Here is a 72,089-nt window from a genome sequence, read left to right as displayed (position 1 = left end):
TCTAATGTTCATACATCTACCTTTATAAAAGTATTTTTTCCAGAATAATAATTAAGGAGGATGTATTAAATGTAACATCAGGCTAGGTTGTTTCTTTGTATCATAGTATATACACTATTGGGTTCTTGACCTAGGTCGGACCTTACATTGAACCCTTGGTCATACACTTGATAACATTTCATCACCAATCTTGGTCCTATATAGAAATCATTTATGATTTAACATTAATCTTAGGACACTTAACACTAGCTCCACCTCCATAGTGCCCATGTGACCTTGCCACATGGCCTCATGGCATTTCCCATACAACTGTGAGCATATGATCAGCATGTGGGTGATTCATATGAAGGGGAAAGATCGTGTTAGCTGATCAGATGACTAAAATAGTTTGGGGTTTATCCTTAGGACACCATTCATTTTTTCATTCTGCCTATTTATTACCAGCACTCTTCTCTGAAACTAAAAGGGTTTTGGCCATTGGCTATGGTTTTGTTTACTTGACCTCATTCACAACTTATTCATATTATTTATCTTGTCATTAGTCTCACCATGCTTTATTTTCATTTATTTTCATGTTTTAATAGGTAAGTTTACAACGGTTTCGTCATTTTTCTCATCTTCACCAATGGTTCGTGTTAGTGCCTATATTTACCTTAGGCTGAGGAAGGTAGGATCCAGGGCCAACATCAAACCACGCTTAACTTGGTAGCTAGCCCTACTAGGTTGGGAGAGGGCTCTCTCCAGGTCAATCTTATCAAATTATGATCAATGAGGGTTGGGATGACTGATAGAAATACTGATCTTAGGCTAGATATATGTGTGAAAAAGTTTGATTGAATAAAATGATGTTTTTGTTGGCTCAGATGGAAAGGTAGATTTTGGGTCTGGGGAATGAGGCTCAGTCTTGCAGAGATCTCAATGGGGCAAGGTAGGAAATTGTTTTTGGCACTTAAAATTGAATGAGATGGAAGGATTAGATAGGTGATGACTAAAGAGGGCAAGAAAACTCATGGATCCTCTCCAAACAGCTGAAAACATCAAAGACTAAAGCAAACCTCAAGTAGAGCACTGCAATCTTAATGGATTCTACTTACACTCTTGTTTGATTTAGCTGAGAAGAAATAAGAGAGATAATGGCATACAATCACGTAAATAAATTCACAATTACATAGGAAAGCATTGTACCAAAACAAAATGCCACAGGGATCCCAAAGAGTGCTGAAAATCCTAGTCTCAATTCCTTAGCCAAAATGCTAATATGAGTGTAGAATGAAGCTCAAGGCTTTCTCAAAAGTCCAACCATGCTAATGACTGACATTAGGCTGAGGAAGGTAGGATCCAAGGCCAACATCAAACCACGCTTAACCTGGTAGCTAGCCCTACCAGGTCGAGAGAGGGCTCTCTCCGGGTCAATCTCAGCAAATTATGATCAATGAGGGCTTGAGATGATTGATAGAAATATTGATCTTAGGCTAGATATATGTATGAAAAAGTTTGATTAAAAAAATGATGTTTTTTTTGGCTCAGATGGAAAGGTAGATTTTGGGTCTGGGGAATGAGGCTCAGTCTTGTAGAGATCTCAATGGGGCAAGGTAGGAAATTGTTTTTGGCACTTAAAATTGAATGAGATGGAAGGATTAGATAGGTGAGGAGTTGAAGAGGGCAAGAAAACTCATGGATCCTCTCCAAAACAACTGAAAACATCAAAGACTAAAGCAAAACTCAAATAGAGCACTGCAATCTCAATGGATTTTACTTACACTCTTGTTTGATTTAGCTGAGAAGAAATAAGAGAGATAATGGCATACAATCACATAAATAAATTCACAATTACAAAGGAAAGCATTGTACCAAAACAAAATGCCACAGGAATCCCAAAGAGTGCTGCAAATCCTAGTCTCAATTCCTTAGCCAAAATGCTGATATGAGTGTACAATGAAGCTCAAGGCTTTCTCAAAAGTCCAACCATGTTAATGACTGAAAAACAACATAATATAGAAAAACCATAGCTCATCCCAACCTCTAGCGGTCAAGCTCACATGTTTAGGAGCTGTTTCAACTAATTCTAAACTGAGAACTAGAAATCAGGCATTGAAACAACATGCCTCTAGAAACAAGGGAACTGATTCATTCAGTTTCAAACAACCTTTTAATAGATGAATCTACCCCCATAAGTGAAAATTTGACATATTTACATCATGATCCATAAGTGTACATTAAATTACATCAAAAATTTGACATTAAGCATGTGAAAAATTCAAACTGGAAAATGTTGGGTGAAAAACAGAGCATTCCTGGTCAAATTGGGCCAAATTTCCTCTATGCGCCACGCTTGATTCTCTATGTGTAGCGCTTGTTTGGACCCACTTTTGAAGGCCTTCCCGGTGTCCAAATTCACTCCAAGTGTGCTTGTTGGAAAGGTCTATTTGTCGAATTTACAACCCAAGTGGAATTTTCCAATTTGGCCTCCATTGGCCCCTCCAAAATTCAGTTCTCCCAAAACTGCTTCCTGTGTGTCAAAATAGGGGCAGTGAGGTCATTTTTTTGAGTGTTTTTGACCTTTTTGAGGGCTCAAAAGCTGTCCAAATTTCTTGGCCATTGGTAGGAAAACATATTTTTCCATGCCAAATCCAAAAATGCTGAGTTTTTGTCATTTGGAGGCTCCTAGAAAAAGTGGGTGCCACGTGGCGCAGTGCATAGAGCATAAATTCTTATTTTTTGAGCAAAAAAATCCAAAAATGCAAAAAATGCCCCAAATTTTTTGAAATTTTGGCTGATTCTTCTTCGTCAAACATTTTGTTGGGCCAAGGAAGCCTCAACCAGTATTTGAAGTTTATCATGCTCCTTTCGCCTCTTCGATGCCCTTTTCAACTTTGCTTTCAAGTTTCTAATTCTTGCCTTGCAACTCATATTCCTTGCCATGTAATGGTAGGCCACGTGCCTCAACAATTTTTTCTCCTTATTGGCCTTCTCCAACAACTTCTCCAAATAAATATTCACTCCAACACATATTCCCGGTCCTCGTCCTTTTGCTCAATGGGTGTTAACTTGCCTTGTGCCCTCTTGATTTCTTGCCAGTTTTCTTTAATGATTTGTAATTCCATCATAGCTTGTTGATCCTCAAGTTGCTTATTTATTTGCTCCAGATACTTTATTGTCCACTTGGCCCTCTCCAAGTTGAGTGACAAGGCATTGATGTCCGCCTACTGCTCTTGAATGACTTCTTTGAGATTTGTGCTTTGTGGGCCCATATCAGTATCATCATCCTCAATGAGAATGAAATTAGTCTCATGCTCACCTGATGGTCCTTCATCCTGTAGTGGCCTCTTGCCTTTGTCCTGAACCTGTTGTGCTGATGACGGAAGCGAGACCCCTTCCACCCCGGGTGGAGATAATACTCGCTTAGCTGCTGCGAACAACCATCTAGTGCCCTTCTGATAAGTGATAAACACCGGCATGCTAACGGTCTGTGTCTCATGACCCTCATGCCGATAAGAATGATCTGAATTTGAAACTATTTGAAATTTGTTTGCAAGGTATTCAATTCAGAATTAAACATGTTTAAAAGAATTCCATGTCTTGCAAAAAGAAAACACATGAAATTTTCAGCTGTTCATGACCCATTTAAGCATAGCAGAGTTATTTCATTTTGTTGTTTAACACATTAAAACGAATTTGATCTGCAAAATAAATCAACCACAAATACAAAAGAAGTTGATAAAGCAGTTCACCCCCTCCAGGGCTACGTCTGCTGGGTCCAAAGCTCCCAACCGGGCTTGTCCTTGTTTTTATTAAATGCTCAAATTGAAAATACAGCTGAATAGAAGCATCTACAGGAAAAATATATGGTAAAAATGGATTCAGAACACTTGAATCCTTCAGGATTGACTATTGGATCACCTCCAATGGATACCTACAACCCTATACAGTCTTCACAAAACTGGGCCCTGGTGGCTCCTAGAACTTTACGGCTCCAAAACCTCTGAAAATGACCTCAGATGGCTATAATACCTGCACCAATGGCTTCAAAAGGTCGAAAATACCCAAAATCAAAAAAAAAATCGTCCAAAACCAACTTTCCTAGCCAAAGTTATGGCCATTTAAAGTTTCTCCAATTTGCCCCTAGAAAAACTCCAGCTAACTTTAGTTAACTCCAGTTAGCTCCGCCAATTATGGCGGGTCCGCCAAAATTCTGCCAACTTAACTGCAGTTACATTTAATGTTTGGTGGTTTCCTCGGATTTCGTGCCAGGTGGAATATTCCTTTTTAATTTTTTTTTGAAAAATTAAAATTTCTAATGTTATGGACAAATTCTTCTTTTTGCCATAACTTCCTCATACGGCGACCGTTTTTCGAATCGTTTGTGGCACCGGAATCGGGAAGACGAGCAATTTCCAGTCATTCAACTTTGAATTAGTTCTAAGCACTTTAAATTTTGAGCATTTTACGACACTTAGGACATGAGCACCTAATCACGCCTCCCCATTGGGAAGCTTTTGGACCCCAAAAGCCTTCAACTACCTGTTAAAGAGGTGAGGGTACAACTCCCTCACTCTGTCCACCTCCATCCACTTTTCCTTGTTCGATTTGCTGCTTTTGAAATGGACCCGAACATAATCTACACTGCCCCTCCTTGAAGTGCGTGTCCTTCTGTTAAGGATTGTATCTTCTTTCAGCTCATCTAAGAATTATGGTGAGAAATCTTCTATAGATGGCAGCTGAACAACATTTTCATGATCAGCAATCAAAGGAGGTTCATACAAACGTAAGTTCTCCACATTGACAACAGAATACATTTGCATGTAGGAAGGAAAATCTAATTGAAAAGCATTATTTCCAACCTTCTTGAGGATTTTGAATGGACCATAACGAATAGGCTTAAGCTTTTTACCTTATCCTTGCATCATTTCCTTACTAATGTACAACCATACCTCATCTCCTTCTTGAAACTTGTGATCGACTATATGCTTGTTGTGTCTTTCCTTGTACTTGCCTTGACTCTTCTCAAGCTGTTCTTGAATTTGCTGATGTATTTGTTGAATCCTTTCAATGAATGAACGAGCTTTGTCAATGTCACTATGTCCCTCAATGGCAACATCTTTCTCAAGAATGAAATCAAGAGGTGATTTTGGCAAATAGCCAAAACAAGCTTCAAACGGTGAGGTGTTTGTGGAAGAGTGCTTGGCACGATTGTAAGCATGCTGTATGTAGTGCAAATGTTCTCCCAAAGCTTGGGATGCTTGCTGCAATAACCTCTCATGAGGTGCACAATGGTTCTGTTCACAACTTTGGTTTGTCCATCTTTTTGCGGATGGAAAGCAATACTTTTCTTCAACTTTGTGTCCATCATCTCCCATAGGTTGGACCAAAAATTCCCTACAAATCTGGAATCCCTGTCACTAATAATGGAAGTAGGTAAACCAAAGTGAATCCATACATGATGAAAAAATAATTCAGCAGTTTGTTCAGCAGTTATAGTTTTCTTACAAGGCATAAGTATACACATTTTGCTGAAACGATCAACTACTACATATAAATAATCATGCTGCTTTCGAGATTTTGGAAAACCTCCTACAAAATCCATAGAGCTGCTCTCCCATGGTCTAGAAGGTACCGACAAAGGAGTATACAAACCAAGCTTCCTGTTGCTAGGCTTGCTTGTAGCACATAATGAACAACCTCTTATGAACCTTGAAACAGAATCTACCATGCGAGGCCAATAGCAATACCTTTGTAGATGTGCAACTGTTTTTCTCACACCAAAATGACCAGCAATAAGAGAAGAATGAGCTTCTCTTATGACATTTATCCTCTCCCCCCGTGGTATACACAACTTGCCCAAATGAAACAACAAATTGTTATGCATGTGATAGTCATTTTCCTCTACATGATTTCCTTTACTCAAGTTAGCATACACATCTTTAAAGTCATCATCAGATGCATATTGTTCTATGTAACTATCATGTACTATGGAATCATTCTTAAGTAAAGTAACAACACCAATAATAGGCCTTGAAAGCATATTAGCAACCTTATTCAAAGTACCTTTCTTATACCTTATTACCAAATGAAACTGTTGCAAGAAGCCCATCCATCTGAAGTGTCGTGACTGTTGTAACTTGATTTGTGATTGCAAGTACTGTAAGGGCTGATGGTCGGTATGTATAAGTTTCTTTGCCCATCAAGTAGTGTTTCCACTTTTTGATGCTTTGTACCAACGCATACAACTCCTTATCATATGTAGGATAATTTACAACAGCACCATTAAAAGTTTCAGAATGAAAATCAATAGGCTTACCATGCTGTAAAGAACTGCACCCATAGCATAATAACTAGCATCAGTTTGTATCTTAAATGGCTGTCTCAAATCTGGTAATGCAAGGACTGGAGCTGAACTAATCTTCTCTTTCAAAGATTCGAAAGCTTTTTGCTGCTTGCCTCCCCATTGGAAAGCATGCTTCACACTTGTCACTGCATGCATAGGAGCTTCTATAGAAGAGAAGTTAGAGATAAACTTCCTCCAATATTGAGCTGCACCCAAAAAACTTCTTACCTCTGTTATGGATTTGGGAGTAGGCCACTTCACAATAGCCTCAATCTTAGCAGGATCAATTCTCAAAGCACCTCCTCCTACTATGTGTCCCAAATAAACCAAAGAAGTCTTTCCAAATTCACACTTTGACATTTTAAGAAATAACTGATTCTTCTTCAAAACATCAAGTACTTTTCTAACATGCATGACATGATCTTCTCTAGACTTGCTGAAAATTAAGATGTCATCTAAGTATACAATAACGAAATCATCAAGAAAAGGACGCAAGACATCATCCATTACCCGCATGAAAGTTGCAGGTGCATTGCACAAACCAAACGACATCACAAGCCACTCAAAGAGTCATTGTTTAGTTTTAAAGGTTGTCTTCCAAATGTTACTTTCTTCAATTCTTACTTGATGATATCCACTGCGCAAGTCTAGCTTAGTGAAATATCGAGCATCTTTCAGCTGGTCTAGCAAATCATCTATCCTTGGGAGTGGGTAACGATTCTTTACTATTAGCTTGTTCAAGGCCCTGAAATCAACACACATACGCCAAGTGCCATCTTTCTTTGGAATCAATACAATCAGTGACCCACATGGCGAAGTACTTGGCCTTATGGAACCCTTGTCCAATAAGTCCTTGATTTGATTCTTTATTTCAGCATTCTCCATAATAGACATGCGGTACATGCCTATGTTTGGAAGAGGACAATCTGGATGCAAATGGATTTCATGCTGAATCTCCCTCTTAGGAGACAAACCTGTAGGCTCCTGAAACATCTCATGATATGCATCAACTACATCATACAGATCTGATTTAAGTTTTGGATCACAATTGTCAAATGACTCATGATTCACATCAACCTTGGGCTTAATCATAAGAAGAACAAAATTCTTACTTGAATTGACCAACCTTTTTACCTGTCCTGCATTCACCATTGCTATATTTGTCTTCTTGCGATGAGCTCTAACAATGAACTCTTTGCCATCTTTGAACAGATGATATTTGTATTCATGGCGATGAAAGATAGCTTTCCTGTCCAACAAGTAAGGACTTCCCAAAAAAATTCCTGCTATATCAAAAGGTACCACATCAAGTTCAACTGTGTTAATAAAATGTGCAGTAATTGCAAAGCGCAATGTGCACTTTCTTGAAACTTGTAAATTTGCATCCTTGCAGATCCATCCAAGTGGATATGGCTTCGGATGTGGAATGGTCTCAAGTTTAAGCTACTTGACAAAGTTCTCTGATATAAGGTTTGCTTGTGACCCACTATCAAAAAGTGTGTCAATTTTAGTATGTTTTGAAATCACCCTCACATGAAACAGTTCAATTCTTTCTTCCTCATTAGGAGCTTGTACATGGCAGTTTGAGGTACTAGTGCTGGCTTGAGTTTCAATTTCTTTTTCCTTCAAGTTTTTCAAACCCATGGCTGTAATTTTGGTTTCATCACCTGAATCTTCCCCTAAATCTTGTGGTGTAGATGTAGTAGCAACAGTTTTCTGTTTCCCTTTGGATTTGTTAAATTGAGGTCTTTTTTCAGGATATAATTTCCAACAGTTTTTCTCCTCATGACCTGGTTTAGAACAGTGTTTACAAATCACTTTCTCACTCTCCTATTTGACAGATGCAATCTTTTTTCTCTTTCCCTTGGAGGTTTTCTCTTGGTTTTTCCCCTTGGGGGGCTTGTTTCTACCCTCTTCAAATGTGTTTTTTCCCCTTGCCTCTAAATGGGTAGCTTGGACACAAACCTCGTCCAGGCTAGTAGGGTTAAACATCAAGATGGTGTGTCTAAGGTAGCTATGCAAGCCACCGATGTATTTCAGCAAGGTTTCTTGGGTCTGTAAATATACCCCTAACAAGAGAGCTCTTCTCCTAAATTCTTGGGTGTAGTCTTGGACACTCTGACCCTTAAGTTGTCTGAAATTTTGCCAATTCATAATGGCTTTCTGCATGTGAGAAAGAGGATAAAACTGTTTTTTAATGACTAACAGAAATTCAGGCCATGTTAAGGTAACCTTACCAAATTTCTTGATCTCCTCTTTAGTCTTGGCCTCCCACCAGACCAATGCTGCTCCATCCATTCTCAAAGAAGCCAACTGAATCTTTGTGGCATCATCATGCATATTTTGGATCCTCAAGTAAACTTCCAACTGCCTAATCCAGTTGTCAAGCTTTTCTGCATTCACTTCACCATTAAACATAGGTAATTCGAATTTTACATCAAGCTTCAAAAAAGGACTTTTTCCAGAGGATCTATGCTTATGAACAGAAGAAGACGAGGATGAAGAGGAAGAAGGTGAAGATGGGGGTGGTGGATCACCATTTCCTCCATGTCCTTTCTTGGAATGATCATCATCCTTCTTACCTCTTGAAGAGCCCTCTCCTTCATGTGGATGTTTGGACCCTTCTCCAGCCAATTTCTCATTTCTTTCTTGGTACAATATCCTCACCATTTCAGTGAGGTCCAAGAAAGCCTTTCTGAAGATTCTTTCTTCTTCTCTTGGATCTGTATCTATAGGAATTTCTCCTTCATGTTTAGACATCCTTGAAGCTTCTTCTGAGACTCTTGAGGGTGAAATTGAAGGTGGAGGTGATGGCTCTCTGGCCTTCCTTGACTGAGGATTCTCTCGTTCTCTAGTCAATTGTCCTTCCCCTCTTTTAAATTTCAACTTGGTAAGCATCAATACTTTGCAAGATAGTTAGAAGATCTTTGCACAAAAACCCTGAGCTCTGATGCCAACTTGATCTGAATTTGAAACTACTTGAAATTTGTTTGCAAGGTATTCAATTCAGAATTAAACATGTTTAAAAGAATTCCATGTCTTGCAGAAAGAAAACACATGAAATTTTCAGTTGTTCATGACCCATTTAAGAATAGCAGAGTTATTTCCTTTTGTTGTTTAACACATTAAAACAAATTTGATCTGCAAAATAAATCAAACACAAATACAAAAGAAGTTGATAAACCAGTTCACCCCCTCCAGGGCTACGTCTGCTGGGTCCAAAGCTCCCAACCGGGCTTGTCCTTGTTTTTATTAAATGCTCAAATTGAAAATACAGCTGAATAGAAGAATCTACAGGAGAAATATATGGTAAAAATGGATTCAAAACACTTGAATCCTTCAGGATTGACTATTGGATCACTTCCAATGGATACCTGCAACCCTATACAGTCTTCACAAAATTGGGCCCTGGTGGCTCCTAGAACTTTCATGGCTCCAAAACCTCTACAAATGACCTTAGATGGCTGTAAGACCTACACCAATGGCTTCAAAAGGTCTAAAATACCCAAAAAAAGAAAAAAAAGAAAAAAGAAAAAAAAAATTCATCCAAAACCGACTTTCCTAGCCAAAGTTATGGCCATTTAAAGTTTCTCCAGTTTGCCCCTAGAAAAACTCCAGCTAACTTTAGTTAACTCCAGTTAGCTCGGCCAATTATGGCGGGTCCGCCAAATTTGGCACTCCTGCCAAAATTCCGCCAACAACAATGTAAACTATGAAACGGGAACTGATACTGTTACCCGTTTCGTAGAGATAGCTAAAAAGTGACCTGATTTTGAAAATGGGTGATGCAGAACGCACATGTTTTTTCTAGAGCATAGTTTTTGGCACTTTAGTTTTTTTTATGTACATCACGTTTTAGAATGGTAGTGATTTTCATGCTGATTTTAAAAAGTGAGCATTCTGCATCACACTCCTTTCTTAAAAGCCCTGTTTTTTGGCTTTAAATTTTTTAATGTATAAAATGTAAATAATTATTTAGTAAATTTGATAATTTTTGAAGTGGTCGTTTTCTTCACATTTCCTTGTTTTTTATTATAATTTAAAAAAAAAATTTCGTGAGGTTTTTACTGTTTTGCATTTTTAAATTAGAAGGTCGATATTTAGACTTTTCGATATTCTACATATTTATACATCCTTAATTAATTTTTCAATCGACATGAAATAATTGTTTCTAAAAAACAATATTTTTTAACAATGGACATAAAAATAACCATTTTTAACATAAATATAACTAAAAAACTACACGTTTTGATAATTTTTTGTTAGAATTGACATGTAAAAATCACAATTTTTATACGATAATTTTAACTAAAAATGGTTAAATAATAGTTTTTTCTATGAATTTCATGTCAAAAAAATAATAAAAATCACTTTTTTTTTCAAAAAATAATGATTAACTTAAAAATCAATGCAAAAATCACATATTACCAATATTGAACGTATAACAACCATAATTGAGTGTTTATTCTTCTCATAAAATGTCAAAGTCAAAACATTGCAAAGCTTGATTTACAAGCATAACTTAAATTTAATCAACAATGTCACGTAATCCAAACTCTTCGTCCTCTAGAGTTTCATCATTGTCCTCTTCCACAATATTTTCTGTTTCATTTTGCTCATTTTCCTCTTCTAATGGGTCTTTGATGTCTGCGAAACTCCCAATGTATGTCTTTCCAAACATTCCATGTAATGGTGGTTGGGGTTCCTTTGCCTTTTTTGCCACACGTGATTCACCAGGCGGGGGCGCGGGCTACCCGGGTGGCGCGGCCGAGGCAGGCGCCACCCGGGCGGCCCGCGCCCCCGCCCGACAGGCGGCAGAGCGATTACCAGAATCGCCCTGCCGCTCGCCGGGCCAGGGCGGGGGCCGCCCGGGTGGCGCGGACGAGGCAGGGTGGGTGAGGGCGCCCCGGGGGGGGGGGGGGGAGGGTGGGTCAGGGCGCCCGGGCAGGTGAGGCGGGTGAGGGTGTCGGGCGTGCAAGGGCGCCGGACGGGCGGGCGGACGAGGGCGCCTGGGGGGGCAAGGCGAGTGAGGGCGCCGGGCGGGCGGGCGGGTGAGGGCCACCCGGGCGATTGCCGGAATCGCCCTGCCGCCTGCCGGGGGGGGGGGGGGGGGGGGTGCGGCTGAGGCAGGGAGGGTAAGGGTGGCCGGGGGGACCGGGGGGTCGGGGCGCCCGTGCGGGGGGGAGGGCGGGTCAGGGCACCTGGCGGGCAAGCGGGTGAGGGCGCCGAGCGGGCGGGTGAGGGCGTCGGGGCGGGCGGGCGGGCGAGGCTGGTGAGGGCGGCGGGCGGGCGGGCGAGTAACGGCGGGCGGGCGGGGAGGGCGGGCGGGCGAGGGCGCCGGGCGGGCGAGGGTGGGTGAGGGCGGGCGGGCGAGGGCGGGCAGGCGAGGGTGGGTGAGGCGAGTGAGGGTGCCGGGCGGGCGGGTGGGTGAGGGCACACGGGCGGGTGAGGTGGGTGAGGGTGCCAGGCGGGCGGGCGAGGGCGCCGGGCGGGCAAGGGCGGGCGAGGGGGGGTGAGGAGGGTGAGGGCGCCGAGCGGGCGGGCGGGCGGGCGAGGGGGGGTGAGGAGGGTGAGGGCGCCGAGCGGGCGGGCGGGCGAGGGCGCCCGGGCGGGTGAGGGCGCCGGGCGGGCGAGGGTGCCGTGCGGGCGGGCGGGTGAGGGCGCCGGGCGGGCGGGCGGGTGAGGGCGCCGGGCGGGCGAGGGCGCCGGGCGGGCGGGTGGGTGAGGGCGCCCGGGCGATTCCGGGAATCACCCTGCCGCCCAGGAGCCCTCACCCGCCCGCCCGCCCGGCGCCATCGCCCGCCCGGCGCCCTCACCCACCCGGCGGGCGGGCGGGCGAGGGCACCGGGCGCGCGGGCGGGTGAGGGCGCCCGGGCGATTCCCAGAATCGCCCTGCCGCCCGGGCGATTCCCGGAATCACCCAGGCGCCCTCACCCGCCCGCCCGCCCGTGCCCTCGTCCGCCCGGCGCCCTCACCCGCCTCACCCGCCCGGTGGGCGGGCGGGTGAGGGCGCCGGGCGGGCGGGCGGCTGAGGGCGATTCCCGGAATCGCCCGGGCGTCCTCACCCGCCGGCCCGCCCGGCGCCCTCGCCCGCCCGGCGTCCTCACGCGCCTCACCCGCTGGGCGGGCGAGGGCAGGGGCGGGTGAGGCGGGTGAGGGCACCGGGGGGGTGAGGGCACGGGCGGGCGGGCGGGTGAGGGCGGGAATCGCCCGGGCGCCCTCACCCGCCCGCCCGCCTGGTGCCCTCGCCCGCCCGGCGCCCTCACCAGCCCGCCCGCCGGGCGGGTGAGGCGGGTGAGGGCGCCGGGCGGACGAGGGCAAGGGCGAGCGGGCGGGTGAGGGAGCCCGGGATATTGAATCGCCCGGGCTCCCTCACCCGCCCGCCCGCCTGTGCTCTCGTCCACCCGGCGCCCTCACCCGCCTCACCCGCCCGCCCGCCCGTGCCCTCGTCCACCCGGCGCCCTCACCCGCCTCACCCGCCGGAAATCGCCCGGGCGCCCTCACCCGCCCGCTCGCCCGTGCCCTCGTCCGCCCGGCGCCCTCACCCGCCTCAACCGCCTGGCGGGCGGCGGGCGGGTGAGGGCGCCGGGCGGGCGAGGGCGCCGGGCGGGCGGGCGTGTGAGGGCGCCCAGGCGATTCCCGGAATCGCCCGGGCGCCCTCACCCGCCCGTCCGCGCGGCGCCCTCACACGCCTCCCCCGCCGGGCGGGCGAGGGCACGGGCGGGCGAGGTGGGTGAGGGCGCCGGGCGGGCGAGGGCATGGGCGGGGGGGCGGGTGAGGGCGCCAGGGCGATTCCAGGAATCGCCCGGGCGCCCTCACCCCCCCGCCCGCCCGGCGCCCTCGCCCGCCCGGCGCCCTCACCCGCCGCACCCGCCGGGCGGGCGAGGGCACGGGCGGGTGAGGCGGGTGAGGGCGCCGGGCGGGCGGGTGAGGGCGCCCGGGCGATTCCGGGAATCGCCCGGGCGCCCTCACCCGCCCGCCCGCCCGGCGCCCTCACCCGCCCGCCCGCCGGGCGGGTGAGGCGGGTGAGGGCGCCGGGCGGGCGAGGGCACGGGCGGGCGGGCGGGTGAGGGCGGGCGGGCGGGTGAGGGAGGGCGGGCGGGCGAGGGCGAGCGGGTGAGGGCGGGCGGGTGAGGGAGGGCGAGTGCCGGGCGGGAGGGCGGGCGGGCGGGTGAGGGAGGGCGGGCGGGCGATGGCGGGCGAGGGCCAGGCGGGCGAGGGCGGGTGAGGAGGGTGAGGGCGCCGAGCGGGCGGGCGGGCGAGGGCGCCCGGGCGGGTGAGGTGGGTGAGGGTGCCCGGTGGGCGGGCGAGGGCGCCCGGGCGGGTGAGGCGGGTGAGGGCGCCGGGCGGGCGGGCGGGTGAGGGTGCCGGGCGGGCGAGGGCGCCAGGTGGGCGGGCAGGTGAGGGCGCCCGGGCGCCCTCACCCGCCCGCCCGCCCGGCGCCCTCACTCGCCTCACCCGCCCGGCGGGCGGGCGGGTGAGGGCGCCGGGCGGGGAGGGCGCCGGGAGGGTGGGCGGGCTCGGGCGCCCGGGCGATTCCCGGAATCGCCCGGGCGCCCTCACTCGCCCACCTGCCCGTGCCCTCGTCCGCCCGGCGCCCTCACCCGCCTCACCCGCCGGGCGGGCGAGGGCACGGGCGGGTGAGGCGGGTGAGGGTGCCGGGGTGGCGAGGGCATGGGCGGGCGCGCGGGTGAGGGTGCCGGGGTGGCGAGGGCACGGGCGGGCGCGCGGGTGACGGCGGGAATCGCCCGGGCGCCCTCACCCGCCCGCCCGCCGGGCGGGTGAGGCGGGGGAGGGCGCCGGGCGGACGAGGGCACGGGCGGGCGGGCGGGTGAGGGCGCCCGGGCGATTCCCGGAATCGCCCGGGCGCCCTCACCAGCCCGCCTGCCCGTGCCCTCGTCCGCCCGGCGCGCTCACCCGCCTCACCCGCTCGGCGGGCGGGGGGGTGAGGGCGCCGGGCGGGCGAGGGCACGGGCAGGTGAGGCGGGTGAGGGCGCCGGGCAGGCGAGGGGACGGGCAGGCGGGCGGGTGAGGGCGCCCGGGCGGTAGGGCGATTCCGGGAATCGCACGGGCGCCCTCACCCGCCCGCCCGCCGGGCGGGTGAGGCGGGTGAGGGCGCCGGGCGGGCGAGGGCACGGGCGGGCAGGCGGGTGAGGACGCCCGGGCGATTCCGGGAATCGCCCGGGGGCCCTCACCCACCCGCCCGTGAGGGCGCCGGGCGGGCGGGCGGGTGAGGGCGCTTGGGCGATTCCCGGAATCGCCCGGGCGGCAGGGCGATTCCGTGAACTGCCTGGGCGGCAGGGCTATTCTGGGAATCGCCCGGGCGCCCTCACCCGCCCGCCCGCCCGGCGCCCTCACTCGCCCGGTGGGTGAGGCGGGTGAGGGCGCTAGGCGGGCGAGGGCGCCGGGCGGGCGGGCGGGTGTGGTGGGTGAGGGTGCCGGGCGGGCGGGCGAGGGCGCCCGGGCGGGTGAGGCGGGTGAGGGCGCCGGGCGGGTGAGGTGGGTGAGGGCGCCGTGCGGGCGGGCGGGCGGGTGAGGGCGCCGGGCGGGCGAGCGCGCCGGGCGAGCGGGCGGATGAGGGCGCCCGGGCGATTCCCGGAATCGCCCTCACCCGCCCGCCCGCCCCTGCCCTCGCCCGCCCGGCGCCCTCACCCGCCTCACCAGCCCGGCGGGCGGGCGGGTGAGGGCGCCCGGCGGGCGAGGGCGCCGGGCGGGCCGGCGGGTGAGTGCGCCCGGGCGATTCCCGGAATCGCCCTCACCCGCTCGCCCACCCGTGCCCTCACTCGCCCGGCGCCCTCCCCCGCCTCACCCGCCCGGGCGCGTTCGCCCACCCGCCCTCCCGACGCCCTCGCCCGCCCGCCCGACACCCTCACCCGGCTCACCCACCTGGGCGCCCTTGCCCGCCCGGCGCAGGGCGATTCTGGGAATCGCCCGAGCGCCCTCACCCGCCCGCCCGGCCGCGCCCTCGCCCGCCCGTCGCCCTCACCCGCCTCACCCGCCCGGGCGCCCTCTCCCGCCCGACGCCCTCGCCTGCCCGCCCCGCTCCCTCACCAGCCTGGGCGCCCTCTCCCGCTCGCCCGCCCGGCGCCCTCACCCGCCTCACCTGCCCTGGCGCGCTCGCCTGCCCACCCGCTCGCCTGCCCACCTGCCCTGGCGCGCTCGCCTGCCCACCCGCTCGCCCGGCGCCCTCACCCGCCTCACCTGCCCTGGCGCCCTCACCCGCTCGCCCGGGCGATTCCCGGAATCGCCCTGTCGCCTGCCGGGAGGGGCCGCTGGCCGCCCTGGTGGCGCGACCGAGGCAGGCGCCACCCGGGCAGCCCGCGCCCGACAGTCGGCAGGGCGATTCCCGGAATCGCCCTGCCGCCTGCCTGGCGGGGGCGTAGGTCGCCCAGGTCGCGCCGCTGCGCGGCGGAGCCAGGCGTCACGCGGGCAGCCCGCGCCCCCGCTCGGCAGGCGGCAGGGCGATTCCCGGAATCGCCCTGCCGCCTGCTAGGCGGGGGCGCGGCCGAGGCAGGGTGGGTCAGGGCGCCCAGGCTGGTAGGCGGGTGCCAGGCGGGTGAGGGCACGTGGGGGGGGGGGCGGGCGGGTGAGGGCGCCAAGCGGGTGGGGGTGCCCGGGCGGGGGGGGGGGGGGGGGGTTGGCAGGGTGCCCAGGCCGGGTGGGTCGGCGGGTGAGGGTGGGTGAGGGCACCAGGGCCGGGGGGCGGGTGAGGGCGCCGGGGCCGGGTGGGGGGTTGGTTCGGGGGGCGGGTGAGTGCGCCCGGGCCAGGGGAGGGGGGCGTTGAGAGGGTTTGGGCTCGGGGGGTTGTGTGGGCGCCCGGGCGGGGAGGGTTGCAAGGCGCCCCGGCCGGCGGGGGGGGGGGGTTGGGAGGGTTGGGGGGGCGGGGGTTGAGAGGGCGCCTGGGCCGGGCAGGGGGAAGGGTGAGGGCGCTCGGGCAGGCGTTGGGTTGGGTTGGTAGGGATTAAAGGGGCCAGGGGTGTGGGTTGTGGGTGAAGGTAGTAAGGGTGTCGAGAGGGGGGTTAGAGGTAGGGGACGAGTCGGGCTGTGGTGTCCACCCTAGCATGTTATGGTTGAAAACATGTTAAATTTATACTTAGGAAAGAAAAATGATATTCTACCAAAAACATTAATGTGTTTTTTTTCCTCATAAACAACTTTGTTTGACACATAAAAATTTGGTTTTATTAGCATTTTTCAAAAATGTTGAAAATTGACCCTAAAAAAAATAAATCATTATTCCAGTATCATCACTTTCATTTTGAAGCTATATTTTGCACGAAAATTTCATAGTAAAGTTCGTAGTTACTGCCATTTTTAAAACATGTTCAAAGTTAACGCCTAAAAAATAAAAACATCGTTCTAGTATACACACTTTTTGTTTTTAGCACTGTTTTTGATGTTTTTTTGGGGTTTTTTGGCCAGAGTTCCCGTTTTGAGTTTATAGTTCCCGTTTCATAGTTTGCATTGTTCAACTTAACTGCAGTTACATTTAATGTTTGATGGTTGCCTCGGATTTCGTGCCAGGCGGAATATTCCTTTTTTAATTTTTTTTTGAAAAATTAAAATTTCTAATGTTATGGACAAATTCTTCTTTTTGCCATAACTTCCTCATACGGCGACCATTTTTCGAACCGTTTGCGGCGCCGGAATTGGGAAGACAAGCACTTTCTAGTCATTCAACTTTGAACCAGTTCTAAGCACTTTAACTTTTGAGCATTTTACGACACTTAGGACATGAACACCTGATCAAAGAAGGTCCACCTGTCTTATGCAAAGCCTCTGAAGGTCCCTGAGGAGCTCTGAAAAACTCACGAGAAATGAAGTCCTCCCAAATAATGCTGTACAGGCCAAGCTGATGGATGACCACAATTTTAATGAGAGCAAAATGATATATACTGTTGAACTGCTGTTGAGGAGTATTGTGCTGTACTAAGGTGGTCATCTTCTCAATGTTTCGGCACATGAAGTAGGGGAGGTTCATCATCCTCACCCTGGTAAAATACATCAGCAGTCTGATATGATAAGCATATAAACAGGAAAACCGACCCTCACAGCTGAAATACTTCATGATCAATTTCATCAAAGGAGCATAAGAATATTTGAGGTACCAGAAATGAAAAACTCTGTTGAGATGTCTCAAATAACCGGGTTTGATGTATGGTTCATAATGCTACCGGTCAATTTGCTGCCTGTTGTTCCATTGCTCTCCAATGTTAGGAATATCGGTTGCTAGTGAAATAGATTCTGGTGTTAATGTGAATGTGACACCAGCTAGAGTGGTTTGACCATCATGTAAATGCAACACAAACAAACGAGCTAACTCATGATGAAACTGAATGCTAGCAACCTTCTCACAAAATTCATAGCAGGACAGGTGTTGGAAAAAAGAGATGGCAAGAGGGCAGGCCTGTACTCAGTAAGAGTGGTTGGTTCTTCTCGAATATGCTTGCCACCTCTATGAGGCCTGCTAGGTGCATGTACCTCTGTAGGTGAGCCACTATGTGTCTCCTCCTCATAATCATATGAGGGATCGGATGCCATATCTGCTAGTGGATGAACTGTATTGGAGCTGCCTTGATGAGAAGTAAGTGATTGTGATGTTTTTTGACTTTTGCCACCAAGGGAAAAGTGATATGAGGGACTGTGGAGGGTGGAAACAATGAGGGATTTAGGGACAGATGGGACAGGGTTTAGTTAAGGGAATAGAGAATTCAAAAGTAATTTGGGAGCTTTTAGTATAGGACTAGGGTTTGGGAATTTATATTTGGGGTTTTGGAAAATGGGAATCAGGGATATGGGATTAGTGAATTTTAGGGATATATGAGTTTAGGGAATAGGGAAATGAGGGAAAATGGAGTGAGGGAGTAGAAAGGTGGACTTGGTGGCTAAATAGTCAATACAAACCCTAGGTAGCAGTTTACTTTGAGAGATTTCAAGAGATAGGGTTTGATTTCTTTTTTAAACAATCACCATAAGACAACCACCAATAATTACATTAAAAGTTGTTTCACTAGCAGTGATGAAGGCTCAACCTACTTGCACAAATGATGATCCACACGTTTTGGGTGATTTGGAATGAAATGTTGAAGGTTTCGGGCTTGCTGGCTATATGTGCCACGCATCAAACCCAACGCACCGTGCCCGTGTAAATTTGCACTGGAAATCGCAGCCCAATGCACCGCGCCAATTATGTGTGCCGTGCCAGTTGCCCAATGTGCCGCGCCTCTATTTTTTGGCAAATTTCTCCCACTTTCTCTTACTCGCCCCCAAACATGACTTTGCTTTACTCAAGTTTGTTTTTGAAATGCAAATGAGCTTTTCAAATTGGAGACATGACTTATATACAAGGAGTCTTTTAATTTTTTGGTTGGCAAAACCCACTTTTACAATGTTTTGAAAATGACTTTATTTTAACTCTGTTTTGAACTTTTTCACCTTATTAGAGCTTGTGATGAACTGAATGACTTATGTTTTGCTTGTTTTGCAGGGGGTCGGAGCTGCTGGGGTTAGGAAAAATGGCCAGGGTTGCAGGTGAAGCAATTTACATATGAAGGGATAAAATTACATGAATTTGTACAATAAAATCTAAAGATACCCTGTTTTTCCTCAAAACAGAGTTTTGAGGAAAAACACATCTCTGAACACTTGATCATGAAATTTATTGATGTTGGAACCTCCTCATGTGCCTGCTGGTTATTATTGGACTTTTTGAAACCTTTTTTGACGAAACCCTAATGAAACCCTAGACCTAAATGACAATGAAACTCTAGAAAATACTTCTGTAATCTTTAAAACAAAAAAGGTGACTGTATACAAGTTTTGATGAATAAACATGAGCCAACAGGTAAATGACATGAGGGAAACTGTAGGAGAAGCCACTACCGTCAGATGATCCATGCGCCTAATGGAATACAGATGATTGGGCGGGACACCTAATATGAAATGCAACAAGAGAATTTGATCTCTGACAGAGGGATGAAGATACCGACACTAACATTGGCTCCAATGGAGATGGTATCTCCTTGGTAGTGCCAAGAACTATAGATATTTGGGAAAGCAGGCAGTGCCTTCATCCATTGGGATATGGAGTCTATAACTTCTACAAACTGAAACCAAACTCTTGACTCAATGACTCAATTTCAGGACTGAATGTGACTCAAAATTGACTCATTTTCAAGACTGAAATTGACTGAAAGACCTGACTATATCAAACCAAAACAAAAACTGAAATCAAACCTCAGCTTTATAGCCTTCACCTCAGGCCCCAAACTGAAGAATGAAAACAATACACGCTTGCAATGAAATTTAAACAAACCAGTATATACAATGATGAGTAGGACAGCATAAAAAATTTCACAAATAATACCGTTTGAGGATTTGACCATTGACCGGCCCACCAGGATAGTCTTCACCATTCAGCTCTTGCAAAAGGAAAGCATTCTAGCCCCGACTTGGAGCAATCTTGTACGGTCCTTTCCAAAGATTTTCAAATTTGCTGTGGTTACCTTTCTTTTCATTCCTTGCATCCCATTTCAGCACTATGTCTTCGATTTCAAACCTGTCCGCCTTTGCTTTTCGGTCATATATCCTCTTAATTCTTTCTTGCAGCTTGGAAGTGGTCTGAAATACGTCTTCTCTAGTTTACTGCAAATGAATCATTTGATTGATCCTTCGTTGCAAACTATCATCTTTTCTGTCATCTTCTTGCAAAAGTTTGACCACCGGGACTGCCAAAGAGGTCAGGAAAACTCTGTCCACACCGTACACAAGCTCAAAAGGAGACATGCCTATAGATTTCTTTTGAATTACCCTATCTGCCCAAAGTGCATTGACCAGCTTTTTGTGCCAACTTTTCTTGTTAGTTTCCAGTAGCTTTTTGATAATGTTGACAAGATATTTATTTGAGGATTCCACCAATCCATTACCTTGAGGGTAATAGGCAGTCGAGTGTCCCAAAGTGATTTGATACTTATGAAAAAATTCAATCATTCTTTTCGATTTAAAGGTTGCTGCATTGTCAGTGATCAGCTTATTTGGACATCCAAAACGAGGCAAAATGTTGTTTTCAAGAAATGATATAATTACTGAATCAGTAGCTTTCCTCGTAGGAATAGCCTCAATCCATTTGGTGAAATAATCTATGGTTGTGAGGATCCATTTATTCTGCACTGAAGAAGAAGGATGAATCTCACCAATGAAATCCAAACCCCACTACTGAAATGGAGCACTTACTTCAATGGGCTTGAGTCGTAAAGGCTGCAACTTCCTCTTACCTTGAAACATCTGACATTCATGGAAGTTGGCCACTATTTTGTACACATTAGTAAAAAGAGTTGGCCAATAATACCCTGCTCTCAAGATTTTATTGGCTGTTGTCTTCCAGAAAAGATGGCTTCCGCAATATTCCTTGTGAAAGTCTTCCATAACCTGTTTTGCCTCTTCTTCTAATAAACAATTCAGCAAGACACCGCCGGGGTCTTTCCAATAGAGTGCACCATTCATAATAAAAAATTTTGCAGCCTTCAATTTCAATGCCCTACTTTTGTTCTTAGCCATTCCAAGTGGCGATGACAGATTTTGGAGTACATAAACAATGTCCGAATACCAAGGAGAAAGAAGGAAAATTTCTGATACCTGAGAGGGCAGATTCTCTTCATCTTCCTCAGACATAGCAGTGATTAGATTAATGTCCAAGGCATGCAAATTTGACTCAGCCATTAGTTTAGCCAGCCCCTGTCCTTTAATGAGCTTTGTCGGTTTGATTTCCACGTCATATTCCAGCAAGGCAGCAATCCATTTGCCTCTTCTCCCTTCTGGATCTGTTTGCACTAAGACATCCTTAACAACAGCATTAGGGACATAAGCGAGGATGTGAGAATGAAAAATATAAACCCGAAAATCTTTCAATGCTTTTACCAAAGCAAGGGCCTATTTTTCAATTATATTGTACTTCAATGCCGCATCCTTTATGGTTCTGCTGAAAAATGCAATTGGTTTCTCAAGCTGGTCTCTCCTTTGCATCAATACCGCTGCCATAGTATGATCTGAGGAAAATGAAAACAAAATAAAATCCTGAGTATAGTCCGGCTGATCAAAACTGGAGTTGAAGAAAGAGCTAATTTCACCAAATTGAAAGACTTAATTGCTTCCTTAGTCCACCTTACTACACTATCTTTTTTTGAGCATGTTTGTGATTTCTCTTAAATGTTCTACAAGATTGGGCACAAAGTGACGTAAGAAATTTATCTTACCATTGAAGGATTGGATTTATTTCTTACTTCGTGGGAAATCAATCTTTTGAATGGCCTCCACCCGAGCTGGATCGATGCAGATGCCCTCCTTTGAGATAATATGCCCAAGAAGCTTGCCTTCATCCATGGCAAACAAACTTTTCTTTGGATTGAGAGAGATGCCATACTTCCTACACCGCTGAAAAACAATCTTCAAATGATAGAGGTGATCTTCATCTAAATTAGAGAAAACTGTTAAGTCATCAAGATAAACAACTAGAAAGACATCTCTTTCATTAGCGAATGCTATATCCATCACTCGCTGAAATGTTGCACCAACATTTTTCAATCCGAAAGGCATCTTTGCATAATGAAAAGTTCCCCACGAAGTGGTGAATGCTATTTTGTCTCTATCATCCTCATGGACCAGAATTTGGTTATAACCTGAATAACCATCAAGTAGCGACATGCGGGATGCTCCAACTACTCTCTGAAGTATGTGATCCATCTTAGGCAATGGATAGTTGTCTTTCAAGGATACTTTGTTCAGATTTCTAAAATCAATGCATAACCGGATCTCACCTATTTTCTTGCGGATGGGCACCAAGTTTGAAATCCAATCTGAAAATCTTATGGGGACTATGATACCAGCTTTATACAATTGATTCACTTCCTTCTCGATTGAGGGCAGTAGCTTATTCTTCTTAGCTTCTGACGAAAAGGCTTTTGATTTGGCTTGATCGGAATGACATGCTAAATTATGCTTGTGTCATATGCCTTCAAATCTGAATAGTCCCAAGCAAATACATCAGTAAAAGAGGATAAAAAACTGATATACTTTTCTTTTACCTGTGGAGGCAATGCCTTTAACAGTTTCACCATCTTAGGATTTTCAGCTGATCCAATGTTCACATCCTCAACTCCTTTCTTGGTTGGCAGCAAGCTTGGTTTCCGGGCCACATCATCCTGATCAAACAGCTCCTCTAAAGGTATTAGACCTTTAGGAATGATGTTTTCTTTTAGTTGCAAAACTTCCATTTGATTGACTTCTATATCCTCTTCACCATCATCATACTCCACATCAATATAAGTGTCTTTGAACTTACCTTTATTTTGTAGAAATTCATCGATCTCATCATCATCTTGAAACACTTTCCAATACCTTTGATTGTCGGGGATAGTTGGGTGATGCTTCACGTGAATCTCAAGCTTGTTGTTTTAATTCATCGTTGCAAGTGAATCTACAATGACATTCTGAGCACGGGGGACACATGTTATAGTATAATCAAAAAATAATTTCAAGATATCCAACACCGCATTGCAGTAGGCCCACATTCGAGGATGCTTAGCTTGGTATTCCCCTTTCACCTGCCTGATAACTAACTCGGAGTCGCCATACACTGAAATCCTTTTAGCATTCAATTTTTTAAGAACTTTCAAACTGGCAATTAAAGCTTCATATTCAACCCCATTATTTGAACAGTCAAAAGCTAGTTTATAAGAACAGACCCTTACATTGCTTGGCACTTTATTTGGGGTGAAAACAGGGTTGCGTATCCAAATACCAATTCCACCACCTTCCCTTCGTACTGCACCATCAAAATCCATGCTCCAAAGGCCTATTTCATCCTCTTCCAAATGCTAAAATTCTGTTTCTTTCCCTTGCTGTCCATCAATATGTTGCTGCTGTCGGACGGCTGATTGCTCAGCAGTACTATCAAGTCTTTACCTTTCTTGTTTTAAGACTTCTCTGAAATTTTCAGTGATCTCGATAATGTATTCTACTTCAACTACTTGGCTATTTACATCATTAAAGCTATCTAAATACGAAACAAATGATTATAAATCAGTATGTACATAGTTGATTGGATTATTTACCGACTTCTCCTTGCTAGTGATCATGTACTTCATTTTCTGTTCCCGGTATAGTTTCCTCATCTGACCGAACACGGGAATGGTAGCATAGGTGAAATCAAGCTGCATTGTCCCTTTAATCTTTGCTCCCCAAGATCTGGAAAGAAGCATGCCAAATCTAGGAGGTATATCCACCACCACCACGTCCATCAAAACATTTTTAGCCAGAATTTGATCCAAACTGACAACCAAATCCTTGATAAGACCAATGCACCTTATTCTACCGGAATCAAAAGAGTAAAGGTCATGATACTTTCTAGTGATATCCAATCCCAATTTCTCCATGATAGCCTTAGGCACAAGATTATGAGAGGCTCCGAAATCAAACATAGCATTATGTAACACAAAGTCATGCACCCTGAGACTGATATAAAAAGGAGTGACATCACTATCTTGAGACTGAACTTCCAATGTTGGCCCAAAGATTAGCTCAGGACTATCATTCTCCACGTTTACCATGTCGGATGATGGATCTAAATTCAAAATTTTAGACACCTGACCTTTATAATTGTTATTCTTCATCAACTCAGTCAAGGAATGGATATTTTTAACTTAGCAATTTCATTTTCTAAGTTGAAAACTGAGACTTTTCTACCTCTTTCGTTGGAACATCCTTCTTTTCTGTTTTCTCCTTTGACACATTTGGCTGATGGGGTCTTTCACTTGCTAATGGCTTTTTGTTGGTGTTAGGATCAGCTGTCTCTTTTCCTTTTTTCTGCATATTGGAAAGATCATTCTTTGACGCTGCTGCCTCCTTTCTTTTCTGAATTGGATTTATGGTCACATCTCTACTTCGGAGTGAATATTTTCACTGCTAAGTTGACAAAGCATTCATGTATCCTCTCTGGTATTCATCGGGCTCTTCCTCAAGAACGGTTTCATTTGCCAAAATGAAATTTTCATCCCTCTGTTTAGCTGAATTCTCGGAGTACTCCTCATCTTCAGTGATGAAAATTGGCATTTCATCGGGCGTAAAGAAATGATTCTCTTCTCCAATTACATTCTCCTCCTCATCTGATTCTGGACCATGTACAAAATTCTGCTACAAGGGTGTCTTCACCTGCTGCTGCATTGCTTGATCTTGTGCTCACTGCTCTCTTTGTTTTATCCTAAATTGTGGCTACTGTTGGCCACGAAAATTAGGATTTCTGACTTGTGGTTCATATTTGTTAATTGTTAATCTGCCAAACATCTTCTCCATCTTCCGAAGCACTTGATTTGAAGTGGAAGTATCTTCCTTTATTGTTACCTTCTTTTCAGCCTTTTCTCTAGCTCTCTTGGCAAGGAGATTAGCTTCAACGCTGACTGCAATTTTTTGCATGTCTTCCAAAGTGGCTAGATCTCTCTCTCTCTCTTAATTCATAGGCCATATCAGTATCAAAACCGTCCAGAAACTTAATCAAGGCCAGCCCCATAGGTGGCTTTATATGATCAGGAATTGCATTGTAAACTGAATTGAATCTAATATAGTAATCTTGAATAGACTCACCAACATTCCACTTGATGTTCTCGTATTCGGAAAGGATTTGAAGAGGGTTTTTCTTCACTTCCCAATGATCCAAGAATCATCTCTGCATATTAGCCAATGTAGTGATACTTGTAGTCGGAAAAGCTCTGAACCATTTCCTCACTTCACCAACAAAGGTTTGTACAAACAGTCTCATGGTCACATTTTCTGCATCAATCTCGTGGAGGTCAAATAAATATGTCATCCTGTCCACATGTTGCTGAGTTGTAACACTGTGAGGAGTGCCGTCAAACAATGGAATTTTGCTTTGATAATCGGTGGCCATGTCATCCAAATTTTGAGGCAGCACGAAGGGTGTAAAACAAGCCGCCATTGCTCTCGGTGGATTCACAATCGGTCTTGAGGATGTTGGGGGAGTGGGTGGAGATGATGTATGGGGGGTATGAGGAGGTTTGTGTGGAGGCGAAGCAATCTTTGAGGTTTGAGGAGTAGAAGGAGTGGATGGAGGCAACACTACTGCAGATTTTTGATCAGAGACAATAGGCTGCACAGGGATGGTCGGAATGAAAGGCAGTTTGGTGGGAATTTTTGAGCTAGATGCAATTGCAGATGACCCAAGGGTTGCAGAAGCAGTCTCTAAGAAATCAGCAATATTAGAAGCCACAATTGAAGTCTGGAGTTGATTCAAGATATAATCGTCAATGGATTTATTGGCCCTTTCAGTTTCAAGATTTCTAATAAACACAGGATTTAAAGCAGTTGAAGCAACAGTGCTTTCAGATTTGGTTTCAAACAAAGACAACTCGAACTATTCATCAAACTCAAGATCCTCAAGATACTCAAAGCCAATAGGACATGAATGAGATTTGAACACGGGAATCATAGAACGTCCTTGGCGAAGGATTCTCGAAATAAGATTGGGATTTTCGTAGATAGGAGGGGGATCAGGATCCGGATTTTCTCTGGTATGTCTTCTGGAAGCCAGTGTGCTATTATTTCCAAGAAATCAAATGGACATTAACAACTTTCAGCCTATCAAATCCTAAACTTATCATCCAAAAGCTTATAATTATGAGATGTACTAGGGTGATTTTCATGTTAGATATTCTGTTTATAAGACTAGACCGGAGATTGATTGAAGTAGCGTTTATCTACTTGTGCTAATGCAAAGCAAAAGCATTTCGAAGGCTACCTGGCTAATCTTCAGACTCCGTCTGTAGTTTATAAAACGAAGAACACTAACAAACAAACAATCTCTTCCCAGTATGGTCGCCACTATGTTAGTGCCTAGATTTACCTTAGGCTGAGGAAGGTAGGATCCAGGGCCAACATCAAACCACGCTTAACCTGGTAGCTATCCCTACCAGGTCAGGAGAGTGCTCTCTCCGGGTCAATCTCAGCAAATTATGATCAATGAGGGCTTGAGATGACTGATAGAAATACTGATCTTAGGCTAGATAGATGTGTGAAAAGGTTTGATTGAATAAAATGATGTTTTTGTTGGCTCAGATGGAAAGGTAGATTTTGGGTCTGGGGAACGAAGCTCAGTCTTGCAAAGATCTCAATGGGGCAAGGTAGGCAATTGTTTTTGGCACTTAAAATTGAATGAGATGGAATGATTAGACAGGTGAGGAGCTGAAGAGGGCAAGAAAACTCATGGATCCTCTCCAAACAGCTGAAAACATCAGAGACTATAGCAAACCTCAAGTAGAGCACTGTAATCTCAATGGATTCTACTTACACTCTTGTTTGATTTAGCTGAGAATAAATAAGAAAGATAATGGCATACAATCACATAAATAAATTCACAATTACAAATGAAAGCACTGTACCAAAACAAAATGCCACAGGGATCCCAAAGAGTGCTGCAAATCCTAGTCTCAATTCCTTAGCCAAAATGCTGATATGAGTGTGCAATGAAGCTCAAGGCTTTCTCAAAAGTCCAACCATGCTAATGACTGAAAAACAACATAATATAGACAAACCATAGCTCATTCCAGCCTCTAAGGGTCGAGCTCACATGTTTAGGAGCTGTTTAAACTAATTCTAAACTGAGAACTAGAAATCAGGCATTGAAAAAGCATACCTCTAGAGACAAGGGAACTGATTCATTCAGTTTCAAACAACCTTTTAAATAGATGAATCTACCCCATAAGTGAAAATTTGACATATTTACATCATGATCCATCAATGTACATTAAATTACATCACAAATTTGACATTAAACATGTGAAAAAATCAAACTGGAAAAAGCTGGGTGAAAAATATAGCATTCCTGGTCAAACTGGGCCAAATTTCCTCTATGCGCTGCGCTTGATTCTCTATGCATAGCGCCTGTTTGGACCCACTTTTGAAGGCCTTACCGGTGTCCAAATTTACTCCAAGTGTACTTGTTGGAAAGGTCTGCCAGTCTACTTTCCAACCCAAGTAGAATTTTCCAATTTTGCCTCCATTTTCCCCTCCAAAATTCATTTCTCCCAACACTGTTTCCTGTGTGTTAAAATAACGGCAATGAGGTCATTTTTGAGTGTTTTTGACCTTTTTGAGGGTTCAAAAACTATCCAAATTTCTTGGCCATTGGTAGGAAAACATATTTTTCCATGCCAAATCCAAAAATTCTGATTTTTTGTCATTTGGAGGCTCCTAGCAAAAGCGAACGTCACGTGGCGCGATGCATAGAGCAAAAATTCCCGTTTTTTGAGCAAAAAATTCCAAAAATGCAAAAAAATGCCCCAAAGTTTTTGAAATTTTGGCTAAGTCTTATTCATAAAACATTGTGTTGGGCCAAGGAATCCTCAGCCAATATTTGAAGTTTATCATGCTCCTTTTGCCTCCTCGATGCCCTTTTCAACTTTGCTTTCAAGTTTCTGATTCTTGCCTTGCAACTCATATTCCTCGCCATGTAATGGCAGGCCATGCACCTCAACATTGTTTTCTCCCTATTGGCATTCTCCAGCAACTTCTCCAAATAAATATTCACTTTCTCCAACACATATTCCAGATCCTCGTCCTTTTCCTCAATGGGTGTCAACTTGCCTTGTGCTCTCTTGATTTCTTGTCGGTTTTCTTTAATGATTTGTAATTCCATCATAGCTTGATGATCCTCAAGTTGCTTATTTCTTTGCTCCAGATACTTTATTGTCTACTTGGCCCTCTCCAAGTTGAGGGACAAGGCATTGATGTCTGCCTGCTGCTCTTGAATGACTTCTTTGATATTTGTGCTTTGCGGGCCCATATCAGTATCATCACCCTCAATGAGAATGAAATTAGTCTCATGCTCACCTAATGGTGCTTTATCCTATAGTGGCCTCTTGCCTTTGTCCTAAACCTGTTGTGCTGATGACGGAAGCGAGACCCCTTCCACCCCGGGTAGAGATAATACTCGCTTAGCTGCTGTGAACAACCGTCTAGTGCCCTTTTGATAGGTGATAAACACCGGCATGCTAGCGGTCTGTGTCTCATGACGCTCATGCTGATAAGAAGGTCCACCTGTCTCATGCAAAGCCTCTGAAGGTCCCTAAGGAGCTCTGAAAAACTCACGAGAAATGAAGTCCTCCCAAATAATGCCCTACAAGCCAAGCTGATGGATGACCAAAATTTTAATGAGAGCAAAATGATATATACTGTTGAACTGTTGCTGAGGAGTCTTGTGTTGTAATAAGGTGGTCATCTTCTCAATGTTTTGGCACATGAAGTAGGGGAGGTTCATCATCTTCACCCTAGTAAAATGCATCAGCAATCTGATATGATAAGCATATAAACGGGAAAACCAGCCCTCACAGCTGAAATACTTCATGATCAATTTCATCAAAGGAGCATAAGAATCTTTTAGGTACCGGAAAGGAAAAACTCTGCTGAGCTGTCTCAAATAACCGGGTTTGATGTATGGTTCATAATGCTACCGACCAATTTGCTGCCTCTTGTTCCATTGCTCTCCAATGTTAGGAATACTGGTTGCTAGTGAAATAGATTCTGGTGTTAATGTGAATGTGACACCAGCTAGAGTGGCTTGACCATAATGTAAATGCAACACAAACAAACGAGCTAACTCATAATGAAACTGAATGCTAGCAACCTTCTCACAAAATTCATAGCAGGACTGGTGCTGGAAACAAAAGATGGCAAGAGGGCAGGCCTGTACTCAGTAAGAGTGGTGGGTTCTTCTCGAATATGCTTGCCACCTCTATGAGGCCTCCTGGGTGCATGTACCTATGTAAGTGAGTCACTGTGTGTCTCCTTCTCATAATCATATGAGGGATCAGATGCCATTTCTGTTAGTGGATGAAGTGTATTGGAGCTGCCTTGATGAGAAGTAAGCGATTGTGATGTTTTTTGACTTTTTCCACCAAGGGAAAAGTGATATGAGGGACTACGGACTGTGGAAACAATGAGGGATTTAGGGATAGTTGGGATAGGGTTTAGTTAAGGGAACTGGGAATTAGAGAGTAATTTGGGAGCTTTTAGTATAGGACTAGGGTTTGGGAATTTATATTTGGGGTTTTGGAAAATGGGAATCAGGGATATGGGATTAGTGAATTTTAGGGATATATGAGTTTAGGGAATAGGGAAATGAGGGAAAATGGAGTAAGGGAGTAGAAACGTGGACTGTTGGGTTGTGTTATATTCTTTCCACGACTAACCTACGTAGCGGGGGTTAGAGGGGGGCGGTAGCCCCCTTCCTTGCGCCGATTGCGCAGCGGGGGGGTCACAGGGGGGGGCGGCAGCCCCCCTATCCGGGGGGTTTGAGGGGGGCGGGTAGCCCCCCTCTACGGGGTCCGGGGCAGCGCCCCGGGAAATTTTTTTTTTTGGACCCTATATTAGGTTGGGCGAACCTACCTATGGTTTTGTGCATGATTTTCGCACATGGTATTGGACGCGATGGTTTTTCGGTCCATGGTATTGGATGCTTCGGCATGTATAAATATGTATTGTAACATTGAAAGGAACATAATGAAAAATCAAGCTGGTAGTCCCGGTTTTGGGATCCAGGGAAAAATCTCTGTGCATATGTGTTTTATGGGTTATGCTCTCGCATTGTTTATTTTCTTTGTTTAAGAATTTGTATGCAGGTAATTTCTGTATAGGGTTAAAACCTACATTTGGTATCAGAGCTGTTTTGGCTTCAAGGGGACGCCTTTGTTGCTGAGGGGTTTCGCTCAGGCCTGTGGTAGACCTTGTTCAGTGGGAGATCTGCGAGATCGATTCTGGTGGTGAAAGAAGATGGCGAGCAGTGGAAAGATCGAGATTGAGAAGTTCAATGGTCAGAGTTTTGAGTTGTGGAAACTCAAGATGGAGGATCTGTTGGTCGATAAAGATCAGTGGATCGCGGTAGATCCGGGTACTAAACCATCGGGAGTGACCGATGAAGAATGGAAGAAATTGGATCGGAAGGCAAAGAGCACAATACGATTGTGTGTCTCAGATTCAGTATTGCTGAATGTATCAGGGGAAGCTACGGCAAAGGCTTTGTGGGTCAAGTTAGGGACTTTGTACCAATCTAAGTCTCTGGTGAATAAACTGTTCCTGCGGAAAAAGCTGTATAACCTGAGGATGAAAGATGGAGACTCGGTGACAGAGCATCTGAATGCGTTTAATACTGTGGTAAGTCAATTATTATCTGTTGATATTAAAATTTCAGATGAAGATAAGTGCATCAGTCTATTGTGTTCTCTACCAGATTCGTGGGATAGTCTGGTTATTGCAATAGGTAGCAATACAACTGCTTTGCAGTTTGATGAAATAGTCTCAGCCTTGCTGACGGAGGAGATGAGACGGAAGAATATGGACAACCAGAATGGTGATGCCTTGTCTGTACGAGGACGGTCCCAGAACAGAAACAAAAATAAGTCATCGAGTGGGAGATCTAAATCTAGAGGGAGATCTAAATCTCCAGGAAAACCTACAAAGGTGGTGTGCTGGAAATGCGGAAAGGAAGGGCACTTCAGAAGGGATTGTAAATCTAAAGCTCCTGATAAAGGAAAGGGATCTGATGATGCTCCTTCTGCAGAGGCAAAAACCACCTCAGATGAAGGTGGGGATGTGTACTTGGCTTCTTCAAGTACACATGTAGATCATGAGGCATGGTTGATTGACTCAGGTGCATCCTTTCACTTCACTCCCCATAGAGAGTGGTTCTGCGAGTATGAGAAATACGATGGTGGTGATGTCTTCTTAGGAGATGATAGGAAGGCTAGAATCATTGGTCGGGGAAAAGTAAAGTTGAAGTTGCAAGGTGGAAGGGTTAGAACACTTCCGGGTGTTCTACATATTCCTGCATTGGCCAGAAATCTGATTTCTGTAAGCAAGTTGGATGATTCAGGTGTAAAGACGGTGTTCGAGAAAGATACCTGCAAGATGGTTCGAGGAGCACTGATATTGATGCGGGGAGTTCGGACTGGAACTCTGTACAAACCGCAAGGTAGCACTGTTGTTGATGGGTGCAATAGTTCTATGGTTCCTGAAAATGGAGTAGAAAATCTAGTGGTCTCTGGAGAGAAGACCATGTTGTGGCATCAAAGGCTTGGACATATTGGAGAGAAGGGCCTTCGAATACTTCATAGTAAAGGTATGGTAGAAGGTATGAATGATAGCTCTCTGGATTTTGATTTCTGTGAAAATTGTGTGTATGGGAAGCAGAATCGAGTGAGTTTCCCCTCTGGTGGTAAGAGGACGAAACAGATATTAGAGCTTGTGCATAGTGATGTGTTTGGACCTGTGAAGGTTCCATCACTGGGTAAGTCTGTGTACTATGTATCATTCATAGATGACTTCTCAAGGAATACATGGATATATTTCCTTAAGAAGAAATCTGAAGTCTTTGACAGGTTTAAAGAATTTAAGGCTCTGGTGGAAAATCAGACAGAGAAGAAGATAAAGGTGCTGAGGACAGATAATGGTGGAGAATTTTGCAGCAAGGAATTTGAAGAATTTTGTAAGAAGTGTGGTATAGCACGGCAGAAGACTACTCCATATACACCTCAGCAAAATGGAGTCGCAGAAAGAATGAACAAGACGTTGATGGAAAGGGCAAGAAGCATGCTCAGTGGTGCCGGGTTAGGACAGGAATTCTGGGCAGAGGCGGTGGATACTGCACGTTACCTGATCAACAGATCACCCTCATCAGCGTTGGAGGATAAGACTCCACAAGAAGTATGGATTGGTAAGAAACCCTCTCTTTCACATCTGAGGGTATTTGGATGTGATGCATATGTACATGTTCCAAAGGAGAAATGAACCAAGTTGGATAGTAAATCTGAAAAGTGCATCTTTATTGGGTATAAGGATGGTTTAAAGGGTTATAAGCTTTGGAACCCAGTCACAGGGAAGGTTGTGTACAACCGAGATGTGGTGTTCAGAGAGGTAAAAGATGTTATTCAATCTGAAGTCCAACCAAAGGAACCTGAGAAGATAGAGTTTGAGCCAAAGGAGGAAGAATCAGACTCTGCAGCAGAGGAGGAATCAGAAGATGAAGAGCCACAAACTCCGGCTGTGAGAAGATCAGGTTGAGAAAGAAGGCAGCCAGAAAGGTATAGTCCATCTGCTTTCAGTTCAAATTTTGCTTTGTCTGTTACTGATGATGATCCCAGAACTGTGAAGGAAGCAGTGGATTCAGAGGATGGAAAACTCTGGAAAGAGGCCATGGTTGATGAAATGGCATCTTTGCACAAAAATGAGGCTTGGGATCTGGTAGAGTTGCCGGCTGGAAGGAAACCCATTGGCAGCAAATGGGTGTTCAAGAAGAAAACTAATGCAGAAGGAAAGGTGGAGAAATACAAAGCTCGGTTGGTAGCAAAAGGTTATTCCCAGGTGCCGGGAATTGATTTTGGTGATATTTTTTCTCCTGTTGCCAAGGTAGCTTCTATTAGATTACTTTTATCTGTTGCTGCTGCTTTTGATTTTGAGGTAGAACAGATGGATGTGAAGACAACATTTCTTCACGGGGATTTGGAAGAGGAAATCTACAGGAGGCAACCTGAAGGCTTTGCGGTGAAGAGTAAGAAAGAACTGGTATGCAAGTTAAAGAAGTCTCTGTATGGATTAAAACAGTCACCAAGGATGTGGTATCAGAAATTTGATACATTTATACGGGGACTTGGCTTCACCAGAAGCAAAGCAGATCATTGTGTGTATTTTAAATTAATTGGTGACCGTGTTATTTATCTGGTCTTGTATGTGGATGATATGTTGCTGGTTGGAAATGACAAAGAAATTATCCAGGATTTGAAGACCCAATTGTCCTCCAAATTTGACATGAAATATCTTGGTGCTGCAAACTATATTTTGGGCATGGAAATTAAAAGAGATCGGGCAAAGAGGAAGCTCTGGTTAAACCAGAGGAAGTATGTCGAGACAATACTGCAGAGGTTTAATATGCAGGATAGTAAACCGGTGAAGGTTCCTATTCCTGTAGGTGTGAGGTTATCTGCTGAACAGTGTCCCAAGACACAAGAAGAGGAAGAGGACATGTCCCGTGTTCCATATGCAAGTGCAGTCGGTAGCCTGATGTATGCAATGGTCTGTACTAGACCAGACATTGCACATGCAGTGGGAGTATTGAGCAGGTTTATGTCAAAACCTGGGAAGGAGCACTGGACAGCAGTGAAGCGGGTTTTCAGGTATTTGCGTGGCACTAGTGATTATGGTTTGTGCTACCAAGGAAGACCAGGATTGGACAGAGTGTTGGATATTCATGGTTTTGTTGATGCAGACTGGGCTGGAGATCTGGATCAGAGAAGATCTACAAGTGGGTATGTGTTTAACCTATTTGGAGGTGCAGTCAGTTGGATGAGTAAGAAACAATCTGTAGTGGCACTATCAACTACAGAGGCAGAATACATGGCAGCCACTCATGCAAGCAAGGAAGCAGTCTGGTTGCAGAGATTGTGTTCAAGTATGGGGTTGGTACAGGGAGCTATAAGAATAGACTGTGACAGCCAAAGTGCAATTTTCTTGGCAAAGAACCCTGCTTATCATTCAAAGACAAAGCACATTGATGTTCAGTATCACTTTGTGAGGGATATGATAGAAGACAAAAAGGTGTTGCTGGTAAAGGTGGACACTTTGAAGAATACTGCAGATGCATTGACAAAATCTGTGAGCTCTGAGAAGTTCTCTTGGTGTAGAGAAACAATGGGTGTTTTAGGGCTGGAAAAATGACTAAGCTCTCCTGTGGCCCCCTGTGGAAAGAAAACAACCAGTGGGAGATTGTTGGGTTGTGTTATATTCTTTCCACGACTAACCTACGTAGTTTAATGGGGGGTTAGAGGGGGGCGGTAGCCCCCCTTCGTTGCGTCGATTGCGCAGCGGGGGGGTCACAGGGGGGGCGGCAGCCCCCCCTGTCCGGGGGGTTTGAGGGGGGTGGGTAGCCCCCCTCTACGGGGTCCGGGGCAGCGCCCCGAGAAAATTTTTTTTTGGACCCTATATTAGGTTGGGCGAACCTACCTATGGTTTTGTGCATGATTTTCGCACATGGTATTGGACGCGATGGTTTTTCGGTCCATGGTATTGGATGCTTCGGCATGTATAAATATGTATTGTAACATTGAAAGGAACATAATGAAAAATCAAGCTGGTAGTCCCGGTTTTGGGATCCAGGGAAAAATCTCTGTGCATATGTGTTTTATGGGTTATGCTCTCGCATTGTTTATTTTCTTTGTTTAAGAATTCGTATGCAGGTAATTTCTGTACAGGGTTAAAACCTACATGGACTTGGTGGCTAAATAGTCAATACAAACCCTAGGCAATAGTTTCCTTTGAGAGATTTCAAGAGATAGGGTTTGATTTCTTTTTTAAACAATCACCATAATACAACCACCATAAATTGCATTAAAAATTGTTTCAGTAGCAGTGATGAAGGCTCAACCTACTTGCACAAATGATGATCCACATGTTTTGGGAAATTTGGAATGAATTGTTGAAGGTTTCAAGCTTGCTGGCTGTATACACCGCACATCAAAACCAACGCGCCATGCCAGTTATGTGCGTCGTGCCCGTGTAAATTTGCATTGGAAATTGCAGTCGTCGCACCAGTTATGTGCGCTGCGCCAATTGCCAAATGCGTCGCTCCTCTGTTTTTTGGCAAATTTCTCCCACTTTCTCTTACTTGCCCCCAAACACAACTTTTCTTTACTCAAGTTTGTTTTTGAAATGCAAATGAGCTTTTCAAATTGGAGACATGACTTATATACAAGGAGTCTTTTAATTTTTTGGTTGGCGAAACCCACTTTTACAATGTTTTGAAAATGACTTTATTTTAAATTTTGTTTTGAAATTTTTCACCTTATTAGAGCTTGTGATGAATTGAATGACTTATGTTTTTCTTTTTTTGCAGGGGGTTGGAGCTACCAGGGCTAGGAAAAGTGACCAGGGTTGCAGGTGAAGAAATTTACATATGAAGGGATAAAATTACATGAATTTGTACAATAAAATCTAAAGATACCCTGTTTTTCCTCAAAACAGAGTTTTGAGGAAAAACACATCTCTGAACACTTGATTATATAATTTATTGATGTTGGAACCTCCTCATGTGCCTGCTGGTTATTATTGGACTTTTTGAAACCTTTTTTGACGAAACCCTAATGAAACCCTAGACCTAAATGACAATGAAACTCTAGAAAAGACTTCTGCAATCTTTACAACAAAAAAGGTGATTGTATACAGTTTTTGATGAATAAACATGAGCCAGCAGGTAAATGACATGAGGGAAACTGTAGGAGAAGCCACTACCGTCAGATGATCCATGCGCCTAATGGAATGCAACTGACTGGGCGGGACACCTAATATGAAATGCAACAAGAGAATTTGATCTCTGATGGAGGGATGAAGATACCGACACTAACAGTTCGCATCCTTGTTTTGCTTAGGTCCAAGTTTTTGGTTTTCTTTTGTATTCTTTTGTAGAATCAAGTATCAACAATTTTTCTTCTTCTTCAAAAGATGGTTCTGAGCTTTTCTCTACGCAACCCCTTCTCCTCTTGACTATTACTCGCCAAACATGATGGTTGAGGGTTGATATTCTTGTGGTCAGAATGGAATAAAAATTCCCAAAGCTATGGTACTGTTGGATATCCATATTATTTCATCTAGGATTAGGATGCTTCTTTTATCTCTATTTTATTTAATTTTGGTTAACACTATCTAATTGGGTTTTCTACTCTAGGTGGCGTTGTGGTAAAACACAACCCCCCCATTTTTCACTTATAAATCCTATATGGGTACCCTTTTATTTGATAGATTAGTAAAATTATTATGGGATTTTGAGTATGTGGATGGCTTAAATGAGTTCATTTATTTTTTATGTTTCTATCTCATCTCGTTTTACCTCCTTTGGATCAACATTTTGTATATTGGGTTTGTTTTAGCTGCTTTGGCCTTCTGTTTTGTTTATTACTCTTTTGTTTTATTATTTTATCTTTTTGTTTTTCTTTTGTACAAATTTTTCATTCTTGTAAATAATATTAATAATCCTTCTAGTTTTGTGAATAATACTTTTTGTAAATATTTTTGTCATAGCCCCCAAGACCAAGATTGTGCCTAGGCCTTTAGCCTTTGGCATAACACAGTGGCATATCTTTAAAAATCATATATCGAATATTAGAATAATTTATATTAAACATGACATATGTTATAATCAAATTCTGATATCAATTGAAATAGTATATGCAGGGTGGTTTTAAACTATATTAAACAAAGCCCGAAGGCTAACCACATAGTGGGAGTTGATATTTTAATAAGTCAAATTATACGCCAAGTCTCACACATGTGATTTAACCAAATTCCTAAGGGTTTATAACATATATCAAAACATTCTATCAAATTTTCCCATGTTCCAATGGTTACGAAACTCTGATATGAGTCTCGACCCCAAACCCTTGATATGGTCCTACTCATGCCACGTGTTCCACTTCCATTGTCTCACATAATATAACCATCAGCATTTTCATATGGTTTTGTGTTAAAAATCTGATGTAGCTTGCAACCCACATCTACGATATGGGACAATGAAGCGTGTTTCCCTCCCATCATATCATATTATATATCAGGAATTCTACATCAGGACTTTTCTATGGTGCATTTGTTTAAAATTCCAATATTAAAATGGGTCTCAAACTCCCAATATGTTGCACTCTTGCCATGTCAACGCCATGTTCAACATCCCCCTTCTTGTCGATCTTTTGTTATGATTTTAAATTGAGGTAATTTCCACCATATACGATGGCTAATCTCTTATCTGGGTGTGATTATTATAACATAGTTCTAATAAGAAGCCACCATTGGAATCAACCCATTTTTCCACCAATACAACTTTTCCCGATATCAAAGTCATTTGGAATTGCAGGAAAATGGTCACAAACCATTGGGTTTTCTCTAAACTACTTGAGCTAATACAGATAACTAGTTTCATCTACATTGCCTAAGACCCAATCAAGACTGTTTCATGATGATTTCAATTGTAAACCTGTGAGGTTTTTCTCATGAAAAACTGAATTTCGGAAATCAGATGGTCCTGAGCTTATCGAAAACCATCCATAGATCCAACAGAAACCATTCTTTTTGTTTCGTTTTATGGATGTAATTAAATTTTGTTAAGAGATTTATGGGGATTGTTTAAGACTCCTCTCTGTATAAATATGTAATCAGTAGGATAGAGAAGGGGATTCGAATATTGGGGGAAGGAGGTTCAATATTGATGTGTTTTCTTATGTTTGTAGAGAAACTCTTTGTTATTATGTACTACTATTGTAAGGAGGAGTCATTTTCTGCAAGAAGAGATTTACTGTAGGCAACATAGGATTGTGTACTACTTCCATACTGTGAAGTTTTATAATTCGATTTGTTTTATTAATAAAGGTTTGTTTCACTGATTTGCATATATCACTACTGTGTGATGAACTCATTGATGCAAATTCTTTCTCAATTTTTCAATTTGCGTTTACAGATGTATGAATTAATTGTTGGCTTTATGCACTATTGCTGAGTTTTAATTCTTAGTTCATTTAAAATTCTGATTAAACTATTCTACAAAATTGATCTTAGATGTAAGTTGAAAACTGAAATATACATAGAAACAAATATTTATTATCTTAGATTGGAAATTTATCTTACGTTTTAGGATAATAAATATTTTACTTGCATACATGATGGTTTATGTGAACCATTTAAACAATTCACCATGAATCTTTTTAGTTCTTATGCATATGATAAGTAAGGAAATGGATTTATTTTCAATAGGTGCTTATGTAACTATTTACTAAGTGTTTAGTTGTTAGTATTTGTGTTAATGAGGAATCTGATCTTGTAAGCTATCTCCTTGATCTAATTCATCCATTTTAATTCCAATTTCTTAGAAACCTCTTTTCTCATATAGATAGTTGGCTTTGGATTGAGAGAAGGATTTATCTTTCCTTCAATCGAGATAGGTTATATTAATTGCATCTTAGATTAGATCTTTCATGTGTTATCATAGATTTTTCATTATAGAAGTCATCTTTTTAAGAGGAAAAACTTTAGAGTGGTTAGGTTGTGTCGTTAAAATAACTTAAGGGTCATTCTCTTTCTTGATCAACAAATATAATTGATCCAATGTCCCTGCCTATTGGTAACTAAAGACACACTTTAAACCAATAGAAATAGGGAAAAGGTAATTGGACCCAATTAAACTAGTCATAACCACCATCTCAATGGAAAGGGAGATGCTTTAAGTTCCTAACCAGGTGGTTTCCCTCAAAATGTTGAAAGGACCATTTTCTGTGATCAACATTTTTGGTGCTAGAAGGAGGGCCCGAATCTAATTACTTGTTTTAATTCTATTTTATCAATTTTTAACTAATCATGGCTCCTATATTCATTCCTATGCTTGGTCATGCATTCAGTTCACCTAAGACTACACGAGGCATGCCTAAGAGGCATATTGAGTCCTTGGAAAGTTTAAAATTCGACGGTGAGAGTAACATTAATGCATTAGATCATATCTTTTATTTTGTTAATAAATGTCAATCTTTTAGTATAATTGTTGATAATAAAAGTTGTAGGCTTTTCACTCTCACATGCTGAGGATGAATCCGCAAATGGTTTAAGGTGCTTGTCGTGAAATCGATTCACTCGTGAAATTGATTCACTCGTGGAATCATTTTATGCAGGTGCTCCTGAAAGTGCATCAAAATAGTTTTGATAATTTGTGTTTAGAGTTAGAAAATCTTACCATGTACAATAATGAATCTTTAGATGAGTTTCCAAATAGATTCTGGTTTCTTTGTTATAGATTTCGTTTAAATGATTTTCCTTAAAACGATGATTTAATTGAAAATTTTACTTCTCTTGTCTCCTATAAATCTGAAGATAACGAATCAATTAACAAAGAACAAGAAATTAACAAAGAACAAGACATAACTAAGCTTGAATCAAGAAATGATTTTATTGAACCCAAACCTAGAACTATAATTCAATCAATTTCTAATTATGAATGTGATCAATCAGTAGGTTCAATAGAATTTGATTTACCACAAGATTTAGATCATGTAAATTTCAATTTATCATCTCTTAAGAAAAGTTATAAATTTCAGAACATGTAACTATAATTGAAAGAATGTCTTTAAACCTAGATTATAATACGGATAGTTATATAGATGAATCATTTCAACCATCATTATACTCTAGCGAACATTATTTCCTTTATCCTGATGTATTTTTATATCAGGAAATAGTAAATGATGATTACCCTAATCTTTCATTTGATAATTTTCCTATTCCTTATTCTAGAAATTTTGCATCTATCACTCATTTGGATGATAAATCTTTATTTTCAAAACCCTCTTCTTTTATATTTTCTGATTTTGTTAGTTCACATCAGACATTTGATTATCAGGAAAAAGAGGTGATTTTTTATGATTATTAGGATGGTGATTTCGAAGAATTACATCCTATACAAAGTATTCCAATTAAAAAAATGATTCATCTCTTGTAGATTCATGTACATTGATTTTACTTTCTCTTTCTGAATACAAATGAAATTTTAACAATTTTGATGATTTAGCTTTGAAAGAAACTTGCTTTTATAATTTTTTGATGGAATGTCATTTTAGTGGGAATTCATTGATTGCATTTCACGCTAGGTTTCAATTTTTCCTTGTAAAATTATCTTGTAATTTTAATGTTCATAACCATTTGTTTGTTTTTGCATTCTTTCGTTTTGTTTTCTCTTCTCATTCTTTTTGAAAGCATGTTCAATCTTTCTGTATTGAACATCCTTGAGATATATTAATTAAAAATGATGAAATGATTTTTCATAACCTTGAATATCAAAAATCATTTCATTGACAATTTAACTTGATATTCATAAGTTCATTTCAATCATCTCATCATCATTCAAATCTTACTCTCGAGAATGTTCCTTTATGACATGCCTTTCCATCATCTCCTTTGGGTAGTTTAGACTCTCTAACAAATATTCATCCATTCTTTGATGATCCAATAGATATTTGTTTATAGGAAACTTTCCAGAGCGGATGGTTTAATAACAGGTTTTTTGTAAATAAACTGGTTTTTAAACACATTTTAACATTAGATGTATATAATGAATTTTGTTTGGTTTTATTTGATTTCATTATATTATTACTGACATTTGACTTGTACATATAGGTAGGTGTTAATATGAGAGGATGGTTACAATGAAAGTTTGATATTACATAACATAATCCTCTTTTTCAATTAGATTAGGAGTAATTTAGATTTTTTCTTGTTTTATGATTGAATAAAGATTATTTGTAATAAATACATGGAAGAAAATGAACATCCATGAACTAAAATAATTCTCGAATTCTTTCAGGTATGTATCATTATTATCATCTATTTGCTTTTATTTCAGTTTGTTTAAGTTCCCATTTAGTTTTTCTTTATTATATTTAGTGTCCCTTTTGCAGGTTTGTATTAGTTCAACTTTTGTGAATAAGGAATTTGTGATTAAAACAAAATGCTTAAAGGAGAAATATTTAAAGACATGTTCAGGGCGTTTTTATTAATCTGATATTTCCCATATCATTGTTAAGATATGTTTTAATGCAAACTACGATTAAGGAAACTTATCCTTGTTAAAGCTCACAAAAGTAATTGTTAATCACAACTTTCAATTTTTTTGTTTTAAGAAAATAAACATAAACAAATATTTAGATAGGACAACACTTCACTTGACAAACAACATAAACACAATGTTAATGACTTTTTTCAAGTCATCATCATCTTATTTGAGTCTTTTGTGTTTCATGTTTTTTCTATTATCAGCTTGTTTTTATTTCTATTTTGGACTGTTTCATTCTCGCTTCCTCTCTTGGATTCAAATTCACCATATATCATTGTCTATTCCTTCGAAAATCCCCTTATATTATGATAGTAATATTATCAACTTTTCAATTAGAGGGATTTCTTTTTCAATCCAACTTTGGTTTCATATATGGGAAATTTTTAACTCTATTTTCAACAGAATTATAGGGTTAAAGGAAGAATATTGAGTTAACCATCAAATTTATTTCATTCATATATCGATTTCAAACTCTGATTGTTTGTTTCTTATCATTTCGACGATCTCATTCTATAACATAGGAGCTAATTTTACGACAACTTATTGTACACTCAGCTTTTGCTAAAACAAACACAAAGCAATTTCAAAATTCTAGTTTTTAAACTCTTCCATATCATCCCAAATCTCGTAAGGAGATAGTTGTCTCCCCATCTATTATCATTAACTCTCAGAGAAAAAAAAATTAAAAATTCAAACCTGAAAGATAGGGGGTCTCTGTAAAAGAGTCAACCTACCATGATCATGTGTTATGATGATTATGAGATTATCGATCTCGTTACGAAGCCAGGATAATGGCTCACAACTATTTTTTGTGGGATAAGAGGTCTCATCATGATTAATCTTGTTCATAATCATCACAACTCGTGAATGGAATAGTGGTGATCTGGTCAACAAGCGAGGACAATGGTTTTCAAAGTTTTAATCAATGAGTTTCATCTGAATATTGAAACCTAGATGGGATACTACCATCTTGGGCTAAGAGGTAACTCTACAGAGGCTATGAATGCCTATTGGTAGTAGTGGTTCTACCTATGATTTTGAGTATGTGGATGACTTAAACGAGATCCATTCAATTTTGTCTTTATATCTCATCTCGTTTACCTTATTTGGATCAATGGTTTGTAGATTGCGTTTGTTTTAAATGCTTTGGCCTTCTTTTTGTTTATTACACTTTGTTTTATTATTTTAGCTTTATCTTTTTCTTTTGTACAAATTTTCATTGTTTTAAATAATATTAGAAATCCTTTTGTTTTTGTAAATCATTTTGTCATAGCTCCCAAGACCAATATTGTGCCTAGGCCTTTAGCCTTAGGCATAACACAATGAAATATGTTTAAAAATCATATATCAGATATTGGAACAATGTATATTCAACATGATGTATTCTATAACCAAATTTGATATCAATTGAAATAATATATGGGGGGAGGTTTTAAACTATATTAAACAAATCTCGAAGGCTAACCACATAGGAGGAGTTCATATATTAACAAGAGAGCGACTGCCGTGGCGGTAGTCCCTGCCGGGGTCTGCCACAACCACAATGCAAACTCTTAGAATAAGCAAGACATAGAATAATCAAGACATGTAGAAAAGAAGCCTAGAACCAGCAGTTTCAGAACAAGCAAGCCGTTGTTTCACCTTTCTTAACTGTTTGTCGTTGGTGTCATTTGTCGATTGTATAAGCAGAAGAAAAATCGTACTTTAAGGCTTAAGCTTGTCATGACATTATTATTATACAATAAATATTATGTTCATCAGGCACATTGCCAAACTTATGATTTAAACATTATATGATTTATGCTTACTTGCTTTCTCTCATATGATTTAAATATTTAACCCACGAAATAGAGATGGAACCAAATGTTTTTTTAAAAAGTGTAACCATCCGCAGGTCCGTTGGATTTGAAGATTCTACTTTTTGTCATGATAAAAAAAACAACAAACTGTGCAGCATCAAGGAAGGTTATGATCATGATTCATGATTAAGGAAAACCACACTTAATGCACAAACAACATGAACAACCATGCTCAATATATATATTATAAATAGTGCAGAAATCTTGTACCGAAGAGGAATTGAAGATTGCTAGTTTGTATAGATCCAACCAACGATGAAAATGTAAAACTTTACACAACAACAAAGGCCATAATGACAATTCACAAAAGTTTATGTTTAGAACCAAAACAATACTAATGACCATAAAAAAAAATTGTGCCTAAGAGGACTTGAAGACTCTCATTAAGATTCAAAATAAGGATCAAAACTTTTCTCACTGTACAGATGCAACAACAATGCTTGTAAAACAATAATAACACCCATTGCTCTCAAGGTATGTGGTATAAATAAATCAAGAAATGCTAAAAATTTTGACTAAACAGACAACAGACAAGGAAGTCCCTTCATCAAAACTAACAATTCATTTTAATAACCAATCCATATAGAGAAGATTTGCAACCTGTCCATCTGCAATTATCAAGAGAACATGGTACTGCCCACCACTCTGTTCCACAATACGGATTGCTGCTTCAATAATTGGGGCAAAAGATGTTGGCCCTAAATAAGAAAAGAACATACAAGAAATGTATAAGAAAACACAGGACATACGCAACATATACACATATCAAGTAAACCAGTCAGACACTCTTTCCTAGCTTAAGGCTTATAATGCTAAAGGTAATTAATCTTCATATCTTCAGGTGGAATGTCAAAGTTTCATTAACCAACCAGCCAGTCGAAGATGTGGGACTATCTCCCTGTAGCGTCTCAATGCTTCTTCAAATACATTGCATAACCTATCATCTGGATAGAAACTAAACACACTTTGATCATGTGTCAAAGCTGTGAAAGAAACAACACGTTATTAGCAATAAACATATTGCTGCATATGTTATGAATTCATGTTAACCAACATAAGAAAAATAAATTGAGCCAAATTCAAACAAGATTTTCAATCGAAATAGAGATCAAAACTTGCCATCCCCAAAACCAAAACAAGGGATCAAGTTGTCTTCGTCAAATACAGATAAGGTCCTCCCAATTATCGAAATCGCTTGTTCATAAGGGTTTGGAGTGTCTCCAATGTGGTGCAAGCTTCGGCGATTAAAAGACCTTGCACCTAAAATCCATAACAAAATCTTGAAGTGGTGACTTTAATTTGATTTGGATTGAAAAGTAAAAAGCCTGCAGAATTATCAACTTAAACTAAAAAACTGATTGAAGTTGTATTCAATATATATGAGCTGCCTACAGAAACACACTAACAGATCTTGAGCAAATAAACATAGCGGGCCACATTTAGATAGAGGCAGATTGGCTATTTTAAAATTTTAACTTGCATGAAAATTATGACATTAAAAACTTCAGGATCATGGATAATAGAACTTACCTGTCCACTCATTGCTCTTAGTGAAGTCAATCCCTACAATCAAATTGGAAGATTCGAGGCTAGCTTGTGCAAGAGTTGCAGTCACCTACAAAAAAGATAAAAATAGAAACAAATCAGAGAATTCTCCCCATAGCGCTTATAACCATAACTTATCAAGCCAATTCACACTGAAATACATGCGATAATACAAGCTAATTACTCAAATATCATAATCAGGTACATCGAAACCCATGCAAAGCCAGTTCTTTAGAGCATTACAATCTGACTAAACCTTTGACCAAAATTGTTGCGTTGTTTGTTGACCTAAATAAATTACTTAATTGTCTTGAATTAATACTACTGAATATGATCTCAACAATGAGCATTATTTTTCAATTCAAATTAAGTATTCCACTGGATTTAAATGTTTACTAAGCTTTAAGAAATATGAAAACCGGTGAAACGAATAAGTTATATAATCTAAGGCACATATCTGATTAATAATAAGAAAAAACCATATGACTTCAAATCCATCACAAAGAAATGACAACAACCCATCCTGAAAATGCATAGTAAACCCTTCATTTTTAACATGTATGGCATCCAAAAACCAAAGTGCAAAGTAGTAAACACTTAATTTTTAACAACATATATGGTATGCAAAAACCGAGGAGAGTAAGAATACCTCATCAAGTGAATTGTAATTGTCAGCGATTCGGGAGTATCTCCTTTGCAACTTCTGTTTAGTCGCTGGTTGTGCATAAGTTTCCGATGGAACTACTGGTGAAGGACCATAGGATGAAGAATCCCATGCTGGTGAAGGGCCATACGAAGAAGAACTGTAACGCCTCGGGCGAATACTTTTTGAATGTCTGCCTCCCATTGCCTAGATTTTGAGTTTTTGCAAGGTTTCGCAGGTATGGCACATAATATTCTCCACAAACTCTAATGAATTGAAGATAAACTTGCCTCAGAAAACATAAACAGAATCCCAGGAAATTGGATCTGAAAAATGGCAACATTATAAAAGGATTACCAACATAATAAATTAGAATATTGACATTAAAATTGCAACATAAAGAAAATGGTTCCTAGAGAAACAGTTTTTAGACATGTTCATTAACCAAATTAAATACAACTTATTTGAAACTTTTTGATCTTGTGAAGAAAAAATATCTTTAAGACTTGCCAAGCTAAACATTATATATTATATATATATATATATATATATATATATATATATATATATATATATAATAAGAAGTGGATCAAGCTTCGGAAGTAAAGGACAAAAGTTTGCTGCAAAACCCGGCCTTGCTACTAAAAACAAATTGATAACAGAAAATCCCACCATTTCTCGCCGATCTCATACCAATGAAAAAGAAACAAAATTAGGAAAACAAAATGCGGTGATATATACCAGGTTGTAAGTACAACTTAGCACATTTACAGATAACATGCAAATCCCATTAACACTCGATGCAAGAGGCCTCGTGCGTTCAGGATGATGTTTTGTAACAAATCCTCGGATTTCCGATATTTAAAAATACACAGAAGGCAAATCTGCTCAAAACAGAAGCACAGAACCCTGCTCAAGATTGAAAATTCCACCGAGGCAACTTCTGAGAGCCTACCTTCTAGAATATTACGCTCTGAAGGCAGCGGAAGAGAACTTTCTCCGTCCAAACCCTTCCACTGATATACAAAGTAAGCAGAGTTGTAGTGAAGCTCCTGTTATGATTCCCGGTTCAATGCCTTAGAAAGTCTCTTTCAAAATCGAGAATCCACGCTATAATGCAATTTACATCAGATATACACTTCACAAAGGGCTAAGACAGCAGGAGCTCGGAAACAACATAAAATAATCCCTCGCCGAAAACGTTTACCATCTTGAAAAATTCAGGAAACTTACAATGAACTTCAAATTTGACGGCATGGAGGGCATGGAAGACCCACAAACAACATTTTTTTTCGCAAACTTTACAATTTTATCATATGTATATAATTTCATTCAGACTTTAAAAACAGAAAACAAGAAAGTCCGATCAGCACTATTTTGAATAAGACCAGTTCGGAAAAGTTTAAAAGCTCACAAAAGAATGACTCCTCGCTCTAACACAGTAAATTTTTCGCAATTCCTTTAAATATCAACGGTTCCTTTCCTTGCGATGTAAACTGGAACTTTCCTCTACAACTAAAATAACAAGATAATATAGCGAGTTTTTTGCGTGTAAAACTAAGTTTCCTCAATCTGAAGTCGAAGAGTTGATTTATTCAACCAAATTTACCTAAATCCGGCACATATGAAGCTTCCTAAAGCCAAGTGCGCTCACGGAACAGATCGAAACAACCCGAAAAGTGGCTGGGACCAAGATAGTCGCAGAAGCGGGAATTCTTCCAAGTTACAGTTAAATATTGTGGTCGTTTACTTAATTTCTCGGGCAGATCCTGGAAATGGAGATGAGGGAAAGTGGGAAGGAAGGAAACTCATTTCGAGCATGAAGTTTTGATTGAAGACGGTGGAAACTAGAGATAAGCAATGGAAATTGTGTCGATCAATTTGGCTTACAGAATCACCTTTCCTTCAGAAATTAGGAAGGTACCTTAATGTGGTAGCGAGCTACTTGAGAGGTGGCAGACGGTGGCAGACAGTGGTAGCCAGCTGCGTGAGAGGTGGCAGCTATATAGTAAACTTTGCATGCACCTAAGTTTCATGTTTGTCACCATAATTTTCCAGACTTTGGATAAAATACAAATTGGAAATGGTATATAAAATGACATGGTATATAAAATGACAGAACTTTGGTTAAAATAGTATTGCCACAATTTTCTTGCATTGGGCCACGTGAAGCCTGCAATAAGAGGTACAATGTGCTTTCAGAGTTAAAACTTTGGATAAAATTTAAGTGAACAAAATTGCTACGATTAAACTTTGGTTTAAACACAAAAAAACATAAAAAAAAAACGGTCAACGGATGGATTAATAGGCGGTCAAACGTTTGATCGAACGCTATAGTCCGAGCAGGGACTAATAAGTCCAATTATAATCCATGTCTTTCACATGTGATTTAACCAAAGTCCCGAGGGTTTATAACGTATATCAAAAGATTCTACTAGATTTTTCCATGTTCCAATGGTTATGAAACTATGATATAAGTCTCACCCCAAACCTCCGATATGGTCCTACTCACTCCACGTGTTCCACTTCCGTTGTCTCACATAATATAACTATTAGGATTGACATATGGTTTTGTGTTAAAAATTCGATGTAGCTTGCAGTCAAGATCTCTGATGTGTCCTTGGGCCAGATTTCGAATATGGGGTCACGACACGTGTTTCCCTCCCATCATATCATATTATATACCAAGAATTCTACATCGGGACTTTTCTATGGTGTGTTTGTTTAAACTTTTGATATAAAAATGAATACCAAACTCCTGATATGTCTCACTCCTGCCACGTCAATGCCATGTTCCATGTCCCCATGTTCCATGTAATGAGAGATCGATTGTAGGTCACATAGATTGTGTACTACTGCCATACTTTGAGGTTTTTTAATTCGATTTATTTTATTAATAAAGTTTTGTTTCACTGATTTATCTATAGCACTATTGTTTTCCGAATTCAATAATGCAAATTATTTCTCAATTTTTCAATTTACATTTATAAATGTATGAATTAATTGTTGCCTTTATGCACTATTGTTGAGTTTTAATTCTTAATTCATTTGAAATTATGATTAGACTATTCTACAAACTTGATCTTAAATGTAATTTGAAAACTGAAATATACATATGAACAAGTATTTATTATCTTATATTGGCAAGCTATCTTATGTTTTAGGATAATAAATTACTTACATACATGATGGTTTATGTGAATTATTTCAGCAATTCATCATGAATCTCTGTAGTTCCTATGCTTATGATAAATAAGGAATTGGATTTATTTTCAATAGATGCTTATGTAATTATTTACTAGGTGTTCAATTGTTAGTATTTTTGATAATAAGGAATCGAATCTTGTGATCTATCTCCTTGATCCAATTCCTCCATCCTAATTCCAATTTCGTAAAAAAATATTTTCCTATATAGTTAGCTCTCGATTAAGAGAAATATTTCTCTTTTCTATAATAGAGATAGGTTAGATTAATTTCATCTTAGATTAGATCTTGCATGTGTTATCATAGCTTTTTCATTCTAGAAGACCTATTTTTAAAAGGAAAAAACTTAGAGTGGTTAGGTTATGTCGTTAAAGCAACTTAATGGTCATTTTCTTGCCTAATCATTAAGTAGAATCAATCCAAAGTCCCTTCCTATCAGTAAATAAAGGCACACTTTAAACCAATAGCAATAGGGAAAAGGTAACTGGACCTATTTAAACGAGTTAGAACCACCATCTCAAAAGAAATGGAGCTACTTTAAGCTCTTGACCCAATGGTTTCCCTCAAAATGTTGAAAGGACCATTTTTTCCAATCAACATGTGGTTAGTAAAACCCTTCAGTGTTCCTTGACTAGGGTTACTAGGCGAGTTACAACAAAATTTATATTTCTTTCACTATTGTTGTTTTCTTATGATGTATCTCATTTTTTTAAATACTGGCTCTACTTAGAACATAGGTTTTTCCCTCTATGTATTGAGGTTCTCTATTCAAATCTCTCTATACTCCTTCTTGGATAATTTTGGGTTTTATTTTACGGATGAAGTTTACAAACTGACTCATGTGAAATTATTTTAGCCAACTTCAATAATGAGGTGAACCCTTACTAGGGTTTCCAAAACTTATTGTGATGTTTTATCCTCAGAAATGTTAGCTCTATGTAAGAGAGTAAATGTAAGAATAGGCTTTTCTTTATCATTTTCTTATTTATTTTCTTGATCGCATATATACATTTTCTTTTCTTAATCTTGATGGAAGGTTTAACATTGTATTGTTTCCAATTACAGGTGGCCCAGGTAGACATTATAGCAAACATTTTCTCAGGTAATCTAGCTAACCCGTCCTTACTCTATAATAATACCAGTATACACCTTTGGTCAGTCTGGTTTGATTACTAATTGGTCTGATTTGCATGTGATAGGTATATGTTATATTTTTATAGCTTTTACATATTGCTTTATAACTTTTTTCCTATAAGATTTGGCTCATGGCACCTTTGCTAAACAGGTTAGGTTCCTACACGCTTTGGCTAAATTACCTTTTTAATTTGACTTGCTTACTTTGCTAGAATAAACATCTAAGTAAGTGTTAAGGAATTCATTGAAATGTTTGGTCATGGCCCTTCAATATTTCAACTTAGAGGTTTTCTTATGAACCCCTATAGTTATGTGGTTTTCATGATTTTCGAGTGAAGCAAATGGCAGTCAACAAACCCTTGTATTATATTCAAACCTTGTTAGTTTGAGTGTTGTTTTTTCTCTCATGTGTTTGTGTTTAATGAATATTTCTCTATACCTGGATAGGTTTCCACAATACTGTTTCATGTATGAAGCTTGGGTTATATATATATATATATATATACGGGTATTATCTGGTCATGTAAATAAGCAATAGACAACACTGATATAAGACTGATTTTTCTTCTCCATTGATTCTTTTTTCATGTTTGGCATCATTGGAGAAGTTTCTTTGAAATACATTGTTATGAATCACTGTAGCCTTCTCTGTTCTTTACTTTGTGTGGGTGTAATCTTATTTTCCAAGATTTGGCATATGGAAATTGACTTTGATGAAATGAGCAATCGACAATGCTATTGAATTTGCTATGAATGAGCAATGGGAAACAATATTAATTCTGTTGTAGACCGTAAAGTCTTCTCATTACATTAATACACCCTTTGTTATAAATTTTCCCATCAAAAAATTATATATATATAACATTGCTTTTTCCATTTTTATTAGATTAATACTTTTAATATATAAATAAAAAATGAAATAACAGTGTTGTGAACTAATATTAAATTTATTAGTTTAATTTTAAAAAAATGATAATAATTATGATTAAATTTGTATGGGATATCACTATTTTGAAATGTTTTGTATCTTTTGTTGAGGTAAAGAAAAATTATTTATTACTATTATCTATTAATTTATTATTATTATTATTACGTTAAATTAATTCCACATTTTTAATCAATATTTTTATAACTTTTATTTATTTATTTTTATATATGGTTAATTTTTGTATTCATAACCTTATAGTAATTTAATCCGTGGGTACTATCAATATTAATGTGCAGAAGAAATTCCTGAAGCTATGGTATAAAAAGAAGAAAATTACATTACAGGATATTTCCATCCATAAACAGGTAGAGCACATGGAGGCTGAAGCAGAAGATGTTCAAGGGACCGACATATCAGATAATGAACCTTTGATGACCGACAATCAAACACAAATAGAGGCTGCAGAAGAAAAGGTTACAGGTGATGATACATCAGAGGAGGGCTCAGTGGTTGAAGTCATATTGACAAAGAAGACACCACAACAGGCACCACAGCAGGGTGAAGTCAAGCAAAAGCCATCGTGGGTTAAAACTTCAACATATCATCACCCACATCACCCAGCGAGACAACCATCAAGATGGAAACCAAGTCGTCACATGACGGATCGCGAGGAGAGAAGATCCACCCACTGCACATCAACACAGAAGAGCTGCCACGGTCAACTTCCATCTCAAGCGAGCGAGGCACCAGCGAGATCGAGGGTTCACCTTTCTCTTGGATGGCTAGATGCACGTGCATGGTATCAGTGGACTACTCTTTTGAGTAGATCTTATTATTTGTGTTCTTCCCATGTTTCGGGGACGAAACATGCTTAGGGGGGTGGAATGTTATATACCTAGGGGGGATAATATGGGGTACCAAGGGAGGTAACCAAGGTAATAATGTAATAATGGGATGGGCCATAGTAATAAATAAGGTGGTTAACCCATGTCATGTAAGGGACCACAAGTAGTTAATAATAATGTAATGGGCCCACGGTATTAGTTGATGGTATGAGGAAACCATGGTAATGATGCATGGTATTGTATGTATGAGGCCTATATAAAGGCTAGAGACTCCACATATGAATATGAAGTGAATAGTTATTGTATGAACAGGCATATGGCTTGTGGAGTGTTCTCCTTCCTTAAGGAGTGAATGTATGGTGTTGCCCTACCTTAAGGGTTTGATCTATAAAGAATCATTTCTATCTATTTTGATCGTGTTCTTTCTTGGGTTTATTTTTGTTATCATATAACAAATATAGTCTAACATATTACTAATTTAATCATTATAATAATTTAAAAGACTTAGAAGATAGTCTAACATTGATATAAAATAGGCATTGTTAAATATAAATTAAATTTAAAATACTTTAGTAGTGTTTGTTTTAGTTAAAAAAAAAGAAGGTAGGTTGGTTTACAAATTAACATGTAAATAAAATTATATAATACTACATTATATAATACTACATAGTAAATATAGTAAAAAAAATTAAAGTTTTGTATGAAATGTATCAATATTTAAGTTAATTTGGATTTTCGTAATTATTTATTATTGGTATGTTCTCATCATATCTATAAGTGGAAAATAGTGGTTCTTCCAAAATTAGAGTTTTTATCAGGGTGTTCTCATCAAATCCATAAGTGGAAAACATTGGTTCTTCAAAAATTAAAGTAATTTTACTCACATCATTGTAGCTCACACTAATTCGTGAAGATGAATCTCAATTCACATGAAAGTCAAGGGGAAGGAGGCAAGAGTATGTCATCTAGAAGACGAAGATGAGTTGAAGTTTGAAACACGATGGATTTTCAAGAACTCCAAATATTTCTTAGGAGTGAATTGCATGAAAGCAGTGACTTGTTGAATCCCACATACCATGTGTTTCAATGATAACATAGTCCATGACACTATAGTGGACCTTTCCAATCACCATCTTTTCCCTAACTATCTCATATCTCATAGAGCAGCCAAATGCACAGGGATAGTGTGAAATATGCATCTTTGTGCATCACTTTAGGCATTCAAGCCAGTTTTAAAATGTTTATGAAGATTAAAAATTCATGCTAAATACAATATAGTTGTTATCTCCCACAAGGATTGTGGACCTATTTTCTCCCCCAATGATAAAGTATCCAATGATCCACTAGCTCCATGCCATTATATTATGATTGTGACCAATAAACCTTCAAGAAACACCAATTGTTAATTGGCTTTAAATTGACATGATGTTGAATAGAACTAATTTTATGTTGAAGTAAACCAATATACAAACATGATGTTGGTTTCAATATATTAATTTAGTTAGTGGGAAATATTTTCCTTAATTTTTTTTTTAAATTTCTTTACTATATTTTCTTTACAATTGTTTTAAATTTCTTTAGTATAATTTTAAAAGCATAAATTTATTTTATAATTTGTATATAAAATATTAAGTTTTAACGCCATTTTTATATAAAATATTTTATGGAAATAAAAAAGGTATTTTGTCTTATGCTCTTGACCTGAAAAAAAATTCTAGAATACCAAATATGCGAAGAAATGCAACCCAGAACATAGAACAAAATGAGAAAAACAACAAGTATTTTATTATTTAGAGATGAAAGCAATGTTCACTTGCCTCTTCGAGGGGGCAACCTCTAAAAGAGCAGAACTCGATTACAAAATAAGACTTGATATTCCTCAATGGGGAGTCTGTATCCTTTATATAGGATTCATACATACAATACCATGGATCATTACCATGGTTCTATCAATACCATCTATCTAATACCATGGCCCATTTGCAGCTAAGTGTGGTCCCTTTCTTAAATTCGGGTCAACCACTTACAATTATTAATACAAGCTTTATTGACTCTTTAACTAACTATAACTATGACTTGACCTTATTACATAAATAAAAGGGTTAGGGTTGGACCCTAACATGTCCTCCTCCATAAAAGGCAGCCTTGTCCTCAAGGCTGAAGCTATGGAAACTACTGAAGAATAGTGGTTGGTTCACAGGTCGCATCTTCTGGAGAGGTGTCTTTCCACTTAACGAGGACTTCCTTGATCACGCAGTCACGCAGATTTCATTCTCGCGTATCGAGGACCTGTTCAGGTTGGATCTAGAGTGAACCTTCTTCATCCAATTCAGGTAGACTGGTTTGAATTCTGCAATTGTTCCCCACCACTTTCTTGAGGAATGATACATGGAAGACTAGAAAGATTTTTGAAGTTGGTGGCAAAGATAGCGTGTAGACTACTGCTCCAATGTGTTGAAGTATTTGATAAGGTCCGTACAATTTTGGAGCTAATTTTTGGTAGCCCTTTTCTTTGAGCGATGTTTGGTTATATGCTTGTAGCCGTAGGAAAAATTGATCCCATTCTTGAAATGTATGCTCTGAACGATGTTAGTCTGCCTGTTGCTTCATGTGATTCTGAGCTTAATGGAGATTACCATTGAGATGGAATAGCATGGCTAAAGAGTTCTGTAGGATTTGATCCACTGCTTGCACCTTAGAGCATCCAGAGATATAAGAAGTAGGTGAAGGTGGGAGTTGACATACACTGCTTCATATGGAGTCATGTTGGTGGCTGCATGATAGTTAGTATTATACCACCATTCAGCTAGAAGTAGCCATTGTACCCATTGATGTTGCTTTTTTGAAGTGAATCACCTTAGGTATGTCTCCAAACATTTGTTGACTGCTTTAGTTTGACCATCAGTTTAGGGATGATAATGAGTACTTAGTTGGATTTGGGTGCCTTGTAGCTTGAGAAGTTAATGGTGAAATTTAGGTCATGATCAGACACAATGAAAGTGGGCATGCCATGTAGTTTGAAGATCTGGTCCATGAAATATTGAGCCACCAAAGAGGGGGTAAATGGGTGGGGTAGAGCGCAAAAATGAGCATATTTAGAAATTTTTTCCACAACCACCATGATGACTTATTTGTTTCCTGACTTTGTAATACTAGTAATGAAATCCATAGAAACATCCATCCAGATTGAGGCAGGGATGGGAAATGGTTTTAAGGTGCCTGGTGACTTGATTCTTTCTCCTTTCTGGCGTTGACACACGTCACATTCAGCTACAAAAGTAGGAATGTCAGTTTTCATTCTTGTCTAAAAGAAATAACGACGAGTGAGAGCATAAGTCTTCTGAAAGCCTGCATGGCCTACAGTGGGAGATGAGTTCAACTCTACCAAAATGTGTGTTTTGAGGGTGGATGTTGGCGATATAACTACTCTATCCTTGTAGCAAAGAATCTCATCCTTTCAAAAGTAGCCAACTGAGGAATTAGGATCTACTCTCAAGTTATTAATTATTTGGAAGAGGGAGGGATGTGAAAACCATTCCTTGCAGACTTCTTTAATCCAGTCAGGTATGGGAAAAGAGATTGATAGCAGGGTGCTTTCATCCTCAAATTGTCGTGATAAAGCATCCGCTACTAGATTGTCACGCCCTTTCTTGTAAATTATCTCATAATCATATCCCAACATTTTGGCTAGCCATTTATTTTGTTGGGGTGAGGATAAACTGATCCAAAAAATATTTGAGGCTTTGATTGTCTGTGCAGATTTGGAAACATCGCCCCAATAAGTATGGTCGTCAGGTATCTATGGCATGTAATATGGCCATCATCTCCTTCTCATAGGTAGATTTTCCCAGATGTTTCCCACTTAGTTATTGGCTGGTGAAAGCCAAGGGTTGACCTTCCAGCATTAATAAAACACCAATACCAGTACTTGAAGCATCACATTCAAACACAAAAGATTTGGTGGAGTCAGGTAGTGCCAATACGGGAGTGGAAAACATGGCCTGTTTGAGAGCCATAAACGCCTGTTGTGTTACATCAGTCCAGAGGAATGATTTTTTATTGAGAAGGATAGTGAGGGTTCTAGCAATGCGACCATAACTATGGATAAATTTATGATAGTAGTCGTTGAGACCCAAGAATCCCCTCAAACTCTTCAAGGTTTTTGGTTGGGGCCAATCTTGCATTGCCTTTATCTTTTTCGGATCCACCTCGACACCTTCACGACCCACAATGTGGCCCAAATACTCGACTTCTTCCATGCCAAAAGAGCAATTGGAAAATTTCAAAAATAATTTATGATTCAGAGCAGTTGCAAGAGTAGGTCTACATGTTGAAGATGTTTTTCACAAGTTAGGCTATAGATGAGAATGTCATCAAAGAAAATGAGGACAAAATTTCGGAGATATGGTCTCAACAGGTGATTCATGAGGCTTTGAAAAGTGGATGGGGCATTACAGAGACCAAATGGCATGACCAAGAATTCATAATGGCCTTCATGAGTTCGGAAAGCAGTCTTGGGAATGTCTACTTCTTTCATGCCTATTTGGTGATAGCCAAAGTGAAGATCTAGCTTAGTAAAGAATTGATCATCATGCAGTTCATCCAGAAGATCATCAACAACTGGGATAGGGGATTTGTATTTGACCGTGAGCTTGTTGAGGGCCCTGAATTCTGGACACATGCATCATCTCCATCTTCTTGAGCACCATGACCATTGGTGATGAATAAGGACTGATGCTAGGACGAACGACACTGGCTTCAAGGAGTTCCTTAATGATTTTTTCAATTTCATTCTTTTGGGCGAAAGGATATCAATATGGCCGCACATTCGATGGTTGTGCCCCTGGGACCAAATTGATGCTATGATCATGTTCCCCTCTAGATGGTTGAATCTCTTTAGGTTTGTAAAAGACTTGTTGGTGTCGATTCAAGGCCTGTTGCATGTCAGGATGAATATGAAGAGCAGTGGGCTCGATGTTCTAGATGGAAATAAACTGGGTGATAACTCCATGATGGCCCTTTTTCAACAAATTTTCCATGTGATGCGAGTTGATGATAGAAAGAGCACCTGCCTGGAGGCCACAAAGGGTATGCGTGTGGTCATTCTACTTAAAGATCATATATAACTCCTGGAAATCCATGGTGATTGGGCCTAGTGTGTGAAGCCATTAAGTACACAAGACAATGTCACAACTACCCATGTTAATCACAAACATGTGGGTCTTTAGGTGGTAGTCTCCTATTTGAAGTTTGATATTTTTGCAGTGGCCTTCACATTTCATTATCCCCCATCAGTAATCTGGACTTGGAAATTAGAGACTACCCTGACAAAACAATGAACAACTTCAGTGACTCGCTGATGGATAAATTTATGAGTGATACCACTATCAATCAATACTATTACTGTGTGATGCTTAATAAATCCTCTGATTCTGAGAGTTTGGGGGGCAGAAATGCCTGCCAAAGCATGTAGTGAGATAATTGGTTCCTCTGGCATAGCAGGGAGTTCATTGTCCTATTGGGTTTCCTTGACTTTGTCCTATGGTCCCTCAAGGGGTGGAGCTTCCTCAGATGAGCTGTGATCAGTAACATCAATTTGAAAGAATTTGGGTTCCTTGCATTTATGCCCGGGGGAGTAATTTTCATCATAGTAGTAGCACAATCCTTGTTTTCTTCTTTCAACCATTTCCACTAGAGACACCTTTTGAACCTTAAGTGTTTGGGTAGGGACCTCATCTTGGGTGGGGCATCCCTTGGCTATAAAATTTGGACAAGGAGACTGGGTAGCTAAAGCACGTTTCACTTCAATATCCTTGTTGCAAGCGTCTATCCATGTAGGTGGGTGGTGCATCTGGACATGTGCTTGGATGGCTTCTTTGAGACCACTTATAAAACATTGCAAGTAGAATTCATCACCTAGATCTTCTGTGCGGATGGCTAATGTCTCAAATTCTGCAATGTATTCTTTTGTTGTGCCTGTCTATCAGAGCTTAGTAAGACGACCCAAAAAATTAGAGTCTCTGTCAAAGCAGTCACAAAGAGATTTTGAGAACACCTGCCAAGTTATGTTCCCGAGAGAGAATTTCCGATGCCACTACCACCATTGGCATATCTCTTGGTCCAAGTAAAGGGCTCCCACATGTAGTTTAGTTTGATCATCTTGGATATCATTTAGAAGTAAATATTGTTACATTTGTGCTACCCATACTATCGGATTAGAGCCATCAAATTTATACATGTCCAGCTTGGGTGGGCGAGGGTGGGAATTTTGGTGATTTCCATGGAAGTGAAGATGATGGCTAGATTCTCCTTCAAATTATTCATTAACACCATGTGCCACCGAATGCAACCCTGAGGTGCTCACTTTGAATTGTGCCAAGAATTCCTTCATCTAGTCCGCTAGGCTCTAGAAAGAATCCAACATTTCTTCAAAGCACTCAATCTTCTTGTTGGCCATGACTTGAGCTCTGGTTTCTACCATACACGAATATTGGTCACTAGTCATCACTTTGACAAAATCTAGGACCGCCCCAAAATTGATGCTAAAAAGTGAATGGTACTACTGTGATCAGCTTGTTGTCCTGATTATTATGGGTTAATTCTCTTGTAAGCGTCCCCGCTTATCAATACTACAGTGGCCAAATTCCAGAAAACTTGATCCTATCTAATGTCCTACAAGAATCGCTTCAGGCTATAGAAGCTTGAAGCCTCACTGCACAAATAGTTCAATCTTCCTGCGAAACCCCCAAGTGTTGAATGTGAGTTGGACTACGGCAACGATAAAACCCAAACTACTAGATCTGAATGGTACTTTGACGGTAGAACCTCAATTGCTGGATCTGATTGTTGCGGCAGTGACAGAATCCCAACTGCTATATCTGATCTGGAAAATAAGATAATGGGCGATCTTCAGAGAGTCGAGGGAACTATGGTCTCAAAGGAGTGTCAGGTGCTACAGATCACAATATACATAAGGCTCCAACAGTAGTACTCAACGCAATATTTCAGGGCACTAACAAAGGATGATCAACTGTACCCTTAGCCGTACAACCCGAATACCCTATCGTGTGTGCAAGTAATCTCCCCAAGTGCTATTCTCAGTGTACTATAGTAGAAAGATGGCTAACAGTTTATCTAAGGCAAGGTTTCAGGTGAGCCTAGGGGGATTCCAATATACCCAGAGGGTACATGGAAGGCAGTTTGTGCGCGATTATATCTAATGCGATACTATTCGAAGGGGTACCCATAGGGGTTACAAGAGAGTCCAACAAGCATGACCACCTCTGGTATTTCATGCATACCTACCTCCCCAAATTCGCAGGTTTATGCACTCAATGATAGATCCAGTGGTTTAAGATGTCGGAACACATCTCTAGCCTAAAAAAAAAATCTGCCAGAAATGGAGGTACCACTGGCCCTGGAAAGTGCTTTGACACCACTTGTTATGCTCTTGACTTGCGAAAAATTCCATAATACCAAATATGTGAAGAAATACAACCTAGAACACATAATAAATGAGAAAAATAGCAATTATTTTATTATTCAAAGATGAAAGCAATGTTGACTTGTCTCTTTGAGGGGGCAACCTCCAGCAGAGCAGAGCTATATTACAAAATAAGACTCGATATTCCTCAATGGGTAGTCTCTATCCTTTATATAGGATTCATACATACAATACCATGGGTCATTACCATGGTTCTCTCAATACCATCTACCTAATACCATGGCACAGTTGCAACTAATTGTGGTCCTTTTCTTAAATGTGGGTCAACCACTTACAATTATTAATACGACCTTTATTGACTCTTTAACTAACTATAATTATGACTTGACCATGTTACATAAATAAAGGGGTTAGGGTTGGACCCTAACATTTTGTAACACCTCCAATTAACATTAGCAACTATTGGTAATTTTTTTTGTAGTTTGTTCCTGTAGGTAAAAGTTGACAATTAAAAGACTTAATAATATTAATTTTGGAAACACATATGATAAAAGTGAATGTTCTTATATTTTCTTCGGAATAAGAAAAATGATAAGAATACTTAATACATGAAAGGAACTCTCGAAGGAGCTCATGTTTGGCAAGAAAACCTAACTTCCTAGTAGTTATGACATTTATGAGTCTGGTCCTCATTTTGAAGAATAAATATCTCAGTGAATGAAAAAGAAATCCTACTTAGAATCGTTTGGGGGAAAAATAATTAATCCAAATAGAAAGAAAGGATAACTAAGAGAAGACTCAAATGGGACAAGAAAGTGTCATGGATCTACTCTAGGTGTGTAACTCTTGAGCTAGTTTGAACAAGTGGAGTTATTCATCCTACAGACAAGATCTCGAGCTTTTAGATTGGACCTGGGTGGTCTTGATATCTCAATGCTTGAAATCAAAGAAAAAACTGTAATGAAACTGTGGAAGTCTAGGGGCTCAGGGGGAGACTCGGATGTAATTGTCAGTCTCATTGGTTGGGAGGAGAGCACATCCAGAAAAAGTTCCTTGATTGCATAAGAATTAGTAATAGATAAGTATACACTAGTAATGTTGTTTTCTTTTAAATGAAATCTTATTTGTGTGAATTATAAACTAATATGGTAAACTAGTTACATACTTTTGTAAGAAAAATTCTGCTTTGTTGTGTTTTCCTCTATATTAATTACTCTGAGATAAATTCATTTGTTATTGGGTAAATAGGATAACCTTAAGAGAAAAATAAAAAATAGGTAGATCAGTCAAACAGAGATAGGGTTAGTCCTCTCTAGGTGAAACCTAGAGTGGATAGTCCTCTAACTAAATAATGATACCCTCATGGGCTAGGAGGAGGTCAAAGAAGGACCCTAACCTATAATCCAAGGTAGTAAACCAAATAACCAGGTAAATGTAAATTAAATAGAAATGACCATTATCGGATAACTACTACAAAGATTAAATAAACACTCTATAAGTGAACTGTAAGTATATGAATAAAGACATTGGTGTAGATAACATATATATTGCAGTAAATAAATGGAGTTTTGCAATTATATTATATTAGAAACTGGAAGTTTATTATGATAGAGATATTAAAAGAAATGTATGAAAAATGGGATGTAGAGGATTCACTGAATGTTTTTGAGAAAATGCTTGAAAGAAATGTGGTTTCATGAAATGCCATAATTATCAGATGTGCTCAACATGGCTGAGGTATAGGGGTTCTCAAATTGTTTGGGTAGATGATGCAAGCAGGAATATGTCCTAATTCTATCACCTTTATAGGTGTGCTCTATCCTTGTGGGCATTTTGTTCTAATGGAGAAAGGTTGTAAATATTTCAATTTCATAAGTGGAGAGTATGGTGTTATTACTGAAGTAGAGCACTTTGGTTGCATGGTCCACCTTCTTAGACGTGTTGGGCTCTTGGATGAGGTTGAAGACTTTATCAACAAAATTCCAGTTGAAAATGATCCTCTTGTGTGGGGAGCATTACTAGGTGGGTGCAGAATTCATGGAAATATGGAAATAGGTTGACTTGTAGTAGATGGACTTTTAGCATCGCAACTACAAAACCATGGAACGTATATCCTCATATCAAATATTTTGTCCTCATATCATCAAGATGTAGTTGGATTCAAGTAGAAAACAAAATGCATGTACTTGTTGTAAGAGATAACATGAATTCACAAAAATAGGAGATTTATCCAGATTTGAAAAAATTGGTTGGGAATAAGGATGCGTATTGAACCGTGAATATTAAGCATGTACTCAATGGTGAATATTAAGCTGGTGCTGCACAATGTGTAGGAGGAGCAAAAGCAGTAAATTCTCTATAAGCATTTTGAGAAGTTGTCCATTGCTTTTGGACTCATCAGCACATCGCCTTGAACAACTCTAAGACTCCTGAAGAATGTTTGTGTTTGTGTTGATTGTCACACCACTCTCAACTTATATCAAATATTGTGAGGAAAGAGATTGTTTTGAGGGATGCAAATTATCTTCATCATTTTAAGGATGGGTAGTGCTATTGCAGATACAATTGGTGATCCTAGATGAGAATGGAATTCATTTATGTTTTTTTTTATTTGAAAGAAAGAATATCCTTTGTTTGAAAACTACTAATAGTTCAAGAAACACAGGGAGTAGATATAAGCATGTCATAATGCTAATTAAACTAGTTGTTAAGTTTTCTACTAGCAGGGGTTCAATTAAATAATTTCGTGAAGGAACCAACTCTTCCAAATCTTGGGGTGTTCCAGGAACTTATTTGAGTTCCCATTGGCTTAGACAGGCTTAGGGTTGACCCACGGGCCCTATGAACCATTTTTTCTTGCTTTAAGATCAACCTCCATCCTTGACCTAGTCTTGTTAGGATTTTGAGGTTGGATTTATTTTGTAGGTCCCTCAAACAATATTTAATTTTAGGTGCAAAACCCAAAGGATGCACTGCTCTATTCCAAAGACAAAACTACACACAACAAATAGATTATTATATAATTATTTGAAAAGACGGTGTGGAATTTGATCAGTTCCATTATCTTTATAAAACAATGGACATAATTTACCATTCCATGGATATTTGTGGACATTAACTAGAAACTACTACCTTATCTGATATGATCTATCTATACTTAGTAGGATTTATTAGCACTAAGTTACATTTACTGAAGCTTGCGTGAGAAGAGTTATCTTTGATAAGTCATTTGATTTTGGCTAGATCCATTAAAAGTGAAAGATCTATTTGCATATTCAATCTCCAATTAAGATACGATTTTGTACTCCATGTTATTATTTAATGCTAAGATAATGAAATCAAATGTTTTTTCTCTCCAAATTCCTCATTTTCTTTGTGGGCATATATACTCTAGTTAAAAAATAGTCTTGATGACTCAAATTTGACACAACTAGAATTATGAGGAAAACTAGTCTTTCAACACCAACGTCTAGGAATTACAAAGGTGTCAATTATAATGTAAATTGTTATGATGGATAAAGAAATCATGCATCCTATCAGGTATGCATAGCATGATAGATCATACAATGGGATGCATCATTATATGATAGAGCAATGTATGAGGTTCACAAAAGTGACTCATTAATTACTAGATAAGGAGTACAATTTCTTTCAGTTATAGGAAAATCTTCAGCAAGAAAGCTAATATGTAGTGACTCATAGTCTTGCAGGTTTTTCTGATTTTCTTATTAAACATAAAGAGGAAACTTAGAAGTATAGAAATAGATTCCAAAGAAACAAACTTTTAAACCTAATTAGCCCCAAGAAGGTCTAGTCTAAACACAGGGAGGCACCAAAAAACATAGACCTACATTTCTGATAGTGTGAGGAGAATACTCTATTCATTTTGGCTTGGTTTGAATTGTTATTGTCATTCATAAATGGTATGATTTTTGGGAATCCTTAGGGACCTCACTTATGGTTGATTAGGTAATGGAATAAATATATTGTCAAAAACATTTTTATTCCTAGATGAAGTAAATCTTTGATGCATAGAATGTAGTATGTACATGCCCTTCAATCAAGGGTTGGCCTAAAACTTGTTGAGTCTTTAGGCCCTTGGACCAAGGATTTGGCATTATATTTATAGAGTGACAATACAATGAAGTTGCTCACAAACTTATCATATACAACAACATCTTTTCATTGAGTGTTCTTGGCATCAATAATCATTAAATAAATAAGAATTACAATAAAATAAATGTTTTCATATTATCACCTTTAGTGTTAGGTTTTTGGAGTGACAATACAACAACAACATCATTTGGTTGAATTTACTTGGCATCAAAAATCATTACATGAAACAAAATTATAGTAAAACAAATATTGTCGTAATAACACCTTATAATTAGCAAGGTGACACCTTGTAAGTATGAAGGAAGTGCAATTAGAGGCCACAGTAATTGTTTACAAACTAATGTTTGCATACAGAGGAATCCAACCATGAGTACATTAATTAATTTATTTCCATCTTCTTTCCTTTGTGCACAGCAGAAACTAACAGATATTTCTAGAATTCAACACGAAGAGCATACTAACCCAAACTTCTACTTGGAACCTCCTAAGGAGAAGGTTATGGTAACTCCATTTTATCTACTACTCAATGAATTGAGGTTCCATAGTTAAGGTAGATGAAGATAAGGTGCCTTGTAGATCAATATCCCTCATTCTACGTGTCCTATTTTTGATGGCTGCATTATGTAGTGTTTCTTCTCTACCATACATCTCTCTCTTGCAAATATATCATTTTGTATGGATAAACTACACTTTGAATAATACATCATATGTATCTCCTCTCTCTACAAGTGTTCTGCATATGTGTAAGTGAAATTTTAATATGGAAATGATTCCAATCTACAAATTTAGCATCTAGGAGGTCAAAGCCCTAACTAAGAATTGAGATAAAAGAAAGGACCCCAGGTCACTAAGAAGAGTTTCACACTAATTAATTTGTGCTTGAAGAAGCACAAAATGTAAGTCTAGTACCAACCAACAACAGTACCTACCAAAATTGCACTGGCAGATACTGAATACTTTTGAGTTACAAACATTTATGAAGTGATTTAAGCATTCAATTCACATTTCTTTTCTTTATGGCTGCATTTTCCAGTGTCATTGGTCTACGTTACATCTCTCTCTCATGGAAATATCATTGTATATTAATAATTAAACTCTGAATGATATATCAAATGTCCCTCCTCTCATTACAAGTGTTTTTTGTATGTGCATGTGCAACTTTAATATGGTATTTATTCTAAGCTACAAAATTAGCATCTGCCACATAGCAATAGAGGAAGTATATAAATGTTGAAAATTAAGTGCCATGGACTAGAAGCCTTGGTGACAAGTAAAAGAATTATATCAAAGCAAATCAATAAACAATAATATTATGGAAAATTTAGAATAGCTTCATGACTAATATCAAGGATCACCAAACTTTGCACTGCATGTTGAAGGGAGATATGCACCTCTCATAAAAATATTGAGAATTTTAGGACAACCTTACTTCCTATCCCACTAAGAAAGGAAGAGTGCTTATCTTTTAATAGACAAATTTGTGCACCATGTTTTAATTAGTTTTTCTTCCATTAAGGCTCCTCCTCGCATTCCAAAATTCCAACAATTCCCATAATAGAATCTTAGTTGTTCATTGATTCTTCAAATATACATCCAATCACTTGATCTTTCCATATTAGGTGATCCAAAAATGAATCCTGGATAAACCTCTAAGTCTAAAAGACTTCACATAAGAGGTAAAAGGTGCCAAATGGCACAAATCCTTTGTAAATCAGAGGAAAATGAAAGTAGCAGGCTACTCTAGGAAATAGTCTCATTGCAAAGATCTCTTCATTCTGAATCCAACGCAACTTCAATGGGAGAAAATGGACCTCATATGAAGAAGTTATCACAAAAGGAAGATGTCTTTGTTCCTTAGAAAAAGAGGCAAAATCGTTTTAAAAAATAGCCTAAAAGGCTTTACAAAGAAAATCGAATCAGAAGAGATCAAAGGCATATTTAAGAGGAAAAGGGGAAGCACCCTTGATCATCAATCCCTGATATATCGGGTCGGAGGAAAATAGGCGATGTTGCATAGGGACTGAGATGAGCGATAATTTGATCACCGATATCAGTGGATTGCAATCGACGATACCACGAGGCAAAGGCGGGCCCCCGGGCTGAGTGATATTGCAATCACCGATATCGGCATCGGTGGATCATGTCGGCATAGGCCATGCCATATGGACAGACCCCGGGCTCATCCGATATGCGATTTCGATATCGCAAAATCGCATCGGAGCATCACCATGGAGTGAGGACCGATAACTACGCGACTTGCGATATATATTCAGACCCAACGGGTTGATAAATGCAAATGCATATTATTTGAAGTTCTCCATAAAGCCATTCAATGATATTTTTTAATGTTTTAATGTATTTTTGAAATACAAAGGAAATCAGGAAACATGCAGGATTTTGGGCGGTCGTGGGAGGTAAATGGTTTTGGCTTGGCTCCACCTGATCCCATACAATGGCTGCCACATGTCTAGGCTGAGGAGAGAGAAAACCACCCTTATCAAGTGGTTAACCCCTGTACGAAAGAGCCTCCTGAAATGAACCACCACCATTAGATCTAGATCTCGCATATCAATGACAGGGGTGCGACAAGCGATTTAAAAGGTGGACCCAATGCAAAATATAGGGTAGAACTAATGATTGTTGAAGTTCGATAGATCGTGTTTGGGCACATTTTCTTGTGTATTCGTGTATTTGTCTATGTAAATAGAGAACAATGATTTGTGGGTTTTTGCCTATGAAACGGCCCCGATTCCTTCTGTAACGCTCCTAATCATCATTCCAAGCTACAAGCAGGCATTTTGGCAGACGATGAGGTGTTTGAAACCATAGAGTCACAGATCCAGATGGCTCGTCGAACAAACATCGCAGAGAAGCCACAGAGCCACACGGGAATGATTGAACACAAAGAAATGGCCAGGGAAGCCAAAAGCCGGGAAGATGCCTCAAAAGAGCCAGAGAGCATGATTGAGAACTGCACGAGGATGAAGGTAGTGGAAGGTCGTTGCAAGAGAGCAGAGAGACCCAAAGAGCTACTGCGCAAAGCAGCTGAGGGAGCCTTTGGGGTCAATTAAAGTTCAATTGAAAAGTCAGAAAGCTGAAGGTTGTAGAGGGCCAAGAAGCCAGAGCCGAAGAGCCAGAGCCAGAGCCAAGAGCTAGAGCCAAGAGCCAGAGCCAGAGCCAGAGCTGAGAGCCAGAAAGTCGAGAGCTTCAAGAACTAGAGATAAAATGGTGTCTAAATCCATTGTTTCTATGTAAAACAGTGGAGTTGACTAGAGCTCACAGAGACGTAGCCCAAGAGTTTTGGGTGAACTCCTAATTAAATTGTTGTTCTATGTGTTTTGTGTTCTTCTTGCATTGTTTACTATTATATATATGTTGTATTATCAACATAACAATAGAATATTAAAAGCGCATGAACAGTTCTAAAATAGACATGAGCAGACACCTTTATTTCAAGCATATTATCAATTCCGCATTGGTTAATAGGGTCATTTGGTTTAAAGGCATGTTTTGTGGGCTTCATATCTAGTCCATCGTTTGTATGCAGATGTAAGACATGGAGGTGTTCAAAAGATGTGAAAATATATTTCTTTTGTTGAAGCAGGAGTTTAGGCTATCCAGTTGTTGTCTTTGTTTCTGTTGTTGTTAACAATTGTTGCTGATAGCTTGTCCAAAAGGTACAAATGAAATTTTTGTGGAGCAGATGAACTTCACATTTGATTGAGCCACCTTAGATCAATGATCAAGGAAAAGAAGTTCAAACAACCTTTTATGATCATTTCAGCAGAAGTTCTGCAGGAAGGCAAGGAGGAAGATAGTTCTTCTTGGGAAGACCAACCCAGCCAAGAAGGGAAGTGGTCAAAAACTTTGGCTAAAGGCACTATGCTAGGAAAGTGTAGGGAGGCTAAAAGAGGGGGGTGAGTCACTCTCATTTACTATTCAGATCAATATATCATTCTTTTGGAGACCAAAAGTTCTTTTAGTGGGAAGGCATGATCCAAAAATGGATCCTGGATAAACCTCTAAGTCTCAAAGACTTCATATAAGAGGTAAAAGGTGCCAAATGGCACAAATCCTTTGTAAATCGGAGGAAAATGAAAGTAGCAGGCTACTCTTGGAAATAGTCTCATTGTAGAGATCTCTTCATTCTAAACCCAATGCAACTTGAATGGGAAAAAATAGACTTCAAATGAAGAAGTTATCACAAAAGGAAGGTTCCTTTGTTCTTAGAAAAAGAGGCAAAATCCTTTAAAAAATGGCCTAAAAGGCTTTATGAAGAAAATCACATCGGAGGAGGTCAAAGGCAGATTTAAGTGGAAAAGGGGAAGCACTCCCAATCATCAATCCCAAACATATAGGGTCGGAGGCAGATAGGCAATGTTGCATAAGGACAGGGCCGAGCGATAAGCCAATCGTCGATATCGTCGGATCACAATCGGCGATGCCACGAGGCAAAGAAGGGACCTCGAGCTAATCGATATCGCGAGTGCCGATATTGGTGTCGACGGATCATGTTGGCATAGGCCATGCCATATGGATAGACCCTGAGGCTCATGTGATATGTGATTGCAATATCGCAAAATCGCATCGGAGCAACACCATGGAGTGAGGACTGATACATACAGGACTTGCGATATATATCTAGACCTGATAGGTTTATAAATGCGAATGCATATTATTTGAAGTCTGTCATAAAGCCATTCGACAACATTTTTCAATGTTTTAATGTATTTTTGAAATACAAAGAAAATCACGAAACAGGTAGGATTTCAGGCATGTCGTGGGCAGTAAATGGTTTTGGTCGGGCTCTGCCCAATCCCATATAATGGCTGCCATGTGTCTAGGCTAAGGAGAGAGAAAACCACCCTTATAGGGTGGTTAACCGCCTATGAAAGAGCTGCCCAAAATGAACCAACCCCATTGGATCCAGATCTCCCATATCAATGGTGGGGAGACGATAAGCAATTTAAAAGGCGGAACCAATGCAATATAGGGAAAAACTAATGATTTTTGAAGTCTGATAGACCACGTTTGGGCAGATTTTCCTATGTATTCGTGTATTTTTCTGTGTAAATAGAGAATGACCATTTGTGGGTTTTTTCCTATGAAATGGCCCTAATTCCTTCTATAACACCCCTAATCACCATTCCAACCTACAAGCAGGTGTTTTGGCAGATGATGAGGCATTTGAAAGCCATAGAGCCGCAAAGCCAGATGGTCAGTTGAACAAACAATGGAGAGAAGCCACAGAGCTGCAGGGGAATGATTGAACGTAGAGAAACAGCCAAGGAAGCCAAAAGCTGGGAAGATGCCTCAAAAGAGCCAGAGAGTGCGATTGAGAACAACAGGAGGAAGAAGGTAGCAGAAGGTCATTGCAAGAGAGTAGAGAGAGTTGAAGAGATACTGCACAGAGCAGTTGAGGGAGCCTTTGGGGTCACTTGAAGTTCAAGTGAAAATCTAGAGAGTTGAAGGCTGCAGAGGGCCAAGAAGCCAGAGCCGAAGAGCCAGAGCCAAGAGCCAAAGCGAGAGCCGAGAGCCAGAACGAGAGTCGAGAGCCAGAAAGCAGAGAGCTTCAAGATCCAGGGATAAAATGGTGTCTAAACCCATCGTTTCTATGTAAAATAGTGGAGTCGGGCCAAGAGCTTGTAAAAATGACTTTGTCATAATCCTAGAGAACCTAGTTGAGTTGACTAGAGGTCACGGAGACATAGCCCAAGAGTTTTGGGTGAACTCCTAATTAAATTGTTGTTCTATGTGTTTTGTGTTCTTGCTACATTGTTTACTATTATATATATGTTGTATCAGCATAACAACAGAATACTAAAAGCACATGAATAGTTCTAAAATAAACATGAGAATACATCTTTATTTAAAGGATATTATCAATTCCACATTGGTTAATCATAAGGACTTTGGAATATTTAAGCTTTGGGAGTGGGAGAGGTTCTTGTAGATTAGGCAAGAAGCTTGAGTGCCCCATTTTCAGATCATTAGGTGAACCTATTCACACACTAGTAATCTTCCCAAAGGAATATAAAGTAATAATAACTAGTTATCCTCCATCTCTCAAAAGTATGCCACCGAAATATCTAGTCGAAAAAACTTCAAAGAAATGGAACTGTCTACTAGCTCTAAGGCCTCCAACATTGATGCCAATAATAATTTTAGAAACTCATTTTGAAGCATGAAAGGAATCATATCAAAGTAGATCCCAAAATATTCATAACTATTTTTTGAGTCCTTAAAACACAGCGAGGCCAGCCCTACAACTTTATTGAACCCAATCCCACCATAGAAGAATTCCTATGGAAACAAAATACATCAATTCTTGTTAAAAGTTAAGAAAATTATTTGAAATAGTTCTTCGATTTCTACGATAAACCCTTCACTGAATCCTAAAAAACAATGTCCACAAAAACTTCAATTACATATCCTAAATGTCCCCTATAATCCCTAATTTCCATTGATATGATGCAACAGTCCCAAGAGTCTTCCTTATGAAAGGTAAATCTATGTCTCCTACACATGCTTTCAGAAAATAAATTTAAACCTCAATTACCAGCTAAGATTGAACCTGTAATATGTCTCTTTGATACTCAAATATGTATTCAATGTTGAATACTAGCTATAGACTCCCCTTTTGAAATCTCATTTGCATATATATTAATTTTCTCTATCAATGTGATATAATGATATGCTAGAGAAACTATGTTCCATGAGATTGACTTGTTCAACAATTGGTTATAGTTTTAGGTTCTTGTCCTATATCTTCCTTTTATACATTTTTATATCATCTCAAAATCCTCGTAGACCTCCATCTTAGGGACCCCTTTGTTTGCTGCCAATTTTAGTAGGAACTTAAATGCAGGCAGCTCATAATAATTGTTTTTCCCCATGCCCAGACCTGCTTTAAAGACCAAAAAATATTTATCCATGATATATAAACAACTTCTAGCATGACATACAAAGACTTTTTCTTGACTCACTTAATAAAAGAAGCCCAAGGATATTGAAAAAACTGGGAAAAAAGTGTCATCATTTGCACCACTTATGCAATAGTCACCCTATGCTATTCTTCATAAATATGTGTGAAATAATCAGTGCCCTAAGATTTGTCATGAAATAAAACGATTATGCCATATTCCTCTGGCATTTTTCCAATTATTCATAAACTAGTCGAAAAGGTTACTATTTGTATCCCCTTGATCTAGCTAGATTGCCTCACTCTCTCCAATCCTTGATCTCATATATGAAGTTATCCTTTACTAAGGAGGTCTTAGAGGTTACTATTCAACTAGATTGAGGTCAATAATCTTAGCAAGAGGCATCCTATTTAGACTATAAAAAGAAATGGTTTGAAGATAAATCTATCAAAACATAGATCTTCATCTGATTGCACTTAGAGCCATATGATCAGAAATGAAATCTAGCATCTTCTTGGAGAATTTTCCTCCATCCCATGGTCAATAGAAAATCAAATACCTCTATAATGTAATTAAATATATCACAAAGCCAAAATTCCCTCTCCACGTAATGGGCCATCCTCACGATGAAGATTCTTAAATCCATTCCCATCATTGGTATTTCCAATAGATACTGTCATTAAAATATGGAAGAATAAACATATAACCAACATTTTTCTTGATAAAAACATGAAACATAATGAAATAAAATGAATGAGAAGAGTATGAAAATATAACATTCAACACAAAGGGAAAAAAATACAAGCAAGAGTAGACATAGACCTTGCCTCTCAAATATTCAACAATAATTATTATGGTATCCTTTAAACTCCCCTTCAAGCTCTCCATAAACCATATCCATGAGTTACAGGGCTATTAAGACCCTCCCTTAGGGCTCTCATGAAAAAATCCCTACAAATGTGAACTTTTTTAAAATCAATTTCACTAAGCATAAGAATGATTCATGAGCATTTTTTTAATGGTGAGAGCACTCTCATTTACCCAAGGAAATATCTAGGATCACGTAGGGACTGCTTTGAGTTCCTCTTCTTCATTCCAAAAGAACTAGAGAAGTCCAATTCAGAGGGTGCCTCCAATGGAGGCATGGAACACTCCTTCATACCCTAAAGAGTGCTCCCAAACAGGTTTGTCACAAGAGTGTGCTATCAAAGGTTCTTCCAAGATTCTCGCACTCAAAAAACTCAAAGAAGTCAAGAATAAACTATTGTGGGAACAATTCATTTAAGAAAAAATACAAAATTTAAACTAAGAAAATAGCATGAGGTAGTAACAAAAGATAGTTACTCACTATCATGATTGAAATGTATGCATGAAAAATGAAGGAATACCATAACATAGAATAAGGTCAATGGATCTCAATTATTCTACCTTGGGCCCAAATAATCAAAATCAATAAAAACCCTATATGAATAAGGTCAATTCATCTCAATTATTCTACCTTTGGCCCAGATAATAAAAATTAAGAAAAAATCTATACGATTGGAACCAAATGGTTAGAAGTCTATCGAGACACATTCACAAGAACCAACAATAGTAATCAATCTTAATGAATTGACAAAGCAACTCAATTTCTTGACTATGAACTCTTTACTGACTTTAGCATCCTTTACCTTCAAATCTACAAATCAAGAAACGCCACGAGGCCTTCAACTTTGAAATATTCTTAAAGAAATATTTTACAAAAAATACTTGGGAGCAAGGCATTCCAAGGGACATTCTATACACATATATTTACATTTTATATTTTATAATTCATATATTTTCAACTAAAATGGGTTTGTACAATAGGACCTAACTCATTGGTAAAGTAAGGGTGGTGATATCCCCCCACCCACCCACCCTAATTACCCAAAAAAAAAAATTGTTAGCCCCTTATAATCCACCATGGTTGGCAAATGAAATGAATATTATGATAAATAGAGTTATTAGCTTTAGTGGCAACACCTTCAAAAAAAATGTATAAAATTCCAAACTAGTTATGGAGAATGTAAACTTTAATTCTAATAATGGGTAATACAATATTATTAAGAACTTAGAAATGTGATTCATAGTAGATTAGAACATCAAGGATTTAGTATAAGTCTTAAGGATTTGTAACCGGTGGTAAAATATCTCGAAGTTACAAAGTCAAAAGAAATATGATGAAGTAGAATAAGAAATGAAATTGAACCAAATAACATCAACCATCTAGAAATTACATAAGTTCTAAAATAGATTGCAATGTGTAGAATATGAAATGTAATAGGTCATCATCACCAAAGAGTTATAACATGTATAGAGTTATGTTTACAAGATAGGCCAAGTGCCTAATTTATAAAAGAAATACTGAAGATAGAAAAACAAAATAGAGTTGAAGTCTATGGCAAGTAATAATATAAA

General features: G+C 40.4%; 1 protein-coding gene and 1 long non-coding RNA gene across 2 annotated transcripts; both read right to left on the bottom strand.

The window, feature by feature from the left end:
* Positions 1–15,372: 15,372 nt before the first annotated feature.
* LOC149150253 (E3 ubiquitin-protein ligase RGLG5-like) lies at positions 15,373–44,630 on the bottom strand. The gene is made up of 7 exons (XM_089442745.1): positions 44,619–44,630; positions 44,399–44,483; positions 43,988–44,128; positions 43,738–43,851; positions 43,443–43,566; positions 15,586–15,770; positions 15,373–15,488 (listed from the first exon to the last, which is right to left on the bottom strand). Exons 1-7 carry the CDS (start codon positions 44,628–44,630, stop codon positions 15,373–15,375), a joined length of 777 nt encoding a protein of 258 aa, XP_089298871.1.
* A 589-nt stretch (positions 44,631–45,219) lies between these two features.
* LOC149150252 (uncharacterized) lies at positions 45,220–46,093 on the bottom strand. Its single transcript, XR_016263031.1, has 2 exons — positions 46,012–46,093; positions 45,220–45,382 (listed from the first exon to the last, which is right to left on the bottom strand). It is a non-coding gene; the product is annotated as an uncharacterized LOC149150252 (long non-coding RNA).
* Positions 46,094–72,089: the final 25,996 nt, after the last annotated feature.

The sequence above is a fragment of the Pinus tabuliformis genome, chromosome 9 (genome assembly GCF_031772625.1).
Source record: "Pinus tabuliformis cultivar Carrire ecotype Pingquan chromosome 9, CPIR1, whole genome shotgun sequence".
NCBI lineage: Eukaryota > Viridiplantae > Streptophyta > Pinopsida > Pinales > Pinaceae > Pinus > Pinus tabuliformis.
Note: the sequence above shows the minus strand (reverse complement) of the source record. Positions and strands in the feature narration are given on the sequence as shown.

Bases quoted from the DNA above. Each gene is read 5' to 3' on its own strand.
- LOC149150253 (XM_089442745.1), bottom strand. The intron at 44,129-44,398 runs GTAAGTTCTATT...TATGGATTTTAG, and splicing joins TAAGAGCAATGAGTGGACAG to GTGCAAGGTCTTTTAATCGC. The intron at 43,852-43,987 runs GCAAGTTTTGAT...TTTCTTTCACAG, and splicing joins TTGTTTTGGTTTTGGGGATG to CTTTGACACATGATCAAAGT.